The 72,089-nt window shown below is 39.2% G+C and overlaps 3 protein-coding genes and 1 long non-coding RNA gene across 4 annotated transcripts; all 4 read right to left on the bottom strand.

The window, feature by feature from the left end:
• Window positions 1–14,953: 14,953 nt before the first annotated feature.
• Window positions 14,954–16,606, bottom strand: LOC309693190 (homeobox protein Nkx-2.3-like). Its single transcript, XM_082512209.1, has 2 exons — window positions 16,303–16,606; window positions 14,954–16,024 (listed from the first exon to the last, which is right to left on the bottom strand). Exons 1-2 carry the CDS (start codon window positions 16,499–16,501, stop codon window positions 15,483–15,485), a joined length of 741 nt encoding a protein of 246 aa, XP_082368335.1. The 5' UTR covers window positions 16,502–16,606; the 3' UTR covers window positions 14,954–15,482.
• A 619-nt stretch (window positions 16,607–17,225) lies between these two features.
• LOC309693136 (homeobox protein HMX3-like) lies at window positions 17,226–20,683 on the bottom strand. Its single transcript, XM_082512131.1, has 3 exons — window positions 20,035–20,683; window positions 19,354–19,551; window positions 17,226–18,671 (listed from the first exon to the last, which is right to left on the bottom strand). The coding sequence occupies exons 1-3, from the start codon at window positions 20,282–20,284 to the stop codon at window positions 18,244–18,246; spliced, it is 876 nt and encodes a 291-aa protein (XP_082368257.1). The 5' UTR covers window positions 20,285–20,683; the 3' UTR covers window positions 17,226–18,243.
• Window positions 20,684–32,794: 12,111 nt separating this feature from the next.
• On the bottom strand, window positions 32,795–34,664 carry LOC309703355. The gene is made up of 3 exons (XR_014275875.1): window positions 34,354–34,664; window positions 34,067–34,154; window positions 32,795–33,467 (listed from the first exon to the last, which is right to left on the bottom strand). It is a non-coding gene; the product is annotated as an uncharacterized lncRNA (long non-coding RNA).
• Window positions 34,665–54,996: 20,332 nt separating this feature from the next.
• LOC309703828 (alpha-2 adrenergic receptor) lies at window positions 54,997–58,690 on the bottom strand. The gene has a single exon (XM_082528748.1). It carries the CDS (start codon window positions 58,352–58,354, stop codon window positions 57,068–57,070), a length of 1,287 nt encoding a protein of 428 aa, XP_082384874.1. The 5' UTR covers window positions 58,355–58,690; the 3' UTR covers window positions 54,997–57,067.
• Window positions 58,691–72,089: the final 13,399 nt, after the last annotated feature.

Below are 72,089 nucleotides of genomic sequence, written 5' to 3'. Positions count from 1 at the left end.
AACTTACCCAAGTCGTACTAAAACATTTGGGACAGATTTTGAGCGCCGTGTACCACATAAAATTGGTTTGAGGTCAGTAAGCACAACCAGAATTCATACATAAGGCACGCTGGATCATAAGGTGCACTGTTGGTTTTTGAGAAAATTAAAGGATTTTAAGTGCGCCATAGAGTGTGGAAAATACAGTAGCTGAAGTCAATACAATCATATGTTACTTCAACTGAAATAGTAGAATACAATAGATAATTAATTTTAGGTTTTCTCTTAATTTAGAATCCCCCCCAGGCCACCCACCCACCCGTCCACACACACCCACTTCAAACCCAGCTGTTCTGCTTCTGATAAAAAGAAAAAGCTAATACTGTCATAAACCTTTCAGGCTAACAGTTTGATGCCCACAATAAATTTTTAACCAGGAACATTTTGCAGCTATCTATTTGTGGATTTACCAGATAAATAAAATAAACACAAACTCTGTGTTTTCACTTTTGTGGGGTTGTGGAATTAAGGTGCTGAATAATACATGGCTGAAAGCATCTGTTTCTCTCAGCTGCATCATCTCTTGGACACCAGGGGATCTAAAGGCAGGGAAGCACAGATATTTGTGAAGTGTTGTTTGATTTCAGTACAAACAGATGTTATCCATTCACCTCAGCTCTCACCTGGTTTAAAGAGCACTTTCTATTGCTGACAAAACAGCACACATGCATGCCAACTTACAAAACTGCCTCTTTTTGCTTTGAAGTTTTTCACTTTAATTCCTGCTGAAGATGAGAGATCGACTTCTTAATTTTGATAATGTAATTAAATTTACAATATTGTTCATATTATCAAGTAATTTTGTCCCGCTGTGCTTTACAGTGTTGTTTCTGTTGTTTTTAACAGCTCTTCTAAGGTCCCTCAGCAGTCAGGCTGAGGGCTGGACATCCTTTTCTGCTATTCTGTTGCAGATTTGCCCTGTCACATTAACCAAGCTGCAGTTGTCCAACATATGACCTCACATTTGCTGTATAGTGCTTTGATATACAGAGGATTTCACAATTCACTCAATGACTGCAAGGTTTCCAGGTTTGCAAAGCAAACAAACAAACCTAATCATCACCTTCGATCAATGTCCTTGACACCTGGTATGAAGGGTTTCTGCTGATATGCTTTTTGGTTTTCTCCAAACATGGAGCTGTGCATTATAGCCTAACATCTCCACGTCGGTCTCCTCTGTTCAAACAACATTTCTCCAGACGTCTTGTGGTTTGTTCGGCTGCAATTTTGCAAATCTAAGCTGTGCTGCCTTGTTCTTTTTATAGAGAAGAGACTTTCTCCCTTGGGAACCCTTCAAACAAGACTCACTTGTTCAGTCTTTTTCTAATTGTACTGTCATCAACTTTAACATTTAACATGCTAACCGAGGCCTGTAGAGTCTGAGATGTAGCTGTTGGGTTTTGTTGCAGTTTCTCTGAGCACTCCACAGTCTGACCTTGGGTGAACTTGCTGGGAATCCACTCCTGGTAGGGCTGTTGCCTTGGAGCAGCTGCTTTTACAGAGGTGCTCACACTTGCTGATGATCAAGTTTGATTAGCAGCACCTGGCTTCTACTTACCTTCTTAATTCCTACGGAAGCATTAGGGCTCTGCTTAGAGTTTTAAAGCACTGCATTTTTTTTAAATTGCAATTAAATATGCATTACGTTAGCTGAGTTAACCAGTTGCACTGAGTGTATAGTATGCAGTTTTGTCAACTGAGAAAAAGGCTGGTGTCATCGCCGTCTCAGGTTAAAGACCTCAAAATAGAAAGAAAAAGATTGAAGAGTCTGATTTGCCAGGCAGATTTTACCAAAGACACCCTATTAATTTGCGCTGATTATTTATTACCATTTAGCTTGTCACAAGTGCCTTCAGTTTAAAAAGTATCCTACTAAATAATAAAGACAGAATTGGTCATGGTCATTGTGTCATAATGCATCTTGGACACAACCTTCCAATAGAAAGATTAGCATATTAGCATATTACACTTTCTGTATGTTGGTCAATATGTAGATAGAGCTCTCTGGCATCTGTTAAGAGTTCGTTTCTTTGCTGTTTGCACCTGGAAACATGAAAAAGCCAAAAAGGAATGAAGCTGTGTGGGTGAAGTAGCATGTTTCAGTTACTGCTTACGTTGTTTTTCAGAAGAATTGCTTGCGAAAGAAAGCAGGTTGTGTAGTCTGCCATGATCCATGCGCTGAAAAAATTGTCAGTCACTGTCACTAACATAAAATAAAAAAAGTAGCCTACTCTGCCCCACGTCTCTACTTAGACATTACTTATAGAAAATGACACTGTAACAAATGCAGATGTCAAATTACACAGAAGTACTGGCAGCTAGCATGAACCTCTTGTTTTACGTTTGAATGCTGTAATACAAACTATCATTACTATGAGTAATAACAGGTCTGTGCTGTACAGAATATGAGCTTTACAGTATAATTATGTCAGCTTTTTCTTTCCCATTATATTGTCATTTTAGTACTCTAATCTCTATAAACAGTACATGTATTTAAACAGTATTTCACTCATTATTATAAAAGTAATGTATTACAAATTACTTATTACTTTTCCCTAATTACTCACTGAAGAAAGCGAATCATTATACAACATTACTTTGCTGTTATGCATAATATGGCCTGAAATGCCTTTGCAGATACTTATCAGTTATTAATACAAACCACAGGCTGCAGTTCCACATCCTAACGAGGACACAAAAGATCTTTCTTTTTACAGTTTTTACATATAAACACAAAGCTGCCACATCACTGCTTTTGTTCCTTGAGGAAGTTCACTCACTTTTTCATTAGCTTTGTGTGAGCATGTTGTCTGTGCAGCTAGTTGTTTCTGTCCTGTTCATGCTCTTGTCCAATCATGCAATAAAATTAATGTGTAGATGTGTCGATGTCTGCACTCCTCAAAAAGCTATTGGCTGCTCTACCACCAGCAACTGAAGTCAGATGATCTTAGCACAAGTGTAGGAAAAAGACAATGTTTTTGTCTTCATATCAGCTCTTTGTGCAGATAATCGAAGAACCTTTGTATATGAAGTAATAACATACCTGTACATGTAATGTAATTACTGATTTTAGTGGAGTAATGTGTTACTGAAAAATATAAAGTGATTAGAGTAACAGATTACCTTGGAACATTTGAATACTACAAACCAATCGTCATATTCCCCCGTGTGTCCCGAATTCATTTATTTGTTATTTGTCTTTCTTTTCTATGAGAAATGGTTGTCTTTGCACTGCACAGTCATATAAAACATTTTAGCACACAATTCATTAACTGAAAAATGACAACAAGACAAAACCCTAAAACAATGCCGTGAGATTTTACAGATGCTCGGTGTAAATATTCTTTCCTCAAAGGGATCAGCATTTACAATATTCAACTGTATTCACAAATATCGGGACATGATCAATCACATACGATTCTCTGACATTGCTCATGCTCCAATACATTTGCACATTTGTCTGTACGGATATATTATGCAGCAATATGAAAAGTGATTTTGTCCCAATTTTTCTGTAGAAAGAGAATCTCTGATAAAAGAAAATGAATTAAATAAAGAAATAAAATAAACACATGCAGAGACAGAAACACCTTCAGTATTTGCTAAAAACAGGTTAACAAATAGTGAAATGTTTAGTAGAGTGTACATGACGTTCAGCGCTTTCTGACAGACAGCTGAAGTGATGCAGACATTTGTTGACAGACTGAAGTGGCTGTGAACTGCGGCCCCAGCAGCAAATCATTCATTTCAGCTGATGAGTAATGTCGACAGCTCCGTTAATAGTAGTTTGGATTGCAGATGATGGGATGTGTGAGGGTCTTTTGAGGATCAGTTTATGATGATGAGATTTTAACCTCAGGTGGCTGTCGCGATGCTCGATTGAAATCTGCCGCAGAGAGGATCTGTAAGCCTTGATGACAGTTTTGAGCAGATTGCCTGATAAAATCTTTTTTTTTAAAGATGTTATATCTTTTTTGGGCTGAGATTGTGACTTCTTGACACTTTCATAATAATAATTATTTCAGTAGAGGCAGTCTCTTTTGAAAAGCTGCATATCCAGACAGGTGACTGTCAGTCATGCAGTTATTAACTGAACACTTAGTGTTGTTGCACCATCTGTATCTGTTTATCACTGAGTCACTGAATTAGTTTCGGACGAATGGTTTGAGCAGAAATAGCTGCACTGTTACAAATTGTGTTTCACTTGGGAGTCCACCGAAGGCCAAAGAGCTGGTGAACAGGTCAGAGCTCTGCGGCGGTATCAATGTTCAGCTTTGGCGTGACTGCCGCTGTTTCAAAAATCCCTTCTTAGAGATCAAGTGGAGTAATGTGACTCCGAAAATAGTCATCATTGTGTGGCAGATTTAGAATGTCTGTGTCACAACAAAGTCATTTGTTTCTTCTTCTTCTCTAACGAAGATGCTTTTAGCATTTAAAAACCATAAAATCCACATTAAGTTAAAACAAAGATAATCAGCACTGCCTCCTAAAATATACAACTTCTATTTTATGGTAAACCAAATGCAACATGTTCTTTCAATACCCCACCTCTGAGACTGTTCATCCAGTCATTTAAAGCTGCATTTTCACTTTTACTCTTTTAAACTGAATGAGTAGATTATACTGTATGTGTTACTGACGTGTTACTGTATGAAAAGAACCACTAATATTGTTCAAACTGGGGACAAGCTGTGCTGTTTACACCATCCCAGTTAAGCATTTAAGCAATTGTACAGAACTTTGTTTATGACGTTTGCTTTTACTGCACTCTGCTGTTTGATTCCCTTCTCCTGAACTCATCTGCATTGTTTCCATTAGCAAGTAGTAAGCATATTAGTACATAGCTCTAAAATATAATAAAACAACTGAAGGGTCAGATATGTCCTTCAGGGATCTTTGTTGTGGTGGAGACCAAAACAGAGCTAAAAGGAGAGTAAAGGAATGTGAAAAGACAGTTTAGGATATGTGATCGCTGGTTTTTAAGTTTTAAATGAATTAAGTGATTTTTACACAATTTTTTGGTTAAATTACATATTGAGATGGTGTTGACTTAGATTCATGTGACTTAACGTATCTTGTGAAAGTGTGGGTGACAGCAGAAATAGCATCCTGTAGTTTTTCCACACTCAATGTAATGCTGCAACGGTCTCATATTGCTTTGGCTCCTCCAGTAAAAACTGCATTTGGGCCTTTGAGTGTAACAGTTGTTTCAGCAGCTTTTAGATAATGGCACTTTGGTACTCTGAAGCCATGTTTAATGGTTTAACTGTAGTGATGACACAGGCTGTTAAAGAGCCGCAGGTGCCTCTACCTGGCAGGCTGCCATTCGGGCTATTAGCCCACAATCCAATGATCTCTGTTTGGGGAGTAGTTGTCCTTTTCACAACTGCAGCTCGACTTGTGTTCCACTTAGTCACTGATTGCTCAGTGATATTGTGTGTTTACAGATGATGAATTCCCATAACTGGGCGGTTGCACTTGTGATTTCGAGCTGTCACACTGGATGAGCTGAGCGAAGCGCAGCTGCTCAGGCCTGAGGGAGAGTCGAGTGAGCACATGCTGCTAATTTAGATGGAGGCATAACGGTTGCAGTGCAGATTATTATATTTTTGGCATGAGAGATGTAGGTCAGGTTATCATCCTGTTGCCAATTGCCTGGAAGAGACGGGTAAATCAACAGGAAATACACCAGCTGTCAATTAATTGTCACTTTGACACCACTGTCATCTGTTGAGTCAGCACTTTGGATATATGTGCACATCGCAGATATTTGTTTCATCAGATTGCTATGTCTTTTTTCTGACACTGGGAGTTAGTAATGTCGCTGAGTTCCAACCTTTGGTCAAAATAGGCTGTGATTACATAAGTTTGACATGTTTTTAGGTAATGAATGGCTCATGAAAGAATAATAACTATAAATGCAATTCGTTTTTCCGGTAAGCTCGGTCTGTCAGGTGCATGCAACATTTATGACAGGTTTTAATGACAGTGTTGGTCAGTCTGTCTGATTAAAAGTCCTTTTTTGCAGCAAAGAAAAAGCAAATGAAATGAGACAAACAGATGGAGATTTTTATCTTATTAGAAACAAACCAGATATTGACAAAGTTTACCTTTGGATAAATAATCTGCAGTTGAAAAAGAAGATAAATCACAATATGTGTTAATGCAAAACTCAGCACAAATTGCAATAATGGTGCCTCAGGAGTGAAGAATCGTGATAATATGATATAATGGAGTCTCTGGAGGTTCCTAATAGTAAAAAGGCTTGGCATTATTATTTTTACATTTAGATTCTCCGTTTCTTTTTGCCTTCATTCTGATTGATGCCAAGTCTCGACACCACAGCTGTGACATACTTAGGGGAGAAATCATTGTGAAAACAACACACCAATATCTGAAAGGCTCAGAGAATTAAAAAAAAAAAAGAATATCAGTTTTTATTCCATATTTCACATATGCACGATTCTAGTCTTTAACAGCAGAAGGTGTTATTGAATTAATGACTAGCTATCGATTAGAAAAGAATCTCTCAGGACTGCTAAGAAACTGATATCACACACATAAAAGATGCACATGTATAAGCACCCATACAGACACATTTGTTTCAGGGCAAGAATTCACAGACTCTCTGCCTCCCTGTTTCATGTTAGTCACTGTAGCTTCTTTCCAATTCAGTCGATAGGCTTCCATTAAGAGGGGGTAGGCTATCAGAGCAAACTGTGACCTCCTCTCGCCCTCTTGGAGCCCACTGGCCTGTGATGTCCGTATCAATATGATTTTCATCCCTTTGCACCCATCAGCAGCAATTTCCAATGTCCATTAGTCTCAAGTATCTGTTTCCTCCAACTTGTATTATTGATTTCAGAATGTCTTTTGTTCAGAGCATGTACTCGCATCTTTATGACAGGGACAGCTTCATACACTGGTAGACTCTGTCACTCGGACATCATATTTTCTTTATATTCTACTTACTAAATGATTTCATAACCACTCTCTCTATCTCTCTGTCTAAATGGTGCTTTTGCTTTGGTCACTGCTTGTGGATCCTGTTCAGCAGTAATCTGATCCTGGGTCAGGCTGACAGGCTAGACCAGTGCCCTTAAAGGTCAAGGCTTTTCATCTCAGAGGTCACAAAGACATGACCTGTTGTCATACACAGACGGATATCACAGCAAAAAAGAAGGACAATATGGCCTCATGTCTCAGGAGACATGTTTTCCTTTTTAAATACTTACCAACATCTGTTAATTAAAAAGTGTAATGCTGGTTTGGTCCATGAGTATCTGTCCTACTGAGAGAAGACAAAGTGGATGTGGTATTATACAGTTTTATTGGAGGGGGGGGGGGTTACATTTATTGCTAGTTCTCCATTAAATAACCTGCTCTTCTGATATTTAGAGCTCATACTGGAGAGAATGAGTGAGCCCCCCTGTGTACTCCTTAGAATCAGGTGTTTCTATCAAGGAGATCAGAGATTAGAAGTTCAGGTGATGAAAGGAAAGTCTGGTTGGTGTGAATTTTTATTCCAACAACCTTCACAGGACCTTAGAAAATGAGCTGTAGAGATACATAAAGTTACGCAGGTAACAGAAATGCATTTCACGATCAGCAGTACTTCATTGCAGCACATGGCAAGCATGCAAAACACCACCTGGATGCTCAAAATATCCCCATTTATCCCAATTATAAAGCACGGTGGAGCAAGCATCAGACTCGTGTTTCTTTACAACCATTAAGGAATAAAAAACTGTTATTCCGTTTTTACCAGTTTTTACACAGTAAAACAGTGGAAAATGTGTCTTTTTTCCCTCTTCCAGGAACAATACTTGATTAAAATTTTGACTTGGGGTTTTGCTTTTTTAAATACTTCTCTGAGTTTCAAAATAAAATAACCTACCGTTCTTTCAGGTTAAGATTTTGCATTCAGTATGATACATTTTAAATCTTACCAATCTTCTGAAATCTCTCAGAAATCTGTGAGATTTTAGCAGTTTCTTTAAGCAGTTCCCAAACAGATAAGCACATCCAATATCTAACAATAGTTTACAAAACTATCTTGGGTTACTTGTATCAACAGTCTTTATTGTCTTTTAAGTACTCAGGAGAAAAAGGCAACTTTTACCAATGAAGACTGTGAGGTACAATAAAAAGCTCTAGAACAGCTCTGCAGAAGCTATTTAAAATCCTGAAGTTACAGAAAAAATAATTCCTTAGAAAAAATATGTGCAGATGACTCACTGGTAACATCAACCGTGCCAAATATGACGCAGAGTAAGATGTTCAGAATAATTTAAAACAAATGACACTATCAGTAGTTTCACGTGTAGCAACAGATGTTTCGGGACATTGATCTTAAATCAAAGCAACAAACGTAAATAGAAATGTAGCTTGCTCTACAACGCCTTGACCTCCACTCCACTACCCCCCCCCCTCCCCCCCACTGTGCGTCCAGCATTTCCAAAGTGTGAAGAGCATATGCCAACACTTGCTGGCTGCTCTCCACTGCTGTGACATATTTGCCACCAGAGGGGATCTTAAGATGCTCTTTGACACAGTATAGCAGTTCCTGAGAGAGAGAGAGAGAGAGAGATATGACCTTTGGCTTTATTTATGTCGTTGGCACTCGCGCGAGACCTTTTCATCAGATACGGTCATTGTAATCCCTCAGCCCCCATTCAATTTACAGAGGCACTCTGTCACTGTAGACCACTAAAGTCGACGAAATTAATGGATCAATAAGCCCTCTGAAAGCCTGGAGGAGGATCCAGATCCCACAGGTCGCTATCAAATTACAAGTCATAATGAATGGGATGTTGTTTATGTTGTAAAGTGCAACGTCACTGAGTCCTTTGAACAAACCACTGTCTGAGGAAGATCATACGTGCACTTTATAATTGTTGTTCTTGCCCTTGCGTGAACAAGCTGTAAGCCAAAACTGCTTTGTTAACTGTAAATTTTACAGTTTTTACATTGCATATTTAAAACTGACCTGGTGCATTCAATTATACATCAAAAGGTCCTGGCCAAGTTTCCATGAGAAGCTGGTGAACTTGATAAAAAGAAAAAAATCCTCTCTTTATTAGATTATAACTGATATATAAAAATGGATCATATCCATTTTTGTTCCTTTTACATGTAAATATGATGGCTTTCAATGATCTGGTGCTTATTTTTTTGTGTGTGTTTTAACATTTGTTACTCAAGTTTTCAAAATAAAGATTTGATTGATTTAATTTGATAGATAAATATAAGTACTGGTAACAATTTCTTCAATAGCACATTAAGAGGCATATTATACGATCACATTGTACATGTTGTGCACAGTAACATCACCACAGCTCTATACCATTTATCAAAGCACTGAGAGTGGAAGTACTCGGTGAAGTACTCTCCTGGATAGACAGGTACTGGTATAGAGGAGAAGTCAAACCTGAAACAAAGAAAACAAAGAATGCTCATACGTCATTGTTTAGTAATGGTTTAGAAACGCATCAACGCAGCATGCTTACGGGAAAGTAACAGTAATCTAATTACATTTTTTTCAATAGTAATCCCTTATTTCGCTCATTACTTGAAAAAAGTAATGGGATTACAGTAAATCGTTACTTTTAACACATTACTGCCCATCTCTGCTCATACCAAATATTGACTTTCAAGCTTATTAGAATTGTGCAAAAGTCTGTTTTTGCCTTATATACTGTATTTCCATGTTACAGTATATCACTGCACCTATTTATATCTTATCTTACTACACTGATCATAGCCTTTGTATATTTATACATGTATACATGTGTATGTGCCCTGTGTCCTCCTTAACAGGTTGGCCAGTCTTTTTGCACATACACACATACATAATTATGTTTTTGAAAAACATTTATTATCAATCTCAACTCTTTTGGATTTTCAGATTCACTATCCCCTCTGCAAATGCAATGTTACTTTTTCCATCTTCATTTGCTCCATGTGTCACGAACAACACATGTACGCACATGTTGAAGTGCACAAAGTTGTGCCTGATCATCACTGCCTCCAGCTTTGATTGACTGTGAAACGTGGATGCTGACATTGGTCAGGAGGCTTAAAGCAATATCTAAGAAACTGAGCCCCAGTGAGTATTTTAGTACAACTGATTGCGGCACAAGATGAGAAGCCTCTCACCCAACAATCATAAGTGGTTATGCCCTTAAAATTGAAACAGGTTTGTTATATATTCACCTCTGTAGAGTTGCCATTAAAGGAAGCTGTAACTGTCAGCCTAAAGTCGACATTCAGGGGAACTACAGTTGTGTGAACTTGTTGCTCGAATTCTGCTGATTCTAATGGTATTTATTTATTTATTTTACAAATTAAACTCAGCTATCACAGTTAGTGGTTTCATCAGATCTAGTTTATCTTAAGGCAGCTTTAACATAATTAGTAGTCATTATAAACCCCATCTGAGAATGCACAAAGAATGCTGACTGCAAGAGGCCTGTTTTTCAACACAGTGAGGCCACTGATGGCTCAATACCAGGCCTACAGTATCAAACAACTATTTGGGGCATTCGGGTCCAGTTACAAACAAGGACAATGTTAAATGTTTGAAATGGAAATTTCAATCAAAGTTGCCACTCTGTGTAAAAAAGATGAAACCAGATACGACACACCATCCTCTCTGAGAGCGGAAAAAGATGATGATCATTCAGCTAACACACACTGAAGAAAAGGATAGTGCTAATATGATCACAGTCTGTACAAACTTTGGTCGTCATCTACTCTTTCTGTGCTTTGGATGTGATTTAAAATGACTCTAACAAATGTAACAGGCTTGTTTAAAAGCAGCGCTGACGGTAAAATGAAGCCATAGCAGTCGGGTCACATCTCCAGATTTGCATGCTAGATGGCATGAGAGAAACTCCCACCACAATCATCCTCTGGAACCACATGATCACTTGCAATTCACGATCAAGGATTTCAAACAATAGCACTCGGCATTCATAGATTTAGCACAGAATTGAAACCATGTGCTGTGCGGGTTACTGATGGTCACACTGGAGAAATGTGCTGACAGCTCAAGAAGGCCTTGAGGTGCACATCAGCCCTGGGTAACTCTACCAAACTCGCAGCTCTGCTTCTTTATCGAAAAACAGTCTTTGTTGCCACTGTTGGCAGTTAGTCAATCGCATGTATTAGAGTACCCGCCAATGCTCGCCAGTCATTGATAGCTCTTAAGTGTGTGCATATGGAGTCTTAACTTTGTCATTCTTTGTGATCACTTTGAGATTTGAGTGGGGTTTTTTTTCACTTCTGACAGGCGAGGCTGTGGGGTTTCGTCTCAGGGCTCAGGGCAGACTGCGTGCAGCCGGTGGGGTCATTTGAACCTTGTGGTTGCAGAGCAGAGTGCTGAGACACAAAGAGCCAACACTGCGCTCACAAGTGTCCGACAGTGGGAGAGTCAGGAAGTCTGGCGACTGTAAACCCCACCCGATCCCCCCACCACCGACACCACCACCCACACACCCATCTCTCAGATACGCACGAAGACACGCCAAGCGGGCACTTCTGCATAAACAAGTCTGTGCTACCATACTTATGAGGACATTTGTGCCTTTCACTAATTTTTAACCATAGCAGCCACATATTTCACCCCCAAATTTACACTGATCTAAAGCAGTGGTCACGCCTGCACACAATCTGTCATTCAAGCGGAGTCAAAACCGTTAATCCACCGCCGAAAAACAGACACAACGATAAGAAATACAAAACTATTATTATTATTATACGAAAACAATTGAGTTAAATGAGCCTTTGTTTTGATTTAATCACTTAAGAAGCACACAGAAACTAATGTTTTCCATCATATGTGAAAATGTACCTTTGATTTATGTTGGATTTTTAAACCGAGACACTAGACATATAATTAAAATTATGGAATATCTCATCTAACGTTTAGCACTGCACAGTTGTGCATTTGCATCTGTTGAGCTAATCTACAAACTCTATAGACTCATTTCTAAACACACGAGTAACACCATCTATATTCCCTCATTTTAGGGCTAACACTTGGTTTGACATACAGTAAAGTGGAGCCGTGGGTGGAATATCACCACGTTTAATTTTCATTGTGTGATTCATTTAAAAGTAAAGGTGTCTATCAATCTGTTTAAAAAAAAAAAAATACACTCTGACGTGAGGTTTAATATTGCATAAAAAATTTAGAAAGCTTTGAGTTTTTGTGAGGTTTTTTTTTGCTCTTTTTAACTTTTAAAGGGGAATTCTTCCATGTTTAAAATCTCTTCTTTATTTCATTAACATAAAAGCTTACTGTATACTGACTGCACTGCCATATCATTGCATAGATCCTTAATTATTCAGATTATGGGATCTCTGTAAAAGTTGCCTGAGATATATTATTATATGTTATAAAATGTTCTTAATAGCTGGTTAGTTGCTAAATTAAATCCAACTGTGTGGAATCTGAGAAGCATTTTTTCACTGTCACTTCTAAATATGTTAAGAATTTAAATTATAAAGGAAATTGTAAAATTGCAGTGTAGTGAATGCATTTTACACAAGCATCATTTACTTTAGTTTAAATACACAAAGGTGCATTTGGGTACTTTAACTTGACATCAGAGCAACAGTTATGAGCTACAGTACAACTCAACATACACAGTAATCGTAGACAGGAATTTAGCAGAGAAAACAGCAGATTTGCAGGCAGACTAAAAGGGTGAATGAACAGGTTAACAGCGATGGGGCCTTGAATGGCTGTGACAGGGAGAAAGCAGCAAGAGGCTCCATCTCTGAAGGGGGAAGTGACCCGGAAACGGTGAGTAAGTGCAGCTTGCTGGACCCTTTAGGAAAAATATCTCTAGAAGCAGTGATGCAAGTCTACCTAAACACACATTTCTCTCACTGTTTATGCACAGATGCTTTGCTCTGCTGTACAGATAGTGGAGCCACTGCTTGTCACTTATAAACCTCCCAAAAAAGTTAAGCAAATGCTCAAGACTTCAAAATAAATCTTTCTTTCTCCGTTGTAAAGAATAAAAAGAGCTTCTTTCTTGTTGAACTTTACAGTCTGTGGCGGTATTATGTGGCATTATAACACTGCGGATGCAATGGGAACATATCAGGGTGGCATCTTACTCCAGGCCACCTAAATCGTGGTGTGTTTGTTTTTTATGAAAGGATTTGGCCCAGATTAACTCGTGTGGTCTGAAAATATGTGTGTTGCTGCAGCGAGCTGGAAAATTGATCGGCAACAAGTGCTGCAGGGCGTAACTGTGCAGGAGCCAAGTCTTAATAATCACTTTTTAGTCTTTTGATTTGCTCATTCACTTACAAACTTTCTCTTTTTTTTTATTTTCCATGAAATACATAATTCATAAACTTACATCTTCTGTATGAGAAAAATCTTTAACTTTGTTACAAAATTAAGAAAACTTTATAAAACTCACAGATTTGGTCAAACTTGCCGTACGAATGGACTGTTCCTTATTCACACCTAACTGTACATCACTGTAGGCTCTAGATAGATAGATAGATAGATAGATTTTCTAAGTAAACTTTTTAAGGTTTTTTTTAAAATAAACAACTCTTTGGTTTAATAAAAAATCCTGCAATTTTTATATGCTTACTTACGTTGTTTGCAATTGTTTTTTCTAATTCAGTGTTTTCATTTGATGGTAAATTAATTTCAGAATAATAAAACGAAAGAAAATAGGCTCAACACATAAGATATCTCTGTGAGCATTTTGAATATTCTCTTTTTGTTTCCTCTTTTTTTTTTCACATCTGTGCTGAAACTGAACAGAAAAAGTTGCTTATTCTTACCAGAAACAGGTCTTTACTCATCTCAGCGATTTGTAATATTTACTAATACTGTGTCTTATGCTGAAAGTGATTTATTCAAATATGAATTTGATAATATTCATTCATCGCTTAACTTCAGAACTTACAAAATCTGCATTACAGCTATTACAGGCATTTATTTATTTATATTTGGTGTCAAACACTGTTCAACTTTGTCTCTGGAAAGTGCTTTCTAAATAAACTTCTCTTCCTTGGTTACTTTCTGTAGCATATCAGTCTAAATTAAGACAATTTATTTGAAGGTTGACAGGCTTCTACAACTTTAAATTTTCTTCTAACTAATAAATCATTCAATTTATATAAATATTTTTTATATATTTAGGATTTGGATTTTTCAATGGAGAGTTGTTACAGAGCTTTTAATTAAACACCAAGAAGTTGTCATCTGTTTAAACACATTTCTGAGAGACAAAATGAGCTTCCTGACAGCTCTGCGGAATAACAGGGGGAATGAACACACAAGAAGGCACTAACAGAGACTGTAAAGCTTCTGCAGATTTTAAAATACTTTTAGCAGCACGTCAACACAGAGGTGATAAATGGTGATCATTATTCAGCTTATGGTCTCTGCTTTTAATATTAGGGATAGCAAAGGAAACACTAACCAGCTAATTTACTTAATGAGCAAGAAAAACAGACGATTCTTTTCTTCTTTTTTTTTGTGGTACATTAGTTAATTCGGTTCAAAATGTATAATCATAAGTTGGTTTAACTACTAAATTTAAAATTCGTTCACTGTAAAGCAAATAGTGTGCCCCGGATTTCTCAGCTCTCCGTTATTGAACTTTATTTTTCTCCCTGCAGTGATAAAGTCCTGACAGTCTACTATAATCTTTAAATACGATCTAACGCTGAATAAATAATGCGAAACGACTCTTACAAAGTGAAAGGAAAAGTAGGAGTATGAGTTAATAAATAAATAAAGGATTATTAAAAATGCAATCTGGGCGTGTTTTGGTGTTATCTGTTGGGTTTTGTTGTTGTTTGTTTTGGGGGTTTTTGTGTTGCTGTTCCTGATACAAGTCAACACACATTTAAAACTGCAAATGTTACACGTTTTATTGCAAAATATGATCGTCGTAGAATAACCGTCTTCACAGTTTAACAGTCTTATAAAAGTGAAAACAAAAGATAAAAGTTGTTTTTTAAAAAAAAACTAAACAATGATAAGGCCATATAAATACAAACCAAGTGTTGCTCCACAGGAAAAACAATGAACACACACAAACAGAAAGTATTATTGCAGGGTAGTAAGGCTGATGCAGCATCAGGAGTTTAACGTATGGTACATTCTTTCAGATGACATTACTGCGCAAAGGAAAACTGCTCCGAGGATTTGAACGCATGCACAATTCAAGATGATAAACTCTGTATATAAAATTCAATAATAATAATAATAATAATAATAATAATAATAATAATAATAATAGTGATAAACCAAAAAGTGGCGCATGCACGTTGAATTAGTTGATATGTTGACAACTCATTTAAAAAAAAAGTTAAAAATGAAAAAAGGATCAGACGTATCATGCAAAAAAAATTTGGGCTGACTGTAAGTCGGAGTGTCCACGCACCCAAGAGACAACTCAACAGTCTGCATCAAAGAGGCCAAAGTATTTGCCAGTGTTAGAGAAGTAAATGTAAGGCGCGGCGTTTGCCGTCGGGTACACGACAGGGAACGGTATGGGTAACAAACATCCGCCCAGCACGCTGCTGTCTTTGTAAAAAGTTGGTAATTGCACGTTTTTTCCTGCCTCTGTAAAGTGATCGGCGGCCAGCGGGCCCTCCATGTCCGTGGACAGCTGTCTCTTGAGCTTGTTGCGGCGGTTCTGGAACCAGATTTTCACCTGGGTCTCCGTGAGCTGCAGGGAGCTCGCGAGGCACGCTCTCTCCGAGCTGCTCAGATAGCGCTTCATGTCAAAAGTCGCCTCGAGTTGAAATATCTGTCGCTTGGAGAAGATGGTGCGCGTTTTCTTCTTTACCATGGCTTTGGAGTCCACAGTCTGCTGCTGCTGTTGTTGTTGGTGGTGGTGCTGCTGCTGTGGCTCCTCAGCGCTGCACTCATTTTGCGGACAGGATCCAGCGGTGAGCGGCGGTGTGTTTCCCCCGCGCTGAACTCTGGGCTTCACTGTGAACGGAGCGACAAGATGTGCTTTGGTGCAGCGGTAAAGGCAAACGTAAAAACACCTGCGAACAAGCTCAGCAACATTCCAGTAAAGCAGACACAAACCGGCGTCCTGTAAGCGCTTCTGCATTTTCGCACAAATAATATGAACTTTGAGCGTTTTTTAAAAAAATATTTTGATCTTTATCGTTGTGCTTCTAAACAGATTAATTAGCCTAAAATTTCCCTTTAATTCTATGAAATTTACAGATATGGTATTTAGGTATATCCGTCAGAGTTACCTGTCTCCTCTGTCCTTCGGACGTCCCACACATCCTCACATCGCTCCTCCAAAACATTCTTACATCCACCGTCTTTCTGCCCGTTTGAACAGTCCAAATCTCCACTTTCTTGCGGCCTCAGGTTGAGGATGTTGTCAATTGTGAAGGTCAAACAAGTGCTCCGACTGGGGGCATCCTCTTTGCTCATATTCCCCGGCATTTCATTTGCTCCTCCGAGAAACCCGAAACACCGACGTCTCTGGACGCTCCGAGCACCATTGCTCCTCGGCTGCCACTAGAGCACAGAGGAGCCGGTGCGCAGTAAATCAACGACCCGGAAGACTGCGGTTTAGCAGCTTTTGATTGGCGAGGTTGAGGGGGCAGATGAGGGCGGGATGCAGATTTACGTCTGGCTGCCATATTGGAGGTTTGTGCGCTTTCTTGCAGCCTGCTTTCCCAGGAAGTGTGCAAAAACTAAGAGTTTGGAAACCTTACCAGTTGTTTTATTTATTTATTATTTATGTATTTATTTATTTTAGATACTAAATACTTTTTAAAGTATCTCTGTAAAGAACATTAACATGTCATTTTGACAGCATTTTAACTACTGGCAGCATGAGAATTATGTAACCCGACAATGGGTTAAGGGGGCGCATAACATAGCCAAGTTTAACACAATAAGCTGTTCTAATCTCGCCTCCAACATTGCATATCTCAGCTTAACCTCATTGTTCTTTTTTATTTTCTTTGAAAATGTTACTCACACTATCAAAAACTATTCATCTCATGTGATGCCCTCTTTTCTTTCTTAATTGCCCCTTGGGCATAAGTTGGGTTTTTTTTACATTTTGAAACCCACATACAACCTAAATTCCAAATAAAGATGCCAAATAAACAGCTGATGGCCAAGAAACAGGAAAGAAACCACGAAACGCCTTGTGCATAAAATTTTATTCACATGTGAACATAGAAGTGTACAAAACTCTGTATTAAAATAATCTTAAATTAACAACAAAAAACAAAAGTGTCAGTCAATCAGTGTTGCTAATAGCCTACCCCTGCTAACAGCTATCAAAAGTCACAATATCACAAACACCATACTGGCTTTTATTTCATAAATGAGCTACATTTTAGCACTCATAGGTCACGTGTGTGGGTTCAAATTTCAGAAAGAATTGAACAGTCTAAAGCCACGTGAGAAGATGAGTGTGATGGGAAACTCAGCAGTGCAAAGAAAAACTTTTTCTGTAGCATGTGAATATAAGTTGAAAGCATAAAGTATAGAAAAAAATATACAAAAATGAACTTTTGGTCCTGATTTTTGTCCTCAGATGATTTTTCTATGTGTAACCTGATTGTTTACAGTAATTTGTGTTTTCATTTCCAGATTTTTCTTATACATTTACAAATTAATGAATTCCCAAAGTATCTTTTTCTTTGTTTTAATTTTTTTTACATCGCTTTACACACCATAAACATATTGACTCTTCCAAGTACGTGGACCCCTATATTTTCCAGTGACAGAAATCATCGCAAAATAAAGCTTTAGTTGGAAACTGTGTGACTATGTGTGTGAAATGTCCTCAGTAAAGCACAAAGGAGGATGGTGGGCAGCTTGAATGGTCCAAAAATATCCATCACAATTTCCATATTTCTAGTAATACTAATTTATTCCTGGTAGTGCTAAATTTGGTACTAAATCTTAAAAAATGACCTTTGCTTACAATAAATTGATAAAGGTTCTGCTAATGATGAGGAAGTTTAATGCTGAAAGTAGACACGGGCACCTTGATCTAAATGTACTTCCAGAAAACATCCAAAGGAAACATTTCAACAGAGGATGACAATGCTCAGTGCACTGCAGGGATGAACTTTACTGAATATTCTAACATGAACATTTTGCAGCATCATTATTTGATTCATGTGAGTCACAGGTATACGAGATCTCTTCCACTCTTTAAGTCACACCAGCCCGGTCATCTGTGGCGTTATGAATGACACCGGATGGGTGAAGTGGCCAGACAGCGGATAGTTAACAGAGTTAGAGAAGCCAACTACTGGATGTGACACGTGGGGCAGGTTTGTCAGTGTCAGCGGGGTAGTGACGCTCTCGCGATACAACACGGGAACTCTAACCACCCTCTGGGCGGCGTACGGTGCAGTGGTGCTGCTGGCTTCTATATCTGCCGTGATCTGTCGTTTCCACTTGTTCCTGCGATTTTGGAACCAGATCTTTACTTGGGTCTCGGTGAGCTGCAGCGACGCAGCCAGCCCAGCTCGCTCCGAGCTGCTCAGGTAACGCTTCAGGTCGAAGGTGGACTCCAGCTGGAACACCTGGCTTCGGCTGAACACAGTGCGCGTCTTCTTCTTTCGCACCACTGTGATGTCACCTGAGGCCAAGAAGAAGCAGTGTCTTCATTTAAAAGTTTCTTAGCACACATCGCAACAGTAAACATTTTATGTATATTTCTAGTGTTGCATTTACAGACCATGTAGCTGTTAATTGATCAAATTCATGCTAACAAGTCTCCAGGTGAATATCTCCAAATAGGCAGTACTGCTATGTAATACAACGAACTATGCGGTGCTATTAAGCAATTTGCAATATTTAAGCTAATTTAATGTTCATATAGCATTTAAATATAAAGTTTAATATTTGTATTTTAACCCGTTATGTAATGTCTCCATTCAGTTACTAAATGTATCATCCTTTGCTTTTATCTAATTTCTACAACAAAATAAAAATCTAATCAAATAAAACATGTTGCCCTCTTCTGCTGTAACTGGCAGAGCAGGGTATGGCCCTCAGACCCAAGAAATGCTAACTGCACCCCTGCTCTCTAATGCGAACTTTTGAAAACTTGGGTCACTGCTGCTGTCAATGCACCTTATCGGAAAGAAAATGCACCTAACCAAGAAGCTCTGCAAATGCTGCTTTTTTAAAATCGAAAAAAAAAAATTCCGCTTGAGTGAGTGTGTACTAGAACGGCGCATGCGTGCTTATAGCAGAGCACAAGACTATTTGGGTTTTTTGTGTGTCTTTTTAATGAATTACGTGTACTTTGAGCTCACCTGTGTCACAGCTGTCCCCTAGAGAGACGCAAGAGGAGCGCGTGTCTTCCTCTTCCTTCTCATCTGTCAGACCGTCGCCTTCCTTCTCGGCCGGTTTGTCATTCTCCCCCGCCTTTCCCGTTAAAGTTGGGGAATCCCGTTCGCTGTTTAGCACGGGGTCTACGTGTTCGTGCGAGCGGCTGGTTTTGCAAAGAAGCCCTGCAAAGGATGTCGTGAAAAAAGAAAAAAAAAGTTACTTTAAATCATCCTACACACTGTCAGATTTGTGCACAGCGGGGAATTGCTCGCATTCATGCTGTCTGTCCTCTCCAAGATTATAAATACGCATCAGCTCTTCGCTGCGGGTCTATTTAAAGAACAAGAGGGAGATTGTTGTGAGATCGTTGTGTGGATGCCAAATGCTGTTGGCTTCTACACGGCTGATAATCGGAGAGTGAACCCTGACCATGCGTCATGTCCACTTTTGCCCCATTGAGACCCCAAAGCGAGATGCATAAATCATAAATGTTAGATGTGGGGGTTTGTGTGATGTTTGTTTATCAATAATAAAATGAGTTATATATTTTAACCCGACTCTTGTAAGCGACAAACAAGGAACAAATCGTCGAAACAAAAACGAACATTTGTTATTTTCAGTAACCTTTTCGATGGGACGAAAAGGACGGTCAGGAGCAAACTCACTTCTCGAGCAGCCATTCGCTGTGTTTGCAAATGTTCCGCTCCCGTCCGACCTGTCAGTGTCGCTCAGACGTCTCGTTTTCAGACCCGGACACATCCCCGGGTCGTGACCAGTAAGTTTGAAGCTCGGAGTCTCCGCTCGCTCCTCGGCTGAAGAACGTCTTCCTGTAGTTCCCAGCAAATTCTCAATGTAAAAAGATGAACCTCTCGATGGAGGACCGGATTTCAGTCGCGGTGTTTTATCATCCAGCATGATGACTTTATGACTCCGCCAGTTACAAAAAAAAAACACCCTTTTAAAATCCACCACACGTAAATTTTTATACTGTCATTCCTGGGAAGGCGTCTTATCTCGGGCCAGACGAGTCTTCTGCGCGCAGACCATCCCGACGCAGTCCATGTGAGGACAGCCTGCTACAGTTACGAGAGATACACAAAGCAAATTCGTTTCGGGTTTGAGCTGAGGGCAAAAGGCGAATAGGAATTACTCCAGGAAATACCCGGACACGGTCTCGTAGTTTGTATGCTCTCGTGTGGGCTGTGCGATAGTCTGCCTTGAGGGACCGCAGAGATGCTGTATTTAGGTCAATTACGGAGCAAACCAAGGCAGAGATACGTTGTTGTCCTCAGGGCTGGAGATGGAGAAAGCTCCATGAAGAATGGCACAGTGCACAGTACCGCCTATTGGTTACTTTTGTCCATGCACACTTTATATTTACTATTCACAAAATAACTCTGTTACACTCAGGTTTCACTTTCTTGTCCATAATGACACAGCAAAGCAAACGTTTCCCACAGAAATGCTATTTTTATATTTCATTTCATTGGTTACTAACGTCCAGTTATTTGCCTTTAGATAAAACAGGGATAATAAACATAAATAAACCGTAGTAAAACATTTCTTTTTCTTCTTAAAATAGCAGAAAAACCCAAGACTAAGCATGATGTATAATGTATGGACACTGTTATAGGAGGAGTATGAATCATAATTGTATCATTGTGCGCTAATGCTAATAAAAAGCAGATGCTGCTGATGTGGCATTCATGGAAAATCAACAACGTGCATCAGTGGGAAAAAAAAACTCTTACTGCGCTCAATTAACCGTGTACTTCAAGTGAAAAGTTTGGTTTATCTTAAATTAGATTGCTTGTTTAAATCAGTTCTCAGTAGGTTTGCGGGTCATTTCCCCTTTTAAAAATAAAAACAAAAGAAAAAAAACTGCTTTCCCCAAGACATCCTCATTCAAAACTTCAGCATCTATGGATACAAAAACGTTTGTCACAAAAAAAGACAAAGCACCTACTGGACACAAGAAGCAGCCTGCTTTTTTGAAAATTAATTTTGTGTGTGTTGTAACACCAGTGAGATGTGTAACCTTATAAAGTGTTGCTGGCAAGTTAGAAAGTTGTAATGAGACAAAGTTTTACAAGCCCATCTTTTAACCTCAGCTTAAGGTAAGCACAGGAAACATCCAGTCTTCAAAATATGGGTATAATGTAAAATCAACGTTTCAATGTCAAACTCAGTGAACCTTAAAAACTGAAGCAAAGTAACAATAAGAAAAACTGATTTCTGTATTTCTCAGTGCAGTTTGATCTGAAGTATAACTTCAGAGAACAATTTACATTTTGTAAAAAAGTGACATATTCTGCTTGCACTGGGTTAGAGTTTTGGTTACATTTGGGGCATTACTGGTGATGACTTTGATTGGTGGGCAACGCATTTTCCCATTTGGTTACATGAAAAACTGGGACTGTTGTGGAGGGCTGCACCAATACACTTATAATGAGAACAAATTAGTATTGAGCAGAATTGAGTTCAGCTTATTCATGCGGCCTTTGACAACAGTCCCAGTTTCCTGCCTCAGAGGGTTAAAAGTCAGATCAGTGAGTAGCTTTATATCAAGTTCAATAACAAGAGAATTTCAAACATGGCAAAAATTAGGATAAGGCAGAAGTATTTGACCACGGTTAAGAACTCTTTCCAAATCCTATGAACATTCGACTATTCAAGGAGAAATAATGTATCTTTTATTGAGAGAAGCCCTGCATCACCTTGGGTGCCCATAGATGGACTGGCTGTGTGCTGTAACTTAAAATGAGTTAATTAATGCTGAAAGTGGAAAATACTTAGTCAGCTATGAAACTATGAACAGCGGAGTCAAACACAGCCGTGTTTGGAGTTGTAATAGGATTTAAACACTGAGAAAAGCTTACTTTCATCTGTAAGTAGCCTTGAACTAATGCTCAGAACATTCCAGGCTGCAGGATTTTTTTCAGGCTGCGAGCTGATCAACTTTGTCATACTTACCCTTATTTTCTACATATTTTTGCATTTGAAAGAATCACATCAGAATACAGCATGTATTCAGAAACAGAAAGAAAGAATGTGAACATAGAAATGGAAACAAATCTTCAAATCTATGATCAGACTTTAGAGAAGAGAAGCAAAGAGCAACAAACACTTCTCAGAGAAAAGTGTGCAACACCCCCACCAACATTTTTAAATCTTCATAATACAGCCCACTACTTATGGTACAATTTCCCACATTTACCATGTAATGCTTTTGATTTTAGTACATCTATCTAAAATAAAATAAGTATCTAAAATACTTAGTGGTTCTTACTTAAACAAATATAAGTATTTTTCATTTAATAATGGGGTGTTTTTAAGGCCAGGACAAGCCATGTTTCCTGTTCTTACCTTGTAATTACACTTTTGCAATCGGGGGTGCTGGCTGCACTAGAGTAGGGGAGAGCGGGGTAAGTTGTCACACGGGTAAGTTGTCACACTGTTCATAACTCCAACACTAGAGGCTCTATCTCAAAAATGAAATAGCCACTTTGTGTGACTTCTTCTTCTATAGTCAACCTCCTGTTCACATGTGGTCAAGACTGCTCTAATCTGAGGTGAGCACATCTTTTTTATTTTTTTGACCTAAAAGGAAAAATAAATCACTTTAAATTTTCTTCAGTACAACTTTGTTAGGTATAGATGTTACAGATTATTATTTTACACAAAATAGAGGAGACATTAACGTGTCTTTTGATACTTCAGCTGATGTGCTATGTTGAGCTAACCCTGACATTTAGCCAAAATTAGCATAAATGTCAGTTTGGGGCAAGTTGTCTCCTTAACTTTGGGGCAAGTCGTCACATGTGACAACTTGCCCCAGTACAAATAAATGCTCCAAAAAATTGTGATATTGTAATTCATTTGTATTTGTAATAAGGTTTTTGAAGAAAGGAAGGAGAGGCAGGAATTAAGGAAGGAAGGAAGAAAGTAAGATGGTTCGAAATTATCAACGAAAGACAGAGCGTGGCAGAACACCACCTGACATTATGTTAAAGGCAGTCAGGCAGGTAAAGATGCAGAACAAATCAATCACAAGTACAGCAAAGGATTTTGACATAAATTACCGCACTGCAATTACTGACAGCGGACTACCAACTCCAGAGGACATCCAGCCATATCCAAAAGCTGGCCGCCGAAAACCATCCAGCAAAGGAAGAAAACGACGCAAATCAGCAATTCTAACCGACACGCCAGTGAAGCAGCAACTAGAAAAAGAAAAGAATAAGGCTGAATCTAGCAAAAAGCTGTTTCAAAAGAGAGGGACGCGAGGGGGGAAAACATCTGGACCTATGAAGAACAACGCAGCTAAAAGAAGAAAAATAATTCAAGAGTCATCATCAGATGATGAAGAGTGCTTCTGCCTTGTCTGTGTGGAGCCATTTTCAAACAGTCGTCCAAAAGAGACCTGGGTAAAATGCGTAAAATGCAACAAATGGGCCCATGATGCTTGCACCTCAGGCCAGGCAATTTATGTGTGCCAGAATTGTGACTATGAAGTTGAGTCTGATTAATCAGAAATAAGGCATCTGTTTTGTTCAGAGGATAAACATGTTAAGTAAAGCAAGTTATTTGCAGCATTCCATTCATGGATGATGGATTTATGTGCAAGCCAGAGAACATTTGAGTTTAAAGTTCAAACTAAAGTTTTCTTTCTACTTAATGTTTTGATTAAAATGTGTATTGGATTGAAATAATTGTTTTTTTCCAAATTCTCTTGGCATAATTGTTCAAATTTCCAGTTTTGGTTTGAATTCAACAATTAAAATCAATAATCATAATTAAGTATTTGTGTTCATATTTTAAGATAATCTAGTGTGACAACTTACCTGCCGATGGGGCAAATTGTCACAAGTGCACATTCTCCTTTCAACAGTCTACAACTCCGTAATGAGATAAGATATGAAAATGTAATCAATACATCATATGTGCCCGAGACTTCCGTCTTTCATTTGGTGAAACATTTATTACGTTGTGATGTATGGTGCTCAGTAAAAGTTAGTCAGTGTGAAGAGTGTGACAACTTACCCCGCTCTCCCCTATCCTTCTTTTTTGTGTAATAGAAGAGTACAGTGGCAAAGCGTATTCTCCAGCTATCACCCAAAAATGTATCTGGAAGGTACTCATTAAATTTAAAAAATATATTATTTATTTATTAATTCATTGATTTATTTGTGTCTCCTTCATTTAAATATACTGTGTAGGTAAACACCAATGGAAAAAATACAGTTTAATTTTATATATATGTCCTTTTTAAACTCCCAGTTATTATTTATTTGGTCCTTCTTACATTTTACATATCATCAGGAACTGATAAGTATATTTAGGGCAAAAGGTAAACCATAAATTCTGGTAAATGTTATGAAGTTGCATCTTAATTTGCACGAAGTATGAACTTAATTACCAATTTACAGTTTAAAAAATGTGATTAAATTAATGTAACAGAATGCCAGAAATGCATTTGGCTTTCTGTAAGGTGTGATGATGTTCATGTACTGCTTGCAGTTGTGATGGTAACATGTCAAATCTCACAATTTTGTTCACAGTTTGAAACTGTTGTTCTTAAATACATCTTAGTTTTAAAATGAAAAATGTCCAACAGTATGAAAACATTCATATTTCTTTGTTAATGGGAGGGTTTAAAACACCAGTATCCAACTTTTAGGATTTCAATCTCTATAAAATTCTGAAAATATATATATATAAATATATATATTAATGAGGACTTTGTTTTTATAACATTTCATTTAAATAACCAAAACCCTCACAAATGTTGCCACCTTCTCATTCAAATGTTGCTGAATTGGATTCTGATTGGTCCACAGGAGCATGACATCATGAAGTTCTAATGAGGTCCAGCCCACTTCGAGCAGTGACAAAAACACAAGAAATGAGAAAGGAACCAACTGTGTGAAATAACGAAAACTTTTACAACAGTCACAGAAAATGTGACGCTCACGTGGGACCCATTCACGTCTACCAAGCTGGAAAGTTGTTTTCACTGTAACCAGTTGGTATGTTTTCCATTTCAATATCCTTTTAACCTCAAATATTCATTACTAATAAATAACATATTCAACAAATAAGAAGATTTTATGTACATTTAACAGAAACTACTTTTCTACTTATCTCCACCCTTTTCATGCATGAATTCATTTAGTTATTTATTTATGACATTTTACTTACTTTGCACTTGACAAATGAGTGACGAGATCTTATCCCTCGTCTTGTTTTCATGAGGACCCTTAATAGTGCGGCTTTGCCGTTCACATTAGGTAATTTAGAAAGATGCTGTTTCTATATGAACTTATAGGTCAGTAGTTCAAAAGCACACGTGGAGGCTTGTCAGAGAGCATAATCTGCCTTCATCCCATTGTTCTTGACCTCCTTCCTGAGCTATGAAAATATGGAGGGCCCAAGTAATTGTGCTGATGCTTGAGTCTACGGGAGGAGTCGACATATCTGGGTACCTCTGCAGTTTTTCCCCAACAATGATTCAGCCAGGTGCTTTTGGGCCAGCTTGAAAAATGACCCCTCGCTGGAACATTAACATAACACTTCCTGTCCTGTCTCGCCCTATTTTGAGGAACAGCACAGAGGTACGTTCAAGATCACTTAATTATGGCTGGCATAAGGTACAGATTATGCAATGAAGAACCCAACCTCTAGATTACATTCTGTACTAATGCAGATAAACAACTCCTTTTTCTGCTTCCTAAAGTAACATTTTGAATTCATTAATTTAAGATTGTGGAAATTTATTAGACTATTATTTGCAGTGTGAGAAGACACCCAAAAGATTTAATACTATAATTTAAAGATGTGTGATTTCATGTCCTGTACAAATAATTTTACAAAAGAAAACTGTTAACAATGAGGTTGACATATCAGAAGTATTGTGGTGAAGGGTCCCTATTTTGTAAACATATTTAACATAGCCTATGTTAATTAGCATTTCCTTCTTTCTGTCTGACAGCTTGTGGTGCCAATATTTTACAAGTCCATTGCTTTTTTTATATGAAGTCTTAAAAGTGACAAAAGCTGCCTGATAAATGTAGCCAAGTACAGAAAAAAATATAAGCTTAGCATTTATCTGGCGTGAAATATAAGCACCCAAATCCCCTTAAACTGCACTCAGGGGCTGCACTTTGCCACTTTTTCTCTCTCTTTTTTTTCAAACCAATGGCCTTTTGCTGCTTGAGCAAGTTTTCAATTAAACAATAAGAAATCCAGTCCTCAAGATTGCTTTGATTTCCCCACCACAGCCTGTCCAGAAATAAATCATCATAAAGCGTATTCAGATGATATTCCAATCCTGTATCTGTACTGCTAGTTACGTTTGTCTTTCAGTATACATCATCAGAATCAGTGCATTAATAGTCTGCTGCTGGGGGATCCTCCACATCATTATTTCTGGCACTGTAATGGGCCACTGTGTCAATGCAAACTGTTGAGGTCAAAGCCATGGCCCAGAATGCAGGAGTGTATATGAGGTCAGTAAGGTCCAGACATCTTAGGTCGGTCTTAAAAGAGCCAGTCAACCAGAAGGCCCCTTTATGCCACAATGAGCGTAGAGTTATTGACGACGTTGTCTGGTCTTTCAGGCTCTCCTGCAGCAATCGCCGTCGACTGTTGATTTATTTCACCTTCGTTTTTTCATCTTTCTTTCTTTTCAAGAACCACATTTCTACCAATCAGAGGAGATTTAAAGCATGCCGTTTCTCTGGCAGTTTGTGTCAAATGGGTCAGCGCTGGGCCCTGCATGAAAACAGACTTCCAGGCTCCCGCTGTCACTTATCAGAAATGCTTCCTAATCTGCGTTTTATACCTGTTCAGAAACTCCAAAAAGAACACTCCAGATTACAACCATCGAAACTGACACATACTTCTCCTGCTTAATCCCTATTAGCCTTCACCTCACTGCACCCTGAGCCCGATTCATTGGAACGAACCAAAAGGCATTCTGGGAGTTGTTTGTTTTATTGCAAAAGCTTTTACGCTCTCACAAAAAAATCTGTTAGGAAAAATGAGTTTGCTGTCTTTAGTTTTGCTTGTTTGAATTTTACTTGGCAGAAGCCTGAAAGCAAAACAAATCCAAGACTCGGTAGAAATAAACTAGTGATGCCTGTTTGTTTAACCCTTGGACGGCAAATTAACCCCTGTTAGAGCCAGCTTGTCAGTTCAGCACAAAGGAGCGAAACGCTTGATATTTTAAGCACATTGTGGGCTATTGCCACATATCCCCACCCATCAGTGCAAATATAAACACATAAAACCTTCAGAAAAAATGCCCATCAAGACTGTCTGAGAGGTTTGTTTGTGCTCAGACATGACACATTCAGGGACTATCCACACATTTCCTGCGCAACATAAAGTAACCTAAGATAAATTCAGCCACTGGAGACGTGTTTCATCCCTCTGGGCTGGGGTGAAAATCAACCGAGCACTTCTTGTGGAGTACAAGTATATCAGCTGATGGGCCATTAGATCAATGAGAAAACATCAGCTTAACTGTAACACCACTAATGTCTTTAGTTGTAATAAGACATGTTTACGCCAGTGGTTTATACCTGATTAGTAAATGTTTATATCTTTATCTTCAGTGTTAGTAATAAAGTAATAAAGTACAAATACTTTTTTTAAACTGTAATAAAATTTTCAAGTATCCTGTGCTATAATTGAATATTTATTTTTTTCTCACAAATTTTTACTTTTATTCCCGAATATTTTAAAACAAACGTTTTTAGGTTCTACATCTTGCGTTTCAAAGAAAGGCTCATCGTTTTGATTATTTCACATCACTGTGCACCTTCCACTCATCAAACTGGTTTGAACTTACACAGAGAGAACAACAACATAAAAAACACATAAAAACTAATAATCCTATTGATGCATTCTCAATCATCCAAGAAAGTGAATCCCTAATAATCTTACGTGATGAGAGGACATAGACAAAAAGCTGTAATTATGCATCATTTAAACCACTATGCATTGTGATGCTAGCTGAAGCTACAGCTGCTATATTTCTCAGGGAGAGAAAAGAACAAGAGCTAACTTCAGCTTGGAGAAAGATGTAAGAAAGACAAGAGACGGTAGAAGAAGAAGAAGGCGTATTTTTAAATGTAAGGACCGTTAGATTTAACTTTCTAGTTTGATAAATTTAAAGCTACCTGCTCCATAATACACTATAATGGACTGGTGCAGAGTGGCCGTGGTGTTCATGGTCAGTGTGAGGTTACATCAAGGGTAGCAGACATCGATTTAAATTTAAGCTGATTAGCTTCGCTCACTGAAGTCCACCTTTGTACCACCCATGATAGCTCATGTAACATCTGCTATCCTGTTGAAAACAGCTAGCTAAATCCACAAGGAGCAGCAGCACAGCTCGTCTCATCACAGCTTGTACACAAAATCTGTTGGAGCTCACAACAGAAATGTGTGAGGCTTGTTTCTAAGTGCTTCTTATTCCTCACACTGCACCAGTTGTAACCCATCTTAGATTTCCTCCACCCCCGATTCCTATTTAAAAGCCCTGACTGTGCAATTTCATGTTTTTGGGTGGGAAAGCAGAATCACCAGTGTAGAAAGGTAGAGCTAATATTTTTATTCCCTTTTGTTTTTCTTTGCTTGTGTTCTATGTAACAGATGTTCAAGCTTTGTGATTTAACTAAAATTAGAATTTCGGTTGAAATAAAATTTACTTTCCCTTTTAATAATATTGTTTTTATTATTATAATAATATGGAAAGTTCTGGTTCAGTTAACTTGGCATAAAATCGCTTGTAGAAGATTTAGTTTTTCATGTATATGCTTTGGAAACACTCCAGAAGGTAAATTTCCTCCACTTTTTATTTTTACTTGAGTAAAAATGTAGAATCACAACTTTTTTACACAAGTATCTGTACTTCTACTTAAGTAGAAACAAAATCAAATCCCCACTGACTTGGTTGCACCAGTGTGTTGAAACAGAGCCTGTGTTTGGCACACTTAACTGAGTGGTGATGATGGACCTTTCTGGGAGGCTGAGTAATTTAGAAAGTAGGTTACTACTGCTCAGTCTGAGCTTTTATTGGAGGAGACAGTATGTGATGTCAGTGCAGGCTCATCCATACACAGCCTGATTTAGGCACTCTGTTTGAAAATAGATGTTGACAGTTTCCTGACACTTGGTACTTATCTTTGTTTCATAAAAATCGCGGAAGTGGAGAAAAAAGTGCAAAAATGAGCGAATAACGCATTAACCTTAAGAAAAACCATAAGAAAAATAAAATATAAATAGAATAAAAAAAGACTGTGTTTAGTTTTTCATAGTTAGGAAATCGGTAAAACGCATAAAAGGGACCTCTAAAGTTTTACGAAGACAGAAAATTAAATCGTCCTCTGTTTCCTGAAAAGGACAATCAAGGAAGACTTGTTGAAAACGCTCAAATATAAATACTTTTAAAAGGATCCTGAAAATAGAGCTTTCTGTCCATGCTTGTGTGCCCTTTTTGAGCAGTGCCCTGGTTGCACTCGATGTGACCCTGGGGTCTGAGCTTTGTTTTCACATGCAAACTTTAATAAATCTGTTATAAAAGCAAGGGGAAAAGACCCGAAGATGAAAACCTTCAAACAGAGAAATCGCGTGAGAAAGACGCTGAGCGCGCTCAAGGTAGCAGCTGACTGCCGTGGAGAGTGCACTGCCCCCCGAGGTCAAAGCACTTCTGTCATATTAGCTTATACACAGGGTCCATATTTTTCAATAAATCATGGCCCTGAAGGATAGCTGGGAGTGCTCAGGCTATTAGAGCTGCAGTCAGTGCTGCCTGCCGGGGATCCCTAAACCACACACCGCGGAATTACACCTAATGAGGAAGCTTACTGTGAGTGCCAGATTTTAATAGAACTATGAACTTTTATTAAAATGTTCAAATGTTTCCAGTGATTTTATGGCTTTTTCATGTAATGCAAATTAAAATGAATTTAAATCACGATCATTAAAAGAGCAAACTGACAGAGATGACAGTATTTGGATAGGTAGTTATACAGTTATAACGGGAAACACTAGTTATAGACATATCCTACAAACTTTAAAGTAAATAAATAAATAAATACATTAAAAATAATAATAATAATAGTTATTTTTTTCCCTTTCAAAATAAATAAAGTAGCAATTCAAGTCCACTGTCTGTTTCTCTAAAATTGGGGTCGAGCTAGGTCTCCTCGCAGTCTGACGGACGTCTGATTAAACATACATGCCGAGGGGCACAGCAAGAAAAACCAGAAGCGGTATGAAAGATGAAAGAAGTCCATAATGCGTGTCTACAGGACAGATTTCCACAGAAAGTCTCGTTTTTGCTCCTCTTATCACGCAAGTCCTCTTGGTGACCTCACTGCTGCTGCCCGGGGAATCAAACCCACAACCTGGACTCCAGTCACCGCCCAAACATGACGACGGAGGCTAATTTATTTATTTTATTTCTCTGTTTTTGGTTAGTAAGAGGGTTTTTTTCCTCCGCAAAAAAACTAATTTATCAGTGTAACACTCACAGTGTCATCAAGGCCCAACAAACAACAAGTTGAACTGAGGAGCAAAGAAGCAAAGAGCAGAGGTGGCAGAATTTAACCATTTACAAACGCTGATTACTTTTAGGTTTGATTTGTCCTGCAAGAGTTTGCGTGTCTTAAATGTTTGTGTGTTGGCCTTTGCGTGACCCTACAGGTTATAAGGCCAGCATCAAACTGCTACATATATAATAATAATAATAATAATAATTTAATTTGTTCCATGGGAAAGATTTTTATTTTTATGTACCGTTTATTGTTCAAGTCACTCAGACGCAAAATTACAAGTGAAGTGAAGCAGAGCAGGTCAGCATTTTTACACAATACAGCACAGCACTTACTAATTTCACTGTAGTGAACAGTGAGCAGCGGATTGGTTTGTAGACTCTGATTGGCTAAACTGGAAACATTGTAGCTGAAAAAGCAACACACAATCTCTTTGATCCTAGAAAATAAATTATTAAATAAATATTCACAAGTACTCGAAAGGGGAGATTTTTAATTTGACAAGAACAACATTAAGATTTTTTTAAGACTTACAAAAATAATAGGTGATATGAAATCCGTGAGGAAAAAAGAAAGTAATATAAAATAAACAAAAGAAAAACAAAGAAACTAGCAAGCAAATAATAATAATAATAATAATAATAATAATTATTATTATTATTATTATTATTATTATTATTATTATTATTATTATTTATGTACCTTTTGAAACAAGACAAACACACCGACAAAAGAATCGAGATCAGACTTTTTATTTATTTACATTATTGGGCTTTTCTGCATTTTTTGCCTCGTATTTTATGTGTTTCTGTTAGTTTTATACGGAACAATTTACCCTAATTTATTCCCCCCACAAACAGAAACACACACAAAAAAAAACCAAACAAAGCCCCCAATGCTTTTCTCCAGTCTTATCTTAAATACTGATTTTATAGTACTATGTAGAAAGAATATAATTGCACATAAATTAAAATAATAATTATTATTATAATAAAACTACAAGGAATCTGAAATCCTCTTCTAGTTCACTTTAAAATTTAAAATAAATGTTTAAACTTGTGGTTAATATTTTTTGGACCGCTCAGAGAGACGTGGGCGTTTCTAATGCTCCCTCACACCGTCAGCGCTCAACACCAGGTTGTGAAGAAAAGCTGTGAGCACATCAGTGTTTCATGTTGTTTGAATGAATTCCCAACATATTTGACAGATGGGAAAATTATTATGAATCTCATCGACAGTCCAACTGTGTTTTTAAAAGTTTTTCAGAACTTGTTTTTCTGTCCCCACAAACACAGCAAACAGACCAAGTCGCAAAGTTAATCGCAGCTGAACAAAAGCGCTTATTTAGCATGTGTTCATGTGTTCCTCCTTACAGAAATCGATGAGGCCAACACCTTCACTTTGGGAATCTGTGCTAATAATTTGGATTCTGGGACATGAAAGAAATGGGCTAATTTGAGGCTGTTTCAGAGGGAGTTAGCGAGGGAGGTTGCTACACCGCCTGGAGCCTTCTCAAGGCTGGGAGGCCGAAATCTTACTGTAATCTGCTGTTTCGGGTTATTCCGCAGTGCAGTGGGAAAAGAAAAGAGACGCCTTCAGCAGAAAGCTATTCTGGTTTGTGTCACTTCACGAGTTGAAGGGAAACAGAAAATCCTGATCACGCAACCCGAACCTTGCTTGGCTGCAGAGTTCAGTTTGACTAGTGTAAGTGGTGTCAGCACAGTGAGTGCTGATTGTAATGAAAAAGGTGTGTGTGTGTGTGTGGGGGGGGGGGGGGGGGCAAAGAAACACAACTATAGCTCAAAAGCTTTCATTGAAACAAACAGATAAGTAACTGTCCAAGCATCGTATTACACTGCACCAGAGGCGGAGCCAGACATTTGAAACACCCGGGGCTTAGCCCAAAGAGTAGTATGCATGTGGGATTTTTTTTTTTTTTTTTTTTTTTTGGGGGGGGGGGGTGTAGAAATGACTGAAAGATTAATAGGCTCTGTTCAAAAAAGAATGACTTCATATAGGGAAAAATATATATCACATGTGCAGGACACCTTAAACTAGTTTTTTAATTAAGCAGCAAGGCAGAACAAGGTCAGGGCTGCATCAAGACACGAGGACTAAACCCCAATTCAACCAGACCCAGAACTGATCCAGAATTAAAAACAGGACTACAACAGTTCAAAATCAGGACTACTGAGGACTTAACCAAGACAGAACCAGAATCAGAACTAGATGATAGCACTAAAAATCTTCATAGACCTGCACTACACTTATTTTTTTAATTCTACCAAAGTACAATATTTAGATTGAGAAAAGTTTATATAATTATTCAGCCTTGTTGTGCAAACAAGCCTGCAGAACTTAATAAATACAGAATTTGAAAAATAACAAACCTAAAAAGAAACACTAGGTACGAGATACATGAGGACCTATGATACGGTGATACTTTTGGTAAACAACCATTTGACTAACATGTGTGTCTCACCTGCTCTTGTTCATCTGTTCTGTCCTCGTTCTCCTCTCTCTCCCTCTTTGTGCTGACAATCATCAAATATACAGTTGAAACCAGATATTTACTCTTCAGATAAAAACACTTTTTTAATTGTAACATCAAATCAGACTAAATGTTTATTTTTTTTAGATTGATAAATATAAAAACATATTTGTTAACTTTAAGAGTAAAGAGAGAAACTGTCTGTATTTCTTAATTGCAAATGGCACCAAATTGTATTCAAACTTGAGCCACACTTATGGAGCTCCACAGTTCTGTTCATGGACTCTACTAACCTATCAGAAGCTTCTTCAGCTCAGAATGGAATCGTCTGGAGTTTTCTTATTAATTAACAATAAATTTAGTGTACATGTACTCCTAAATTTGATGAAAGTGATAAAAATAGCTCTGTCTCTCTTTATTCTGAAATTTAACTAATTCAAAATATATTTCAATATTTATCTAAAACAAAAATTTACTCTAAATTGATGTTGTACAGTAAAAATGTTTTATGTTTTCTCCCTAAAGTGTATGTAAATATCTGGTTACAAATGTGAATATCCTGCTGTGTACTGAAATCCCTCTTGTTTTGCATAGAAATATACTGAACAACATACAAAGCATAATATATAAAATAACATTTACCTGAGTTTTTTCTTTGAAAGAACCCTCTAATGTCCATTCTTATGTTTCAGTACATAACTGAAACCGATTTAGTCGGGGAGGGTAAGAACTGAAAATATGAAATAAACACACGTAAGCTAAGACTCTAAAAAAAATAGCATTTGTTCGGCTTTTCATTTTGCCATTTGTTGATTCACTTGAAGAGCAAGTAACGTAATATTGGTCAAGTGATCAGTTTCATATCAATCTTTCGTGATGCACCGTCATATTTACATTATTTGTACAGTACGAATGATTTGCTTTGGTACCTGGTCAAACTTAAGCTCTCCTTAGTATGGCTGGCTCCGTCTCTCCAACAGCGCACTCACGGGCAGCAGCTGCCCCGCCCCCTCGCTCAGTCGCTTAGTGCCTGAGCTTGGATCATACCAATATCAGGGGGGGATTCACGCACAGTCGTAAATTCCCACAGTGTGCACTATGTGCTTCGAATATTGTGTGTACTTTTTGTTTTATACAGTTGTCAGCCAGGCATCTAACTATGAAAAAATTACACTCCAAAATACCCCGGGCTTCTGACAAAACAACCCGGGCTTAAGCCCCGTAAGCCACCCCCACGCTCCGCCCCTGCACTGCACTAAACAACGAAACAAGTGGGGGGAAAGTGCAATAAAGAAACGATTGCATTGTTGTCTTCTTGACAGTACCGCTGTCTGCCGGATGAGGGCAGTAAAGCTCAGTGTGACGTGAATGTGGGAAAACAATTAGATTATAAAATACAAATTAGATTATAAAATAAGGATAATAGAAGAGAGCGATTGAAATTCTCAATGTTTATTGTTTATCTTTCTTTTTCTCAAATAAAATTTGAATGCGCTCTAAATTTTACTACTCAATCCTTTTTTTTTTTAAACCGACACATGATAGGAACTGCACGTGTGAAAAAATAAAGGGGAAAAAAGCAACATGTGCTGCTTGAGCAGCTTTTTGGTACAGACTGCCCGAGCTGATTGGATGACCAGCATTTTTCTCAAAGAGATGTTGGCGTTTTAGTGAAGATGGGGGGAAAGCAACTTCTAACATCCAGTCCAGTCAGAGATCATGTCATATGATTTACATCCATCAGAGAACCCTGTGGATGGGTTAATGAGCGATCAGGATAGGATAGATTTTCCTTTTGCAGTTAGGCTGACCTCAGCTGTCTGTCTTTCATGCTCAGTTATTTCATTTCAATACATTTAGAGATCTATTTAAAGGACAAAGATGCTGCTCGTGATCTTTACAGCAAAGATCAATCTCGAAGCAGAGTGCAGGACAGTACTCCACCGATTCATCCAGACGATGAGCCGAGTTCAGGTTTGTAATACCAGTCTTATGTCGCAAGATGGCAGTGTGACACTTACTAAGTCACAGCTCCTGGTCAAACTGCATAATGTTTAAAATATGTTACTGCTAAACTATAATGAGAAACTATTTTAAATTGAGAGGCTGTGCACACACAGTCTTTTATTATTACTTGACTGACTATCCAATCAGCTTTTGTATTATTACAGTCTGAAGGCGTGTGTGTTAGACTGGCTGTAGGTGTGAATGGTTGTGTTATCCCGGGGTAGCGTGTATCCTGGCTATCACAGAGAGACAGACAGCATCGAAAGCTCATGAAGAGGTAAGAAAATCGATGGATGGGGTTTTCACTACTGAGCAATACCAGTCTGTTTCTGCTCTTATTTCAACAAATGACATACTTTAAATGCTGTAACATAAAATTTTTAGCGATGCCAGTTATGGCAATTGTGCATATTTAGGCAAAAACGTATTAAGTGCTTGTTTATAAAAGAAAAAAAACCTTGACTTTTGAACACAATTTAAAGGTGGAACATAAACGAAACAGCACGTTGGTGACTAGACTAACTTTTTCTTGCTGTGCCCCTCGGCAGACTAACATCCATAATAAATGCACAGTGAGAGAGAGGTCAGTGATTGGCTTTTGAAAAATTTGGAAGTGGTGTTTAAACTTGGATTAGCATAGATTCACTCTTTATTACGGCATTAAAATACAAAGTAAATAATTAAAACACATGTAGGATTTTTATTTTAACTACAGTTCATAAAGCAACAAGAAGATCTAAAGGTGTTTAAATGTGTGATTAACACAGCAGCACAATAAATTTAGTGAAATGTAAAATATTTTATTCAGAATGAGAAAGCAACAAAGGACTTCCTTCTATAAATTTTAAACCTATGACCCTGTATTCCACCATTAGCATGCACAGTTCTATATTTAGGTCTGTACTTACATCTGGATGTGGGTCATTTCTTATGTGCTGAGATAAGAAATGACCCACTGAGAGGCTATAAAGCCCCGCTGCCATCCAAGAGTCAATCAGTGGGAAGCTCCATAATGGTTCATTTACTAGAAGATGATGGGGGAGCCTCATCGCTCACAATGTTTGTCTGAGCCACCAAAGTAACATTATCATCTGTTACCTGAGACCGCTGTGCCTGTGTGTGGCAAATGTGATCCAGGTGTATTGCATGAGACAGGACAAATGCTCAGATAATCTTCTCAATCTCCTAATGGTGAACATGGTAACAGGGACTTTCAGGTGTCTTTTTTGGAAGTCAGTCTGCAAACTGCAGAGGATAGATTGTTGCTATGTAGCATTTACAGGGAATGAGCACTGCTGAGTTAAGATCATTGCCTTTAATATATTATACAGGATGTAAATCACCAAGGTTCTTTTTTGTTATCACATTTTAAATCATTATTTCAGAAAGTAAATTGCTTTAGAGTTGGAGATTTTGGAGTCTCATATCTGAATAATCCATCACTTGACATCTTGAACCGGTGAGAGTTACCCAGCTGCTCCGTGGCACAATAAAGTGAGCTCTCACTGAAATCACCAGGCAAAGGCAAATAGAGCAGTTTGAACGCCTTTTTTCCTCAGCTGAATCACAAGTACCTGGGCTAAAAATTAAGACGAACATGAGCCTGTGGCAATTATGCACGGCCGTCTGGAGGAAAGGAGAGCGAATGTCTGACACCGAGGCTGTGTTTAGGCTGCTGTGCATGATGTGCAGCTTAATTCATTACAAGGAGACAGAGAGCTCCTTCGCATGCACGCAGCCCATCTTTTGTCTCCACAGCCTATCAAATCAAATTAGTCCTTCAGAAGAGCTCGGGCGGGGAATCTCTCCTGTCATTAGGGTCTCGTGCACAGAGAGGAAGAGAGAGACAGAGAGGGAGAAAAAATAAGTAAGTGCAAGAAGCCTTGTAGGAATAAAACACTTCCATCGTAATGCAAATTAGTGTTACTGGGTTTTCATATCAACAAGTTCTTTTTCTTTCTTTCTTTTTTTTAAATCAGTGTGCGGGTGGGATCGGCTGTGCTGGGCATTTCCTAAGACTCCAGTAAGACTCGGTCATTTGCATTACCTCCATCTGCCTTTTTTCTCCAGCAGTCTGAGCACCACCATGCATAAGAAAATCTTTTTTTTACTCTCTAAGCAGACACAGACCAACACAAACTCTGCAGATTTTCTGGCCTTGATACATGAGCTGTTGTCACTTTTCTGCAGTGGCACACTGTATGCGCTGTACTACTGAGTATCCACTCTGAAAACTACTGAAGTGACAGCTGATAAAACTGATTTTTGATGATTAGAATCTGCAGGTTATGAAAAAACTTCTTAACAAAAAGACTCAATAATGCACATTAATGTTTTAGGATTTATGTTTCTAGTTTCTCCTGCCTTTCTTCCCCCTTCCTCTCTCCCTCATCAGTCTAGTTTGCAGTTACAGCATTGACTGTATCGCATGCCCAACTATGGTGTTCCCACGACCCTTCACTGTTTATGCTAGTACTTTAGGGTGACCTGGACTTACTGCAGTTGTTTTCTAAAAAGCAAATGTTGCCACTCAGGTAAAAATTCTGCATAAGAATTATATTTGTAGAAGGAAAGAAAACCGGAAGCAACTAAATCACAGCATCTCCCGTTGTATAATGTGGGAATCCTTGATCTCTGTCACTCTTTGTGTTTTTGCTGGGCACAGCGGCGACTTTGGCGAGGAGCTCAGTGTGGAGCTGCTGCTGCTCCTTCATATTGAAAGGAGAGTTGAGATGCTTCAGGGCACCTCTGAGGTGGGCATGTCCTACCTGGAGGCCTCCTGGAGCAGACCCAGGACATGCAGGAGAGATCACATGCCTTGGCTGGTTTGGGGATGCTGTAGTAGAGAGGGAGGTCTGAGGGTCTGTGCTTAGAGTGCTGCCCCCAACCTGGACACAGATAAGTGGCAGGATGGATGGAAGGATGCTTTAATGTTTTAATTCCTTTTTCTTTACTTTTTATTACATAAGATATGACAAATTTGTCAAATATTCTCCTTAAGGGTCTGAAAGATTGAAAGAAGACCAGCACCTTTGTCATAATTCATCCCTGTGCATTATTTGCTTGTCTGTGCAGCTAAATTGGGAGCTTCTCACATTGCATCACAGCACCTTCCTACACTCTCTGGCTTCAGGGAACATATACAACAATGGATTTTCCCACCTTATCAGCTCCCCAGATGGTGCAGAGACTCGCCACCTGACTGTGCGCCGTCTCCTCGCTTTGCCCGGCTCTTTATTGAGGTACTCGCTCTGCCAGCTGCAGATGCGCACCCCCGCTTATCCCCGCCTCCCCAACCCTCCACCTGGCTCTGACAGAGCACGGAGGCCTCAGGTGGCCAGCGTACCTGTCGCAGACCTAAAAGTTAATCACAGGCTCACACTAAGTCTTCGCTTTCCACTCTGCCTGGAGCAGCATTGACTGCAATGTCTGTGTCTCTGTGTGTGTGTTGGTATGGAGGACAATTCATCCACGATTAAAGAGCAGAAAATACCATTTTGATTAATGATGTAGGTAAACTCCCTCACTCGCTGCTTTAACATTACTGTATGTCATCTTGATTGGTTGGAAGAAGTTTTTCTGTTTTCAATTTGTACTCCGGGTACTGACATCTCTTATCACACTCAGTGACCTCTTTTTCTTTGTAGGAAACATTTGAGAAGCTCGTTCCCTCGCTTAAAATTCAAATCCTGTATCTCGTGGCATTGTTGCACTTCTGAGTCTCCTCCTGTTAGCAGAGACGTTGGTATGTGTGCGTTTCTTCTCTCGAGTAGTCTGTACAGTGTGATTGTGCACAAATGGCGAGTCTAGACAGAGATGACTTTGTTCTGTTTGCACGATATTAAGAGCCCGATGTTTACCTCTTCTATTGTTGTAGACTTCGTGTAACTCTTCCTGCCATTGAACATCATTTCAAGCTGTGCTCTGAACATGTTAATTTAATGCTTGTCATTAACATTTCCTTCACATTAAAGACCGAATATAATAATTTAAAAGTGTCTTGATTTCTGCTGACTAAAGCATTTTGTAATTTTTCAATTATAATTATGCTGCATTTGCAGTTTAAATCTGTAGAAAATCTGCAAAATCCATATCAGTGATAGATCATTTTAATGCATAATAGTAGCATTTTGGCAGATTATCTTTTTTTTTTTTTGCCATCCACTCAATCAGTCCATCCCTGCCGAGACCTTGACTTGTTCTTATCCATGCTGCTAAATTATTCACCACTGCCCTCCTATCCTGACACTGCCTGTGTGAGTGTAGGGATTATATTATGCATGAGGTAAAGAAATTGGTTTTCTTTGAGAAATGAAGGCAGTGTGGGGAAAAATGGCACCAGAATCAAGTGCTTCAAATTGCAGAGCACAAAAAAACAAAAAAGTGTGGCAAATGAATTTTTGCCTCTAATCTGGACTCCATACCTTCTATCATCTATCATATCTTTTTTTTTTTGTTAAACTAACCCCATCCTCCTTATTTGACCTTAGCAGGAAGCACTCAGTGAGGAGTTCAGAGATAACATCCACATCTGATGCAGGTGCAGGAATAATAGCTGTTCTCCAGAGGCTATGAACAAAATGAAATCCCTGACAATAGACTTTTTTTTCTTTTACTGCTGCACTGAACAGGAACACAGCTCTTAAAGAGAGGCTGTCCTTTCCTAAGAACTAGGAGGACTTTGATTTAAGGAGCATACGCAAAAAGACGACTAAATCACCTCACTAAGAAACTGAAAGGTTTAGAGAGCCGTGATGCTAAAGTCTGAGCCTAATTATCCAAATGAATCATCAAAAAGGAGTCGGCTGAGGCCTCTTGGCTCTTAATGTTGTCATGAGAAACTGTAGGAAATCATCAGCGGCACCCATTCTCTGTTTTAGCGTCGTCTTCACCTGAATCAGCTTGCAGACACCACAAATTGACATTCATTTTATTGACTCTGAAAAACAGCACAATTACCTGATAACATCAACGATAGCAGGAACAACATGCCGCCATCAGCAGCCGCATTGAAACTCTAATGAAGACAATTCATTCCAGCTGACAGGGTGTCATAAATCAAAGAATGGAGCTGTAAACTGAGTCAGACTGTCCTCACAGATCCTCCGAATAGTGAAAGAGACACACTGAACACGGTGATTCTCTTTGTATTATATAACTGATATTATGTTTCCCCAGAAGTAACTGTGTTATCGAAGCAGGAGCTGCTGAGCCACCGGATGCCGTTGAGTGTTCACCACCTCTGGGGTGGGTTTCCTTCATGCTCTGCTCTCAGCGTGTAACACAATAGCCGGTGTTTTCTTTGCTGTTTATGGTCCCGTCAATTTTTATGTGAATTATTGCGATGTAATGGTTTACGGGAGCGGTAACTGGAGACGCCGTCAGAAAGGTTTTAAAGGAGGAAAATGTAATTTCACTCGCTATTCCAGGTAATATCAAGGCTGTTCATTCGTTGCTCCCGCTTTGTTCAGTGCCTGACCTGTACTTTATCATCAGCCGTGCCAGAAAGACTCCCAAGGTCTTGATTTAACTTTGACTAAAACCACTCTCACCTCAGGGCAGGACCAAGCTATTCATGATCCGTCGTACACATACATGCACTCAGCAGGGTAATTACTAGGAGAGCGTGTGTGATTTAAACATTTTTTGTCTCTCACATCTGTTTCTTGAAGTAGCACCCCATTTGTGTATCTATTTTTGTGTGTAAACTTTCGCATTTGGTGCAAAATTAAGTATCCCAGCGTGAAAAAGTATTTAATGTAAATGATTTCTTTCGAAGATGCCTCTTCTATACTGCAGCGGGCCATCACCTTTGACTGTAACTGTGCTATATATCCAAAATAAAAGGAATCGTCAGTGTGGTTCAGACACATGAAGTTACTCAAGCAAGCCTTAACATTGTCTTAAGCTTTATAAATGTAAAGGAAGGACACACCAGCATTATTACAAGGTTTTCTTACTGCCGCAACTTTGTGTGCTCATTGGCTCAAAATTGAGATTGAACAGTAATCAATTAAATTAGTTAATTAGTTTTTATTTATTCAGGATGTTGGCAGTGTTGTTTCTCCATACTATGTACAGTTTCCTCCCTGTTTTCTTTTTTCTCTGTGCACCATAGGAGATTTGAAATGAAAAAATCCAGGTGCAGTAACAGACATTTCTTATAAATGCAAGTCCTTTTGGAGGCGAGGCTCGCCACTCTGCTGCAACTATAACTTCAATACAATACAATACAGATACTAGGGGCTGCAAAAGTACGGTCACCTCTGGTCTTTAGAGGGGTCAAGGCTGCACTAAGAGTAATTGTCCTGATGATCTTAGGGCTCTCCTGGGGATATGCGGACTAAGGAGTTCAATGAGGTAGCACGGTGCAGTATTATTTATGATTTTAAAGGTAAGCAACAGAATTTTAAACTCAATGCAGTATTTGACAGGGAGCCAATGCAGGTCAGCAAGGACTGGGGTAATAGAGGCAAACCTTCCAGTTCCAGTCAAAAGGCGTGCCACAGCATTCTGGACAAGCTGCAATCTATTCAGAAGGGCGGAGTGGAGACCAAAGTAAAGGGAATTACTGTAGTCTAATCTAGAGGTCACAAAAGCATGGATAAGTTTCTATGTAGTGCTTGGCCTTGGAGATTTGACGCAGTTGGTAGAAACTAGATTTAACTACCTGGGTTACTTGTTTGTCAAACTTCAACTTAAGTGGTCACCAGAACACGAATAATACACGTGTAGAATCACCAATCAAACCTGATCTTAAACAAATAAATAAAATTAAGGTTTCACACACAAGTAGCATTTCTATGCTCTGCTTTCACTGCTCTGGGATCAGTTATGTAGTATGGAAACATTGCAAGTAAACACCATCTGAAAAGATAAGTTTCCTCTTACTTCTGGGAAACAAGTGTGATGTAGAGGCATTAGAGTGATGTGCAAAGACGTTTTTTTAATAACTCCTTTAGCATATAGAAAGGTTTGATGGTGGCAATGGGAACTCCTGTCATGTCCACTTTAATGAAACAGGTAAATTAAACAGGTACACACTCAGCCAGCATTTTCAGATTATCATCAGTGACAAATCACATCTTTGACTCAATGCGCAGCTGTGTTGCGAGAGACTAGCTACAGAACCTTTGCTCACCATCAGAAGTCCACACAAATAAAAGCATGAAAGCACAGCTGCTAAACAACTCAAACACCCTGTGATAAAAACTCCATCGCATTAAAATATTAAGTAAACCATTTCCCATTTCTTGAACGGGACCGTGTTGCTTCCAGCATCACTGTCGGCGAGCTTCTTTACAGATAAACAGAGCTTTGTAGGTCTTGATTAAGAGATTCATTTGTCTCACTCCGTCTGCTAAGTTTCAGCCTTCCAAGTAATTAAGGAGCCGTGGAGCACTGGATGGCCTCGGGGGTTTTCCCTCTTACTTTCATGCATCCATTTACAACGTAGCCAATGCCTTCCATATGTACGTTCATGCTTGATGACTTGTTACTTCCTTTATGGGAGTCCTCATGTAAATCGCAACTGATGTTGTAATTATCCTTTAAGGACTGGTCTAAAAGTAAAAGCAGCACTATAATTATTACCTGATATGGCTGCATCAAATTTAACATCTCATTAGAGGAACACAGAGGGCGTGGTTTAGTTTTGTTGTTTTTTTTCCAATCTTGCAATACATTTGCCACAAAAATATCAAGAGAAGTCACTTTTAATCAAATCAGGAGTTTTAGCCATTTTGATCAGCTCGGCTTTGACTGAATTTGTGTAAATAATGAGTTTTTGGACATCAAAAGGCTCCTGCAATGAACACAGGTGTCACAAACTTGGAAGTTTGGCACGCCGTTGAGCGATTCATCTTAGTGAGCAGGTGCAGTGTGAATATGCAAGAAGATTGGATGGAGGTGCCCAAACTTTTAAGACTGGGACCACAAATTTCTCGATAGATTTGCATTGAAGAGACGCAGCAGGGGACCCCTTGAATTCTTCGCTGACTGACAGCTCATCAGAAGTCCACAAATGGCATTCAAAAGCAAGAGAAAGTTGTCTTTCTTCTCAGAGATTCAGAAATACAATTATTATCTTTGCTGCCTTCTGCTGCAGCGTGGGAGAAATGAGGAAATGCTAAGCACAGAATTACAACAGATACGGGGTCTTTGGGGGAGAGCCTGGATTTCTTTTTATTATTCAATATTAAAATGTGAAAATATGCACACTGCAATATGGAGCTCAGTATGAAAGAGCTATAGTTATGTTAGCCCTAATAAATCCCAGGGGATATTCAAATTGCTGTAAACACAACATTAGTAAGTGCAATAAAAAGAATATTAAAATTATTAACATAATAAAATAGATGTATGAAACAGCTGAATACCAGTGTGAATAATGATATTATCCATCTTTGCTTGTGTTTTGCTTCTGTCTGGTTTCTTTCATGCAGATCCTTGTTTAATATGCAAAAAGCTGCATTAAAGACTGAACATTAGTAACAATATAATCAATAACATAACGACAGTTTTCACTCGAAAACATTAAAACTTGCGAGAGAATTTTTACAAACCTCCATGCACTTTACTTTCAGTCTCCCACATCGTTGTTCTCTTATTATTTTTTAAAGTCCAAGGTTGGTTCCAAACATATTAAAGTGTTAAACAGAAATCAAAAGCTTTGTGTTTCTTTCCCGACACACTTTAAAGTGTAATCAAGGAAAAAACTCCCTTTGATTTTGTAATGACTCCACTGACACCTGTGTTCATTCACGTTCATTGTTTTTCAGTAACTGATGCTTGAGAACTTCTTGTTTTCTTGTAGGTAAAACAAGGACCTTTCTGGGCCCCTTTATTCTTTTGCTTTTCTCTCTCTCACTCACTCTCTCTCTCGTTCTTTTTTAGTAGTACTAATAGCGTTGAATGACCAGCTTGACAAATGGTTCACTTATTTACTTGCTCAGCAGCTTTCAGCCTTGTCACCCCAGCTTTTATACTGTAAATGGGCATTTTCTCAGCCACAAAAATGATGTTTGAATTTTAAAGAACTTCAAGGACTTTGCAAGTTTATGTTGTTGTTTTTTCAGCTGCTTCACTTGCATTCTCATCTCTCTGGGCCTCATGTTTCAAATTAAAGCTATAAAATACTAAATCTCTTGAACTGGATCAACTTCATATATTGTTTGGTAAATATACTGATTCTTATATATCGCTTTTCTACTCTCCCGAAGTACTCAAAGCGCTCTATACAACACGCCACATTCACCCAATCACACCCATTCTCGCAAGCGCTATCTCTATACTGAGTGCTTTCTAACTACATTCACACACGTTCATACTCCGATGGATGCATCGGAGAGCAACTTGAGGTTAGTATCTTGCCCAAGGATACTTGACAAGCAGACTAGAGAAGCCAGGGACTGAACCACCAACCTTTCAATCAGTAGGTGACCTGCTCTACCTCCTGAGCTACAGCCGTCCCTTCTTCATGTCATAAAATAAGAAGAAAACAGGCCCTAACCTGGCAATGACACCTGTCATCAGTCAGTTATCCAATCACGAGCCTCTCAGTATGAGGGACTAAGTAGAAAAAAGGCTGTAATTCCTAAAGAGTTAATGAAAAGTTTTTGTGAAGCCCCTTGAATCACAGGAGCCTTTCCATCCATGGTGGTGTACAAAGGTAAAAATCACCTAAAAAAATGTCATAATCCAATAAATCATGGACCTAACTGTACATATGTTAAACCAGACAGCAGTTTCAGTTAAAGTCTGTTTTGTATCGTTAAAGAGCGAACCTGTGAAGATTGAATGGCCGTGTTTGGGAGATAAATATTCATGAAAAGCAGTCAAATAACAGGTGATGGTGGTTGGGTCATTTTCTTCCATTAGCGCTGCTGTAGTGTTTATACTGCTGTTGGAATATTAAGGATTTTTTTGAAGAAAAACAAAAACAAAATGCAAGTACGGTTAAACTAGTTTGAAAAGGATTATTTCTGACTTTAGCCTTCAACCCAGAAAACCCACGGATATACTTCAATGCTCAGCTGATTTCCCCGATGATCCAGCCTTTAATATACTGTCTGATATTCACTTTGGGGGGGAAGCAGATGTTTCAGCAGCAATAATTCTTAATGGAAGATGAACACTCGCCCTGTGTGGTTTTGGAAGAGGTATGTGGCACTCAATTAACTTAAATTCCCAGACCAGGCCCCTGGGCTGACTCCCCCCTTAGTGCAGAAATCAGTGGATGTGGAGCGATATCAATAATTCTTCTGTGCTCCTATTTCCAACCTCCTCTGTCTTCTACAGTCATTTGTAATTTGCTTGCCCGTTGTGAGAAAATTAAATGCAAAGGCTTGAGTCAACAAATTTTCTCAGATAAAAAAAAAGAAAAGACATGTTGGAAATGATCCTGTGCACAAAAGTCAGCAGCTGACTCAGACTAATGAGATGAGTTTGAATCAACTCGTCTCATTAGTTTGAGATGAGTTGCTTTAATATTCATTAAGTTTCAGGGAAATTTGATTAGACTGAAATCTGACAAACAAGTTATCGTGCTTTCTGCTGCTTGTCAGAAAGAAGCTTTGTTGTTTATTGGATTGGAGGCATAAGGCAGGAAACCATCGCTACAGCGGTGGATCTGCAGGTGCTGAAACAAATCCAGCGATCAAACTGCAAACATCGCGTGCCGCAGTTAAATTAATGACTAAGTCAGCCGAGAAAGGATAAGACTCCATCCTCTGTGCGGGTGACAGGTTGCACACAACTTTCCACCACTAATACAGGATTGCTTATGGTGGGATTACAGAAATACGGCTGTCATGAGTCCACTTCCACCAGCACAACCACTTTATGATAGGGATATTCATGTACTGCAGTGTTTATCACAACGTTTCCCCCCAACATCAACATCAAGCTCTAAATGCTTCCTATTTTAGTATGAAACACATACTTGAAGCCCAAATACATTTTTACAGCTTACATTTTTATACCATGGATTTCGTGGATATACATTTATACCATAACAAAGTTCTGCTGCATTATCCCAGTTTTAAAGTTTGAGTATCTGTGTCACCCTGTTCAAAATAATCGATTTTCTTCTGTTGATGCTTGAAGTTATTTTGAATTTCAAGACTCTGATAACTGAACATAGTAAACATTTTTATTAAAGGTGGGGAATGATTGTGATTTACAATGAATGGATCATTGGGATGATAAAAAAAATCCTGTATTTTGTCTGCATCTTTTCAGCAATAAAGCTGCTCACAACATCTCTTCATCCATTTGTCTTTTTTATTATATTTTTGCCTTTATTTTGGGAGAGCCATTATAAGCAAGAGGACAGAAGCTGTAATATCCTCTGATTTTTATGGGCAACTACAGAAAAAAGAAAAGAAAACAAGAACATACCAACTAACATCAATTATATATATATAACAGTGAAAGAGATGACTTTACATTTCTTAATAACACTCGGCTTTAAGAGGCCAAGTGGACACGGACAGAAAACGACATGGAAGTGAGTGAGAGAAATGAATGAATAAATATTAATGATTAATAGTACTTACAATGAAAGGAAAGGGGCAAACATGTAACACAAAGGGATAAAAATTTATTGTAAAATAAGTAAATAATCAAAATCTTGCGTACTTGTCCCAGTGTTGACTCCATGGTTACGGCCTTGCTTATCGCCATGGCTTTTAAAGTCATTTTGTTGCTGCTTTTGTTATTTTCCTTACAATTGAATCTTTTTTTCAGTTTTTCTTTTCCTTTTTTTCTTTAATAAAGTTTGGTTTTATTTCTGTATAGACATGGCTGATGAATTGCAGCAGTTTGTGCTTGTAACCTGGCTACAAGCTTTCACAGTTATAGTGTCTGACTGACCTTTTTGGTCCATGTAGAAATGTGACTCATTTTCTGTTCTTTCCCACTTGTACCAAAGCAACTCTGTGACCTTGGGAGAAAAATCCAAGCATAGCCTCTCTAACTAATGAACACTGTGTTGAAGGTCTTAACAGGTTAGTTTTTATTCTTAAATCACAACACAGAAGTCCTGACATGTATAGATAAACAGAGACTCTTTCCAACTCGAGCCAAAACAGGAAGAAGAAACACGAGAAGCTCCAGAAATACCAAGGGCTCAGAGAAGAGCTGGAGAAGATGTGGAGGGTGAAGGTAACGGTGGTCCCAGTGGTAATCGGAGCACTAGGTCCGGTGACTCCCAAACTAGTCCAGTGGCTCCAGCAGATCCCAGAAACACAATCGGAGATCTCTGTCCAAAAGAGCACAGTCCTGGGAACAGCTAAGATACTGCGCAGGACCCTCAAGCTCCCAGGCCTCTGATAGAGCTTGAAGGATAGACTGCCTGCAGGGGCGAGCGGGGAAGAAGTTTTATTCATCCTGATGCAACTGAAAGGCAAAATAAATCAATAGTTTAATCAGTTATTAAGCTATATAGTAACGAGGACTTAATAGATAGTGGCCAGGTTTAATAGTTAGAATTTAACTGTTTTGCTCATTCAAACTGTTATATTTTTTAAATTTTTAGGTTTTTTGTGATATTTTGTTTATGCTTTTGGTGTGGGAGCAGATGCAGTCTCTAGGGGTTGGGATTTGGGGTTTATGGTGGTTTTTCTGTTGGAATAAACAATTAAAATCTCTCTTAAAATGAGTTAATGAATTTGCATTTGTATTTTATTGTAAATGGTAATTAGACTCAAACCTGAGAGTGGCTAGAACCTGGAGGACATCAGATTTTTTTTTTAAATTAAAAATCCAGAAACACAAATTCCCCCAAAGTGCCAGTTTTACTTTATAAGCTACAAGGATATCTAACAAACGTTTTATGGTCTGGACGGGATTATTTTGTTTTGATGTTTTCTGTCTTCTCCCTCTCTCGGTCTCTGTTTTTGTCTCCTTTCGCTCTTGCTCTCAGATATGGGCCAGCTCTTCCTCACAGTTGGCTTTTCTCTTTCTCTCCCACACCTGCTGTTCACTGGCTAAACAGCTCATGATGTTTAAGGATCAGCTGATGCTGCTACTCTCTGGCAGGTTATTGTCTCAATCATAGTGGTAAATAGGCTTTGTGACTTATTAAATTCTTGTGTGGTTCATCAAGCTTTCATTTGTTCTCTGGTTGTGTGAAACTTTCAAATATACTGACCCGGATTAACCAGAGGAGCTTAAAAAGCATAACAACTTTAACTTCTCTGAACCAAACAATCATTAGCCACTGCAACTATAAAACCAAAGACTTACCTGCAGCTCACCTGCCTCTCCACCGAATCCTTTGTTTCCTCGCTGGAAACAACAACTACTGCCTCAGAGTCATATTACAAACTTTGCAGGATCTTACCTGTCTCATCTTGGCTGCTGTTAACACCTGCTCGCCTCTTCGACAGAAACTCCAGCCATGCTTCAGTAGTGAAAACTCCCTCCTGAGCCACTTCCCAGTTCTCTGATTGCTCAGTCCTCCTTCTCAATAATCATTGTCAAACTGATCAGTTCTCTGAGTCTAGTCTTTGGGCATTGATTGCAGTTAAGCATGACACACATTTCAACATTGAATAACTATTGGCTGATGGCTCTGACACTTGGACTGCTAGCCTTGGTTGAAAAGTAGTTCCAAAATTAAAGTAAATTAAAAATTTATATAATTTTTAAAACTGAATAAAAGTGCATAAAACATCAGAGGCGTAAGTTCAGGGTCAGCAGGTATTCTTCTCAAACGTTGCCTGGATGTGCTTTTTAGACTTTCTAGCAGCAGAAACCTGGGGTCAAAGAATTATTTAATATTATTCTATATTAACAAAACCACATAACACAAATGTGAGTCAAACAACTTTAGGCCAGTACTCATCCTGCTGATCTAACTGAGCACACACTGAACTGTTCCAATCAAAGTTGAGATCAGGAGCAAGCCGCACTGATTCTAATGATCCAGAGAAATACAACATCCATCTAATCCATCTCATCAGATGCAATTTACATTTAGATGAATGTAAATGTAAGCAGGCTTTGGTAATATTAACCAATCTTCAATCCTTTATGACTTGAACTACATCTTTGTCTTCAGGAATAAAGGTCCTGAATGCCTTTTTGGTGATTGGTACAGTTGTGAATGGGATATTTCCTGGGGGAAATTCCCAGATCGGCGTAGTTGGGATTTCCCTTGTAATCTTGAAGCTTCAGAGCTCTCAGTCACCACCACCACCATCGTGTGTGGGTGTGTGTCATCGCTGTTTCTCTCTCGCTGCCACACTTTGTAAGAGACAGTCTGACTGGCCGACATTGAAATATTGTCAACAACACCTTTAAGCATCCAGTGGGGTAGTTTTTGAGTTTTTGCAGACATACCAGGCTAGGTTTGACCTGGGAGATAAAGTTACTGCCATGTTTGTCAAGCGATATGCATTTTTCATTGTCTTGTTTTTACTGTTTTTACTGGGCCAAAACTTCAGCCAGAGAAGGTATAAGATCTGGAATAAGTGCTAAATATTGAAACTTTTATAAGTTTCACTGTAAAAAGTTCGCAATCCAGATCTGCTTTCAAAAACAATAAGTGAACACGCTGGTTATCCAAAGACTATAGCTGAACTGCTCCATTTGTATTTACTGATGTATTCCAAAACTGGTTTTATAGCACATATGATAGAAAACCAGTATAGATCCTGCCGAGTCGTGCCATTGCCTCTTAATTTGTATTCATTTTGTTACTGCTGTAGAGCTAAACTCCTAGCACCTAACCCTAACCTTATCCATGCTCCCTAAGCTATAACTCATGTCATATCAATCAGCAGAGAGAAGGGCAATACATTTACAGGATGGTATTGCTTTCTATGTGGAGTTTGTGAACATAGTTTTACAGTACACAGCACAACACCCATAATCATGTAAATAATTTTTCCTTTTGAACCTGTTTTGCCACTCTGTTATAACTACTGCCACAGCTATAACTGCTTTGGTACTAAACTCACAGATGCAAAAGAGTCAGTGTCAGCCATGTTGTTTGTTTTCACTCCCTTCCCTGAGGCTGGACGAGCTTACAGGCGTAAACAAAAAGCCAAAAGTAACTTAAGGTGTGTTTAAAGCACCTTCCTCAGGGGCCCTGTTGTTCCAAACGAACAGGAGTCATCAACACAGTAAATGTAGAGAAAACTGGAAATGAAGTGTTCATAAGGTAAGGAAAAAACAGGGTTTTTGGTTCCAGTTGTCAGAATATTAAAAGCACTGGCTCTGTGTTCATCCTTAGCTGTAATTATTTAAAGTGCAATGCACAGCTGAGGTATTAGATTCTTGGAGAGGTTTGTCATTTAAAGCCTCAAACAATAATTTCCACTGAACAGAAAATCAGTCGAGTCTGTTTCCAGCTGAGTCATTTACATATCAGAGCTGTTTGACAGGACAGCTTTCTGCGCAGGCAGCGAATTGTGAGCTCAGCTGTGAGGGAGTTAGTGAACGCCGTCTGAGGTGTTCTCCATCATTATATATGACAGCTGCAATGTGATGCATTATTGGCCATAATGAAACAGGCTAATTCATCACACTGAAATGTGGATTTAAGTTCCGAACGTTCTGCTGCTGGTAAGCAAACCCCACCGTCTTACATCAAATAATAATCTAACGTCAAACACTGTATTATGCAGCATCTTATAAATCTCACGGAGGAGTCAGTGCGTGGTAAACACTAAATAGCGACGGTGTAAAGACTTATTAGAAGATTGTGAGACGTGTCTTCAGTTTCTGCAGCTGCCGAGAGATTCTTAAGTGAACTGAGCATTTATGCATTTGCTGTTCAGAGAGTCAGAAAGTAGGAAACTTTTTTTAAAGGTAAACATAAATTTTGTTGAAACAGGTTTCCTTTTTTCTTTTTTCCTTTTTTCTTTTTCAGTCACCAAAAAGGGTTTTGGGAAAGGTGTGCTCTTGCAATCTCGTGATAGCCTGCCCATGTTTTCTCACTGCTGGGGTCTGATGTCTGGCAGAAAATTGAAGCCGGTCAGGTGTGGCGACATCATATCCACAAGACTGAGGCCTTTCATCTTCCACAAAATTTGCCAGGTTTAAAGATGACACGAGAAACCCTGTCTGCTTTATCTTAAGTCTCTTTCTCAGCAAATGTACCCATAAATCAGCCGAAAACCACTCGATATGCTAATCGCTCAGAGTAGATATCTTCATGTGTTTAAAATTTATTTTCATGGCTGTAGTCTTTTCACATCTTGCATTATGCGGTATTTGTTAAAGCGCTAACAAATGCGTGTCCACATTCTTGGGTTTATGGATTTTTGTGTGAGCTGTCAGCTGTAAAATTTAAATTTAATGTCTTTGTAGTTTCCACACAACACTGGATGCTGACATCTGACTGAGTAAAGATGCTGTAACACTCAAAACTCTCGCTCAGAAGCTCGATTACAAGATGGAGAATATTAACAAGGAAAAAAGGAGAAACGGAGTTCACCAAAAAAAAATGTACATTGATCTGAAATAAATATTTATCTGTACGTCACGTGTTTGGCATCTATCTTTTTCATCTTATTTAAGTCTGTAGCTGTCTTTTTTTAATTCACTTTTCACTTTTATGGAGCCATAAAACGGAAATTTGAACAAAATCTGGTACAAACTAAGTACCGCAAAACTGTCCGCTACAGCCAAGAGAGATGAGACATCTGCCGATCCTAACATCCACCAGATGAACTCGTTTTCATATCTACCACAGATGCAGTACTGTGCATATAAAGCAGTGCCAGGATCCTTTATATTTTAAAGTTTAAAATATGCATGTCTTGGCAAACGGAAATACATAATCTAATAATAATAAAGACAAATGTCATTATTTCACCACATAGAATCTTTGCATTATTCTCTACAGAGTGAGTATCTCCTTTAGAAAGGAGCTTTTTCAGAACCTCACAGTTTTGACAGTGCGTCTGTGGAGGTGTAGTTACTGAGTGGAAACAATGGGAAGCAGATTTATTGAAAGCAAAAATATATCAGCAGGCTTGGGTATGCATCTAAAAAGACTTTTAAAAAAATGAGTCACAGGACTAATTTGGTTTTCTTCACTGTGGACCAATATGAAGGTTGTTGCTTTTCATGACAAACTCTGAGAAACTCTGACAAAAGTACCTCATAACTCTGTATTTCCCGTCACTTCTTATAAGCGTTTTAGTGTCTTTTAGCTCCTTGTTTTGATTTTATGACCCACAGCTTTACTGTCTGCTTCTTTCCCACCATGAACGCCAGCCTTACTGTTTCCCTTTTAATACTATGATAAAAATGACTGTAAACTACCTACAAAACACCAAGCAGCCAATGTCTATTGACTATCTGGTGAGCATAATGGAACGACCTTCAGCTAAAGGCTGAGATGTTTCCCTCAGGAGGATGAATATTGGACTTACATTCATTATGTGGCCAGAATATAAACTCCAATTGATTGCTAATGTTGATGTTTGTCTGCTGGTTGTTATTTTTGGTTGTAAATGGGACCGGCTATTAAAGACATGTGAGCACTGTTCAATCTGACGGGTTCATTGTAGAATCGGTTCAGTTGCTTTGTGTTCTGCTGATTATTTTCTCACAATGTAACCATAAAATGTATTTAAAATGCAGTTTAACATGTTTGAGATACCTAAACCTTCATACAAATTACAAACCACAGAAGAAACAAATCACATTTTCCTTTCACAAATCAGTTTCTTTTTAACTGTTGACTTCTAAAGCAACAATAAATCACTAAAATCAATCACACACCCCATTAAGCCACTTTGCTCTTGACTCTTGAGGACACATTTTATTTATCTTAGGTAGGAAAGCAGTGTACTTACCAAACCCATAAAACACAGACAGAACAACACCAATGGAGTTCTTTATGAGGAAACCCACTAACTACGTTTTATATATATAAAAAAAAAAAAAGATTAGCATGGTGCCATTGCAGGTCCTCACAGAGGTTTGCTCCTTTGTCCATTCTTGTCTTTCGACTAAACATATTATGTAAATGATATGCATATCATATCCCACAAAAGCTGAATACTCTACCGTTTGTGTCCCAACCCTAGATAATGGGTGATACATAATGTTCCATTTATTATTTGCATAAAACTTTCCTTTTCTATGTAACAAATTCAAATATTTCTTCATAATTCATATAAAGAAACTTGCTTTGGCTTCCCCATCCCACTTAAATACAGTTTGGAGGAAGGTAAAAGATTCCTGGTAATTACAAACAGTCCAGTCAATGATCATGTCAGCTGGACATCAACAGATTAAATATGGCTTGTTCGTTAATTTCTTGCATCACTTCACACAGCTATTGGTGAAGTTCACAGCTATGCTTCTCAGTTTATTGCACTACTTATTCATAAACCTGATATTTTAGATCAGCTTTTTATATATTTGTTCACTCACTTTCTTAAGATTTGGTAGAAATATGAAGAAAAAGTTCTGTAAACCCACTCCCAGCCTTTTTCAAAAGTAATAAAAAGGGTGTCTTTGCTACAAGAGCAGTTTAGTCAGATATTGCCTGTACTCCTGCTATGGTGGCATTAATGCAAAAAAGACTTCCTTTTTTTGCTTGGCACCAGTACGTCCATCTGGTGATATATTTGACTGCTGTCTTTCATCAACCACTCTGCACCTCCTTGCGTATCCTCTGTATTGAAACAATTATACAGGCTGGGAAACTGCTTTCTTGTTGTGTTTTTTCGGACATAAATCTCTCGTGACTGCAAACAGCAGATGGGCTCGTAACCCTTTACAAATGGCTTTTGGCTGTGCACACTCAGCCACGGCACAAAAGCAGCAGGAAAACAGGACTTTGGTGTGTGGAGAATTCAGTTTCACCTCAGTCTTGCCCACAGGGTCTTTGGGGAGTATTAGATTATGACACTGCCAGAACCAACATCAAACCTATTGTGCAGAAAGGTCACCAACACGCTGAAATGAACATGGCCTCAGTCCATCAGAGGGACTGAACACTTTTTATGACACCCACCCGTTGCCATGTTCAGGGATTTCAAGCTGCTGAACGATATGTGGATTTGCAGAAGTTTGATTGAACACGTTGGGGCTAAATTCTCTGGGTAAATAATGATAATGAGCAGTTTTGGAGTCACCAATTTGTTCTGGATCGTGCAACTGTTCCACCTAATTAGGAGTCTGTTTACACGAATGCTGTACAACACAGTCAAACAAAACCCTGGATCTCGCCGGCTTTGCATAAATGGGGATTTTCTTTGTCGGATGGAAATTAAACTTCTCGGATGGATCAACTTTTGCTGAATTTGAATCTGATCAAAGGATGCATTTATAGATAGAAAGACTATCATGATTTACTATTGTGATGTTGTCAGTAAGTTTAATCCAAAAGTGGTCATCTGATTAGAATATAAATATTTATATATATTAAAAAAAATGCAATAACATTTATCATTTCGTGATAGCTTCTTAACTGTTTCTCCCCATGTTTTTGACCATTAATGAGACTCCGTGTTGCAAAATCACAACACCAGGTGACTTCGTCATCTTTTATTTTTGCACAACATCAGACAGCTTAAGCAGAGGAAAATATGCACTTTGCAAGATGTCACTCCAAAATCAGCAGCAAATAAACAGAGGTAGTTTCTTGGAAAATAAATGCAGAATGAATGCATTGAATCTGAAATGCTCAGTCATTTAGGGCTGCTGTGAAAATAATTACCCTTTTGCATGGAACCATTTTTTAATGTCAAACCCAGTCATCTGTAATCTGCCGTGATTTATCCTGCTGTTGTCCTTTAATATATCTCAGTGTGACTTGTGAATTATCATGATGACAACCAAACCCAGGATAGCGCAAAATCACAACAACAGTTGGCTCACAGCGCTTTGTATTGTGAGGTAAAGACCCTACAGTGACACAAAAAGAGTTCAGTTTAGAGTCTGTTTTCAGCAGCGATGTTCAAAAACTGTCAAAGAAAACACGGCTAACAGCATCAAGGAAGCTGAACAGACAAACAAACCAAATAGTTGAATTTAAGCTAATGGCGTCCAACCTGCTTGCCTTTCTCAAAAAGGTCAAAGATTCAAACATGTTTGTACATAAATATCACTTCAGACTTTTCCACGGTAGCCCTCATTGCCTTAAAACAGTAAATATGTCCTTTAAAAAGGCAGATAAGAAAGGAGACTTGTTTTGGTTTCACTTCAAAACAAACATATAAGCAGAAGGGCGATGTTTGCAGGGCGATGAAACAAGGTTGGAAACCACAGGTGCATGAGTGTATGAGGATTCTTAACCTGGGCCAGGTGGGCAGCCTCCAAAAGGCTTCATCATTTCAGGGAGCCAGAAAGTTTCAGGCACAGTGGGGATGAACTGTTTTGTGCTACTGTTTTGTTTTTTTTTTCTTTTTCTTTTTCTTTACAGATTAAGTGCAGCACTGACCACACAGGCATTAACACTAACAGTTTTGTTTTTCTTTTGTTTTGTTTTTTAAATAACATTTTAAAGAATAGTTTGACATTTTGAGAAATATTCTTTGACTTGTTGCTGGCTTGGATGAGAAGATCAGTATCACTTTAATTTCTCTGCAGTAGTTATATTGTATCAGCTTAGCTAAGCTTAGCTACACTTGCTATATCTAAATCAAACACATATATCTTTTTAATGATGGGGGGCAGTTTTATGGCAATACTAACTTTCTCTATTTTCCACTTGTTATGTGCATTGAAGACCAGCAAATAGAAAGCCTTCTTTTTTACTAACTAACAAAACTTATATAATGCGCTACTTTCAGTGAGAATTTGTTACATTTCTGTGTCAAGGTAGTGCTTATGAACAAACATGCTACATATTTACAGACATCTTTTCTTCTTATCTTCTCTTATGTTGTCCATTAAAAAGAGCATTAACTTTTCTCTTTCCTCACTGCTAACCAGTTTCTGAAGATATCTGCCTGACCCTGGTTCTGCCCGAGGTTTCTTCCTGTGAAAAGGGAGTTTTTCCTTTCTACTGTCATCAAATTTTCATTGTTGGGGTTTTCTTTCTAATATTCTGGGATCCTTACTCTACAGTATAAAGCTCCTTGAGGTGACTGTTGAGATTTGGTGCTATATAAATAAATTTGAATTGAACCAACTGTTGGAAAGTCCATTGAGCATATTTCTCAAAATGCCACACTAAGACTCTGTCTTGTCAACGATCTGGTTTTATGACATTTTGTGCTTGTAGGCTGCATATGAAGAATGATCTTAGTGTTCAAAAAATAGAAAAGTTTAATGGAATGGAAAAAACTGAGCTGAACTGGGGGTTTGTCCTGGCACATAAATCACCCATGTGTGCATCTTTTGTGGATGTACAGGGGGCTTTATCAATATCGGTCCTTTAATACAGAATTACAGCACAGTTCATAGAGAATAAGAGAAATGTGGTGCACATTAATCAAACTGGGAAAGCCTGTGAGAAGTCTGTAATGAAAACATCTATGCTGAAGCTTGAGGGGACTCCTTGAAGGGTGCACGCTGTCATGACTGGAAAAGCAGGACAATGAGACAGAAGTGAGGCATAACAAACACAACAGATTTCCCTTTTTTTCCTGTGTTTTTTATAAATTCAATTTGATATTTCATGTAAGATTGTCACAGTGATGCAGCAGCTCTGCTTCACAGCTAAAAGGACTTTTTCCAGGACTTGCAGAGAATCTTGTGGAAGGCATGTCTGAAGTCCCGGTTGAAGATGGTGTAAATGGCAGGGTTGAGGGAGCTGTTGCAATAGCCAATCCAGAAGAAGAATTTAAAGAGGGGGTCGGGAATCCTACAGGGTTCCCTGCACACACCATACAGGCTGTAGCTAAAGAAAAAGGGAAACCAGCAAACAACAAACACTCCCATGACAACAGCCAGGACAAATGTGAATCTCTTCTCCCTGGCTTGGGAGATCTTCTTCCTGGCTAGGGAGCTCTTACGGCGTTTCCTCCTGGAGGTGAACAGATCCATGGACTTGATGCGAGTGGATTGCTTGGAGAGCGAGCTTTTCTTGTTGCTGATCCTCTTTGCTCTCTGGGACTCCTGCAGCTGGGGCTTGTGACCTTTGCCCTCTGACGAGGAGCTCTCCTCCATGTCAGGCTCCTCAGTCTGTTGCCCGACGGTGACGGTGCGTTGGCTGGGCGTAGGCGGGCACTGACAGTGACCGTTCTCCCTCTCGCCGTGGAAAGGGGAGGTGGCTTTGCTCAGTCCATTCTCAGTTTGTGTAACGCCATCTGGCCCGGGTTTTTTTCCCGACATGCTTCTGGTTCTGGTTTTGGCCACCTGGTATATTCTGATATAGACCAGGATCATGATTAAGCAGGGAGCGAAGAAGGACGCGATGCTGGAGGAGAGGATGTACCAAGTGTCATCATTCAGCTCGCACTGAGGCTGAGAGCTGATCTCACTGTTGCTGTCGATAGATATGAGCGGCGGAGAGGAGATAAACGCAGATATAAGCCACACGATCAGGATAATGCACTTGACGCGTTTAGGAGTCCGCTTCAGGTTGTACTCTACAGCCTGCGTAACGGACCAGTATCGGTCCAGGCTTATTGCGCACAGATGCACAATAGATGAAGTACAAAACAAAACATCCAGAGCCAGATAAATACCGCACCAAACTTTTCCAAAATACCAGTAACCCATGAGTTCATTTGCCAAAGAAAACGGCATCACGAGAGTGGCGACCAGGATGTCCGCTGTGGCCAGAGACACCAGGAAAAGGTTTTGGGGGGCTTTCAGTGCCCGGCTCGTTAACACAGCGATAACCACAAGAATATTTCCAACAACGGTAAAAAGAATGAGAAAACTTACGAGAGCGGCGATGCCAGCTATCGCTGCTAAAGAATATCCACTGTCCAGCGTCCAGGAGGAATTTAAATGGATCACCGTGAACGCATCCATTCCGCTGGCGTTGAACGAATCCATTGTTACATATATTTGCGTGTGTGTGTATATCCTGGTTGGATTTTGTCAGTTCTTTTCAGATCTCTAATGCTCCTGTCATTAGAGTCCATCAGAAACGCGTTCCTCCGTGGTTAATTTACAAATCTGACGACATGGATACGGGCGCACGCAAAAAATAAAATAAAATCCCAGTTAACGAAGTCTCTGGAGGCTCTTACAGCCTGTTGATCGGGTGTGTCTCAAGACAACTTGCTTGAATTGGAAAGACACCCCTGGTATAGTTTTGTCACGGCTCCTGTTCGTCAGGAGTTGAATGACATCCAGCCGCAGCTCCCCTTCCTTCAGCATGGTGCGCTCTCGCTCTTAATGATGCCCCAAGTGTTGTTCTCATAAAACTCACCCACTGCCGCCCCGCCCCCGGCACACATTATTTTCATATTGTGGGAATGTGATAAGGCTGTGTCCACATGATCTCAAACCGATGCAAAAATATTAATGTAAATAGTATTAATAACATCTGAAAATGTATAAGTCGATAAGAGAGCGAGAGAGAACTCTGTATATTGACGTGCTGGTTGAGTTTTAAGTGTCTATAAAACCTGAAAAACTTCTTCTTCTCTTTAATAAACCTCAACTCACTGGAGGTCAGTATTGCTGCACTCATCACCATCAACTATTTCCCCGCTGCAGAGTCCTAAAGGTTGTTTATGGCCGTTAAGGGAAGAGACAGTCAGCCAGGCCGTGTGAGATGAAATGAAAAAAAGAAAAAGAAAGTGTGATCAAGAGTCGGACAGGATTTAATTTGTGGAGCGCCGTGTGTGTGTGTGTGTGTGTGTGTGTGTGTGTGTGTGTGTGTGTGTGTGTGTGTGTGTGTGTGTGTGTGTGTGTGTGTGTGTGTGTGTGTGGCAGCAGTTTTGAGGAGATCACGGAGGCGGAGTGTGAGAGTTGGGATTTTGGAGCTGAGCTCATTGCTGAGAGGCAGGCTGCTAGGTCTACTGCGTTTCACCTCATCGTACACACACCTCCACGCTACATGAGCCCCTCCCCCCACCCCCACCCCCTCACACACACACACACACACACCTGCATGCACTGGTGTGCGTTATACTTGAACATCTGGCAGTACCACTGGGGGATGCACAGCACGTATGTTAACAGGTTAAAAAAAATAAAAGATGCCTGGAGCTATGCCAGTGTTAACATTTCTGAGCCCCATGGGATCTTTTTAAAAAAAAAATACGAATAACACAACTTGACTGTGAAGAAAATTCAAAATGCCAGCTACTTCTACCAAATATACGAAAACATGAGCGCAAGAGACGGAATTTCACAGCTTTAATTCTGTTCCGTGGGGCAGCAGTGTTAGACTCACGTGATTTCCTCAGCAGATTGCAACGGAATTATATTTTCAACCTCAGTTAGCGCATTTGTATGCACAAAAAATCCTGCAATCCTTCCCACATACATAGGAAAAAACCCGAAAAATAAAACATTGCAGCAGCCGAGTGTTACATCCACCCGCTTGAACGCACGTATACACTAAAGAATACATCTGAATAGGTTTAACCCTTGTATGGTGTTCGGGTCTGTGAGACCCGTTTTCAGTTTTTTTCAAAAGAAAAATTAAACAATTAATTATTTTTTCAACCTGAAATTCATTGGCTTTGGCTTATTTTCTGTGAAGAACATAAATCCGAACTAATTTTCAATGACCTCATACTGTACCTCCCCCCACGCATTTACATTACATACAAGGTGTTCGGGTCCACTGGACCCAGGTCTAATAAAAGTGTTGAAAGTGTAGGTCCTGTGTTCCCACACTCTGTCTTCCTCCTTTCTGGTGCTGCTGATAGTGTTTTCTTCCCCTCCTGCTCCCGCACAAAGTTGCAACATTGTTGAAAATTCAACTATCAACACCGTCTGCTCTTACATTCCCGCACATTTTACCCTCTTTCTTGAGGGATCCAAATTTTATTTTCTCATACCCTGTCCCACCTGCAAATTAGTGGCATAATACTATAAATAAGACTTTGCCAGTGTGGTTCCTTATCACAACTGATCAAGATGGCAAAAGATTATCTGCTGCGAGGGCCATCCAATTGATTTTGGAAGAGGGGCTTCGGATGATGATGTTGACAAAGAGGTTTCAGAATATTTCACATTTCTGAAAATTCAGAGTCTGACAGTGACTTTGAAGAAGAGGATGAGGTTGAGCACCATTTAGTAACAAAACAAAGACAAGTACCCCATCTGAAGCCAGCTCCAGGACCAGAACAAGCCCACCAGACAGCAAGTGAAGAAATATGGATGTCAATAACTGGTGACATTGAATGGTCTTCTTGCCCAAGAAATGAGCCACCCTGCAGAGCTGTTACTGTGATAAGCCAGGGCCAACACGGCTGACAGTTACTCATGTGCAGGACATCAAGTCTTCATTTGAGCTTTTCATCCCAGATTCCATCCGGAAAATTATTCTGGATTGCAGTAATCTAGAAGGAAGGTGTTTTTTTGGAGAGAGGTGGAAGGAGATGGACCAAATTCATCTAAGAACCCCAAAGGCCTACTTTGGGGTTCTTATCCTTGCAGGAGTTTTCAGGTCCAAAGGGGAATCCACAGGATCCCTGTGGGATGCAGAAACCGGCAAGAACCTTTCCGTGCATCAATGTCTCTGGAAAACTTCCACAAAATTTCCAGGATTATCCGTTTTGATAACCGAGACGACAGACTAGCTCGACGGCAGAGAGACAAGCTAGCTGCCATCAGGACAGTGTGGGATAAGGGGTGCACCACCTCCCCCTGTTTTACAACCCTGGGCCTAATGTCACCATTGATGAGCAGCTGATCCCATTTAGTTGTGAAACATATTGCTTCACGTGTAAATGTGTTGTGTCTTTCCACTCACTCCAATTGATTATAACTGATTAATTTTTTTTATAACATTTTATAAAAAACAAAAACGAGAAGCACATTAATTCATAAATGTGATCTAACAAAGGTAAAGGGAAAAAATTAACCATGTTTGCTGTTCATATGTCTTGTAATTGGGATGAAGTAAACATCTGTTGAGTAATTTAACATAAAATTGTTTGATAGTGTTAATTTGGAAAGCCAAAACTCTAGCGGGTCCACCAGACCCATGAACACTGGCTGAGTAACAAAAATATGAACACCACACAAGGGTTAAGATGAAGAGATGCCTGAGTTGATAATCATGACACCCACTGATCTCGATCAAAAGCATTCATCACTCAATTATACTTTACTTTATATTCAAGACCAGAAAGATGTGACTGAGTCTGTGGACTAATAATATGCCAACTGTTGAAAATCTAGTAGAAACATAACCTTTAGCCAAAGCATCTGAAGTAAAATGAAAAGGCGATGAAAATAAGTTTGAAGTAAAACCACTTTACAAATGTAATAATATGACCAGTGTCTTTAATATCTACATCAATAACTCAGCAGCATCCCATTGATACACAGTCATCCTCCTTAGAAGTACTTCATGCACTAAGTCCAAGTGTCTCATCACACCAGCTGACTTAAAATAGGTATTTAAATGAATTGTGTTTTATACATTTCTGGTTATTTTTAATTAAATGTTTGAACAATCAAAGTATACTGAATGGACAAGGAAAAAAAACAATACATTTGTCTTCTAGCTTCTCTGTGTTGTTTCTTTTTCTTGTTTTTCAAGGGGCAAAAAGGGGATGATAACATGTCTACCCGTATCTGTTCTATGTCTATCTATCTTTAAACCCTCCTGTGTCTTTCTTCTCAGTTAAAAGTTTTGAGTTTCTTTTCAAAGTGAGCCCTGAAATACTTAATATGTCATTTTTTGATGGTTTCAGTTTCATTTACTTCCCAATGATAGTAATAAAAATAATATATTTAGGGTATAGCATCCATTTGGTTGGTAAAGATGTAATCATGCAGCTTTAGTACATTAAAAAATGGCCTTGGCAGTGTTTTAGTGGTGGTTCCAGAAGGAGGTGAGACCATGACTCATCATCTTACCTCATTCTAAAAGTTCGCCCAGGGAGTCAAACCAGTGAGCAGCATACCTCTAGTTCAAAGCTCCACTTCACCAAATCCAGTTTCCCAAATGAGCACCAAGAAATTATAATTCGTGTCTTTACAGGAGAGGAAGGACAGTAGTAGCAAGTTTGCAGCACTTTCACGCTGTCTCCCAGTATTGCCTTGAATCTGCATGAATATTTCAGCAGTTAACCTGCCTTGCACTCCCTGTTTCTCAATTATTGACTGGAAGCTCTTATCAATGTGATAAGAGCTCCCAGTCCTTGCAGATGAGTGGGCACACATCTTATCAATGTGTGCCTACACTTTGTTGTGAAATACCAGACAAAAAACTGCATTGTATTTAAAAAATCACACCTTTACCCAAAGTTGCATTATTTGTTGTTGTATCAAAAAATGTGCTGCAGCGTTAGCTCTCAGGTAGCAAGGACCTGTCGGGTTTATATGTGTGGAGTGTCCAAGGGGAGAGATGTGCTGACAGCAAAGATGATTCCTGTTTGTTGGTGGGGAATAATGCCTCTCATTCAGCCATAATTACTAGGAATTCCTACTGGGAGTAGGAATGGTTTTCCTTTAAAGGGGCATATTATGCTTTTCCTTTTTTCTGTCATGCAGTATATGCTGTATATTTTTTAGTGGATACTCATATTAAACATCAAACAAGTTTCAAAAAGCTGCAGACTGCTCTAAACACTTAGTTTCACAGGTCTTTTTTTTCTTTTGGTTCCATGTGATGTCAGTGAGTGGACAGTGTTAATTTGGTCATCTCAGACCTGCTGTTCAGGCCTTTTTTCAGCCAATCAGGAGAAAGTTTAAGTTTAATCTGAGCTAAAACAGCTTGTCTCACGGAGTGGGTGAACAGAGGAGGATCAGTACAGAATAAACAAGGTTAATTCTGAACTGTGAATGCAAAAGCAATTTTATACTAGCCATTCTCTTCCACTTATCCATATCAGGGTCACAGGGGGGCTATCCCCCTATCCCTATCCCAACTTGCCAGCCAGACAGAGGGCGAACACAAAGAGACAGACAACTATTCACACTGAAATTTACACCTATGAGCAATTTAGCAATCACCAGTTAACCTAACCCTCACTAACTCCATGTCTTGGGACTGTGGGAGGAAGCTGGAGTACCCGGAGAGAACCCACACAAACACGGGGAGAACACATCCACACAGAAAGACCCTAACCAGATGTTGAGATGAACCCAGGATCTTCTTGCTGTGAGGCAACAGTGCTAATGGTCCCACCACGCTGCCCTCTAGTAGAGTCAAAGAATAAAATCGTGGAGTTGCAAATGAGCACAATAGACCCCCTTTAAGAGATTTGAACAATGAAGTTCTTAAATGATATTTTGCAAGAGACAGCAGTTAAAGGGGCTGAGAGTCTGACGTGTCCTAATGACAACTTTTCAGCCACAGCCCAGAGAGATGAGCTTATTCCAGCACTTGTAGAGCTGTCAGACTGTGATGTCTTTTTGCAAACACAAACACAGCATCTGTAAGTGCAGTATTTTAATAACAGAATAAATGACGCAGAGAAACATAAAAAGAAACGAGGTTACAAAATCCCAAATTTATGTCTCATGAACTTAATGGGAAGCAATCGCATCAAGTGCATAAAATCCACTGCACCTTGTAGTCACTTAGAAAGCATTTTTTCTTAATTTTACATGGTGTAACATATTAAACAGTTGCCCTTGCTTTTAAAGAGTCAACCTTGTTCATATGAAAATTACTTGTGTAGCTCTTTACTGGTTAAACAGTGTCTTAACATGCATCAAAAAGAGAAAAAAAAAACTTTGTCTGTTCTACTTCTGTTTGCCTTTTGTTTTCTTTCTGAGTCTCAATGCTTTTATGACTAATGGTTATCTATCTGTGAAATTGTTGACACTGTAGAGTTAGTCAGGAGAAATACGTCAGTGCTTAATCTTTGCCTCCAGTTGTGTTGCAAACTGTCAGTGCCGCTTCATCACAAACATCCAATTATACTGACGTTTACCTTTTATAAAACTGGGACACATTTAGGACTCATTCAGCGTGATGGATTTCCTCGACGAGTCCCTCTGTTTGGTGAGGTAGTGATAGTGTTAGGTAATTGCCTCTTAGGTGTTTTCTGATTTACCTCTGTGGAAGCCTCGAGCACAGCCTGGCTGACTGTTGTCTAGTTTAGAGTACAGTGGGGGAAATAATTATCTGATTCCTTGCTGAATTTGTATGTTTGCTCAATTGCAAAGAAATGAACAGTCCTTGGTGACATCGGTGTGATCATTGGGAAATGGAACAAATATAAATTGATCATCAGTGCAAGATTTTGCCTCATGGGATGAGGATGATCAGGAGAAAGGTGGTGGATCATCTAGAACTACACAGGAGGAGCTTGTTAATGATCTGAAGGCAGTTTGGACCACATTCACCAAAATCTTATCTCATAAGGGTGCAGGACAACTTCACTACATTGAGGCCCAATGGATGGAGCTGTGTACTGTAAAATCTTGGAAGAGAACCTCCTTCTGTCAGCCAGAACACTGAAGATGTGTCATGGGTGGGTCTATCAGCATGACGACAACCAAAAACATACCACCAAGGCAATAAAGGAGCGGCTAAAGAAGAAGCACATTATGTTCATGTAGTGGCCTAGACAGACTCAGACTTATACAAAGTCTGTGGAGGGAGCTGATGGTTCAAGCTGCCACGGGGCAGGTAAGAAAGGATTTAGCTTGGAAAGACAAGCGTCTGGATTTCTTTAGGTTTCTTCAAGATGTTTCACCTCTCATCTGAGAAGCTTCTTCAGTTCTAAGAGCAACTGGTGAAGAGTCACAGATTAAGTCCTATGGGAGTGTCCCCAGGAGGGTCATGGACCCCCTATTGATCCTCTACCTAATCACCTCTACTTAAGGTGTGAAGGTGTGGCTTGGTGTGGTCCATGACCCTGTTGGGGACACTCCCATAGGGCTTAATCTGTGACTCTTCACCAGTTGCTCTTAGAACTGAAGAAGCTTCTCAGATGAGAGGTGAAAGATCTTCTAGGAACCTAAAGAAGTCCAGATGCTTCTCTTTCCAAGCTCCTTAGACTACGATGACCTGGATGACTGAGAACCGTCACAGATTAAAGGATTTAGGGAGTTTCTGTACAGAAGAGTGGGCCAAATCCCTCCTGAGATTTGTGCAAACCTGGAGACCAAATACAAGAAACATCTTACAGCTGTGCTCACCAATAAGAGTTTTTCCACCAACTACTAAGTCATATTTTATTTAGAGATGGAAAACTTAGTTTGCTCAGTGGCTTGCAAATCAGTTTATAACTTTTACATAAAGTGTTTTTCTGAAAATGTGGTTTCTATTCTGTCCCTCTCCATCAAAATGAAAATACCATTAAATTAGAGACTTCATTTCTTGGTAAGTGAGCAAATTCGCAAATTCATCATTGGATTAATTATTTTTCCTTCTACATGGAAAGAAAACCCTGTGGAAGGATGCATTTCAGAATATGATGATCATATGTATGATCATCTCTCTTCTCCATGATATCAAGTATTTCCATCAAAAGTTTACACTTCACATCTGCATCTCCTTAAAGATTATTTCTCCATGAGAAATATTTCCACCATTACCATAAACAGTCTTGATATCACAACAAATTATTAAGACTGGAAAGAGAATATTCAATGTGTGAATAATCTATTATAGCAGCTTCAGTGTCCTTACAACTTGGGGTCAGCAGCGTTGACTGGACTCCAGAGCCCAGCAGCCCCTCAAGCAGAGCAGAGATGGTGTCTGCAGAGCTGCAGAGGAACGAGCAGCATATTTTTAAATGAGCACAAAAGGCATTGGCGAGGTGTGACAAGAAATTGCGAGACTGACTGAAAGCCCAGCGTGAACCCTTTTGTGGGCCAGTCATTATGGATGGCAAGCCTTGCAGCCCTAATTCAACATTTATTTGCAGATAGTCATTCAGAATTATTTATTTAATTTACATGTTTGGTGTCAGAAAGAGATTTTGACAATATTAATGTGTCACTTTTATCCACGAGAATAAAGAGGCAAAAAAAAGCCTATTTTGGTTAATTCTCCCTCTGTGCCTGATTAAAAATCGACCGGTCATACGGTGGATTTAACACTTAGTTACTTTACCAGTAACCTGTATATAAACTTCCAATCACAATCCTCCAGTCTCTTTGTGCTTTCAGGTGCAGTGCACAGTTGGACCTAAATCTGACTTTTGCAGGAGGCTATCCATAAAGTGGATCTTTGTGCTCATTTCCAGCTCCGTACTTCTGTCTTGGATTCTGTAGAGTAGCACTACATAACTCACACTTCAAAATAACCCTCATTTCTCTGACACTGGGCCTTGTCTGTCTGAAACTAGCTATTTTACCTTGATTGACTTATTCTACATGGACACTCCTCACAAGCAGAAGGTTTGGTTTGGTCATCAGTCATCATACAGGTCATACAGTGCAAAAAGGAGCATTTAGAGTACTCTGAAACTGAATCTTTTGGTTCACAGGGATGAATATGCCGTCATTATCATGTCCCTGCCCCCCACTTGTCCTCCAGGTGCAGATCTGTCTTCTCTCTTTCTTCTATCAGTGTGAATGTTGGTGTGGGTGTTACTAACCACCAGTGTTGGGACTAACGCGTTATTAAGTAACGCGTTACAGTAACTACGTTATTATTGTGGTAACGAGCACGGTAACTAGTTATTATGCCAAAATCAGGAACGCGTTAGTCGTTACTGGGATTTAGATAGGGTCGTTACTCGTTACTTCGTGTGGTGGCTATCGCGGAGCTTCCACAGATTCAGTAACATTAGCAAGTGGTGGAGGCCAGCAGGTGGATGAAGGAAAAGGGACGCAGAAGGAAAAGAGACCCGAGGCGGCCGCCGGTCCAAGTGTGAACTGAACTTCAGGTAAGAAGTTATGACCTGCAGTCTCTCTGGGTCAGATATAAACCAAGTTTAGGTGGAGTTTATTTTCGTTATTCTGACTTTTTCCGTACTGCGTGCTAGCTAGCATGACGGAGTTTCTATACAGCTGGGTGGTGCTATGAAGTTAATGATGTTGAACTTTATTTTGTTCATAAGTTATTAGAGTTGCCAACCGTCCCGTCTGGTATTCAGAGAAAATATTACGCGTTTCTTATTGAGGTGAAAAGGAACAGTTTGTCCCGTAATTCAGCTACAATGAAAAAGGCACAAAGCTGGAGTTATTCTGTGTCTTTGCTGCACAGCTGCCTCTTCTTCTTTCATTCTCCCCCCTCCCTCTCCCGTTTCTACTTCTCCCGGCTCTCTTGTTTATTTATCGCCCACTTTGCGCCGAAAGAGGAAACCAGAGGAAACAACAGCAGCACGTCTAAGCTTGATCAGCTGTTGTTAGAATTTAATATTAATTTCTAGTATCAGCTGATGTTTGCTGGAGCCACAGCTGCAAAAAACCTGCTGGTCATGATATGGTTTGGATATGTGGTGAGAGGGAAACATGAAGATGAAACCAGGAGATGTCCTTACTGGATCATCAGAGCTGAACAGTGATGGAGAAACAGGTTTACCTTTTAGGTGACATGAATGAGTTGAAGGGAAGTTATGAACTGTTTCTGAGAGACAAATAACACCAGGATCCTTTTTTAGGTAGCTGACAGCTGGTAACTGTGCAGGTGCGGATCTAGCAAAGTGTGGCCAGGGGGGCATGTAGGACATTAACAGGGAAAGGGGGGCACAAAGAAATACTTTTCTTTCTTATTCTCATTTAAAATGTCTCGCTTTTAAAAAATAATTATCTGAATCTTACAACAAACGATTGATAGATTGATGCATATATACCATCAGAACAGTGTACATCACTGTCACAACAGCGTTTGTTTTCATTCAAAGGCTTTAAGATTTTTCCTATAATGGTGGGCCGGTCTCTAGTCAAAATGCCCGGGTCAATTTTCTGTCCCAGTCCAGCCCTGTATGCAGCTCATCTTCAGTCTGGTGTTACCTACATCTTCCTATTCAGAAGGCAGAATTTCTGAGTTCTGAGTAAAATCAAAGCACCACGACTGCAGTTTTTGTGTTGGATGTAAAAGGCGCACATGACGCTGTGACGTAGGCTAGAATCATGGCAGTAGTCAACGACGGTCCAGGTGTGGGATTTCTCTCGTGGAAATATGCACATTATCTTTTCCTTTCTATTGGTAGGTGGCACAGTGCACTGTGGCAAGTAAGCAAGCTAGAAGACTGGCAAAGTTATGGAAGAAACACATTAACAAGAGAATTCTGAGTAAAACCAAAGTTACTTTCCCTAGTAACTAGTTACTTTGAAAGTAACGAGTAACTTGAAGTAACTGAGTTACTTTTGGGAGAAGTAACTAGTAATGTAACTAAGTTACTATTTTAAAGTAACTTACCCAACACTGCTAACCACTGTCTTCCAGTGGTGGACGTGGTCTCAGGAAGTCTCCAGCTGGTGCACCTGTTTTCCACCCACGATCGGTGGCAGTACTTAAAACTGGCTTTCACTTCCACTTGTTGCCCTATTGTTGTTCTGTGTATGATGTAGCATCAAGTTCTGTCTCTTCTGTACTCTTTCACCTGTCTTTTCCCTCCTGCTAGGAAAGCTGTCCGAAAGCATGCTTAATACTTACCTGAATACCTGCCTGAGACACTCTCATCTAGCCTGCAATAGAGGTCAGAGTGGCCTGAACCTTTGTCCTGTGGAAAGAAAGAGAATTGTAAATCCCAGCCTGAATACTTTCTTCTGAACACTCATTTGTACTGAGTTCAGTTTATTAGCACTGTTAAACTATCTGACTGTGTCCTTCACGTGACCCCTTCAGATTAACAGCCAGGATTTGAAAATGAAGCTTGAAATATATTTAAATAATTATGTTTTTTTTTTAATGGAAACTAAGCTTTGAAGGGTTGTTTGTTGTTTTCATGGATCAAAAGCAAAATTCTAATTTCTGAAAACTTGATTTTGTTTCAGTATAACTTCTTGTTGAGTCGAGTTGATCCAGCAGGTTTTCAAATTTTTTACTGTCAAGTTTGCTTTTGTTAGAAGCTTCAAATTATAATAAGATTTGAATCCCATAGAATTACAACAACGATCACTGTGATTAGTTCAAACATATTTAACTTTTAAAATGAGCATGCATGATTGTAATTAGGGATGTACCGATACTGGTATCGGGTATCGGGGCCGATACTGTAAAATATGTATGGACTCATACTCATAAAAGTTAACCGATACCAACTTATTTCATTAATCAGAGGGTGGCTTGCCATTTCTGTTGTAGTTTTTTAGATTGGCCACTAGGGGGACATCCCGCGCTAAACAGGCACAGGGTTAGACGAGTCAGACTGGCAGCTCCAGATAAAAAAAGAGAAACTGGAGGCTGCTGTAGCTAGGCTAAACAAAATGTCAGCAGTGTGGACCGGAACAGCCAACTTTAACTCAGGTTTTGGAAAAGCGATGAAAAATGTCAAGAGAAAATCCACGGGCAGTTAAAATAACAGAGGCTCTGACTCATTTTATCCCTCTGGATGACCAGCCAATGCCGGTCGTGGAAAACATAGGATTGCATCGTCTTCTCAGCATACTCAAGCTGCGATATGAAATTCCCAGCCGCCCACACATCAGAGAGATAATGGTGCCAAAACTTTCTGAAGAGGTAAAGACAAGCAGTGTGTGCGCGATGTCAGTCCTCGGTTAAACGACACAGTGGACTGATGATCCACGGGCAGATGAGTTTATTCGTCAGTGCCAAATACTTTCGTTATTTTGTTTGTTTGTTTACAATATGGACACTCTGCAATAATTTAAAAGTTTATTTTATTCTCAAACCTAATTTGTATTTATTTTATTCCAAACAGAAGTGTTTATTTATTATTCTGAAAGCTCGAGACAGTGCCAATAGTTTAGTGATATTTTGCTAAATTACAATGTGGAGACTCTGCAATAATTTAACAGAAGTGCTTATTTTTCACTTGAAATTTTTTTGTGGTCATTTTTATTAAGATTTAATTTTTCATCGGCAGAGAATAAAATAAAACCTGTCCTCCAATTCATGTACTCAGATCCAAGTATCGGTTTGAAAAAATTGGTATCGTTGCATCCCTAATTGTAATAGTATATACTAAAACATAAAAAAATTTGAAAAACATATCTTTTTCCATGCAGGGAGTGCAGAATTATTAGGCAAATGAGTATTTTGTCCACATCATCCTCTTCATGCATGTTGTCTTACTCCAAGCTGTATAGGCTCGAAAGCCTACTACCAATTAAGCATATTAGGTGATGTGCATCTCTGTAATGAGAAGGGGTGTGGTCTAATGACATGAACACCTGTTGGGATTCAGAGATTCTTTTATTGCTACCATATAATTTGCCTTATGAAGAATGTATTAATAAAATGTTTCACAGTATCATTTATCAGTAATATCTCTTACAGGGTTTATATTGCATTGAATATGTCTGTCATCACATTGACCTTTCTATTTTTACAGGTTGAGTTCATTTTATACACAATGCATAAATGAGGGAGAGATAGGGTTCGGCAATTGAAAGGTATTGTTTTGTTGAGCAAAATCTCTTTTGTTATATTTTAACTTTTAACATGAAACACGCCTCTCTGGAGCTTTTCTCCTTAGGGTACCCGAGGAAAAAACCCTTATCCATAGAGACTATGTCAGCTCCCAAACAGATAAGAACAAACTAAAAACTAGAAATAAACAACTTAAACATAAACAAGCATAAACAGTGAAATGTGGATTATTAAATATTAGGTCTCTCTATGTTGCAGGGCGCATTTTGTGAATCGGTCGGACGCGGATGCCAGTCCAGCACAGCACTTCCTGAGACAATAGTTGCTAAAACGGGATCGGTGAAAAGACTAAAGCGCGAGGTGTCAGGTAAAGGTGATGAGTGTCTCAGCACATACAACGGCATAGAATTAAATTATGTTAAAGGGTCCACCAGCTCATCCACGTTTGATTTGTGTGACGTCATTAAGTGTGCAGGAGCTAGTAGCAGCTGGAGAGCATATGATATGTGGGTCTGTAATCACCCTATGATATGCTCCAGTTATGCTTATTGTAGCCCCTCCTGGGGCAAACACATCCATACATACACAGCAGGTCAGTGGTGCTCCTGGGAAAATGAGGTAGGTTGGACAGGAGTAGGATGGCAGCCAAATGTGCCGGAAGGCCTGCAAGGAATAGTAATTCAAAGGGTTTATTCTGTTTTTCATAACCCTGTCACCATCTTCTTAGGTCCATGGAACATACTGCCTAAAGCCGAGAGCCCGGGAGGCGTATTCTATCTGGTAATCGGGGTGGACGTGTCAGGGACAGATTCGTTTGGGGTAATTAGGGTACACTTAGTTTACCCCAAAGCCTGAGTCACACTTAAAAACTCAATGACAAATCTAACTGATAAACGAATAATCTCGGCACCAAACACGATAGGGCAAGCGGAGAATGCCAATTCATTTATGCCAAAACAAGATAACTATACATGTTTCAGGTTTTCTACAGATAAAGTAAAGTACCACGTGGGAGAAATCGACCCTACTTGGTGTGCCGTCACACCCACGGGAAGAACCACGAATAATGTGAGTGACCCGAGCACATTAATTGGAACATGGGCAAGAAGTGGGTTGTATTATTATTGGGGGCAAAGCACCCTTTTGGTTCGTGTCCCAATGGGAAGCGTAGGGACATGTGCAATGGTGCGA

Source organism: Aulonocara stuartgranti (assembly GCF_965226115.1).
Source record: "Aulonocara stuartgranti genome assembly, chromosome: 3".
In the NCBI taxonomy this organism is placed as follows: Eukaryota; Metazoa; Chordata; class Actinopteri; order Cichliformes; family Cichlidae; genus Aulonocara; species Aulonocara stuartgranti.
Note: the sequence above shows the minus strand (reverse complement) of the source record. Positions and strands in the feature narration are given on the sequence as shown.

What these genes read in the sequence shown, in the direction of transcription:
- LOC309693190 (XM_082512209.1), bottom strand. Translation starts at nt 16,501, where the DNA reads ATGCCGGGGAATATGAGCAAAGAGGATGCCCCCAGTCGGAGCACTTGT. An exon ending in CCGAAGGACAGAGGAGACAG is followed by an intron (nt 16,025 to 16,302) that starts GTAACTCTGACG and finishes CTCCGTTCACAG; the next exon opens with TGAAGCCCAGAGTTCAGCGC.
- LOC309693136 (XM_082512131.1), bottom strand. Translation starts at nt 20,284, where the DNA reads ATGCTGGATGATAAAACACCGCGACTGAAATCCGGTCCTCCATCGAGA. An exon ending in AGCGAATGGCTGCTCGAGAA is followed by an intron (nt 19,552 to 20,034) that starts GTGAGTTTGCTC and finishes CATCCTTTGCAG; the next exon opens with GGCTTCTTTGCAAAACCAGC. An exon ending in AGGGGACAGCTGTGACACAG is followed by an intron (nt 18,672 to 19,353) that starts GTGAGCTCAAAG and finishes TCTTGGCCTCAG; the next exon opens with GTGACATCACAGTGGTGCGA.
- LOC309703828 (XM_082528748.1), bottom strand. Translation starts at nt 58,354, where the DNA reads ATGGATTCGTTCAACGCCAGCGGAATGGATGCGTTCACGGTGATCCAT.